The 72089-nt window shown below is 40.7% G+C and overlaps 1 protein-coding gene across 1 annotated transcript; it reads left to right on the top strand.

Annotated features, from left to right (window-relative positions):
- The first annotated feature begins 37522 nt into the window (after positions 1–37522).
- BPNT2 (3'(2'), 5'-bisphosphate nucleotidase 2) lies at positions 37523–60212 on the top strand. Its single transcript, XM_080646194.1, has 5 exons — positions 37523–38153; positions 47710–47872; positions 49369–49464; positions 57209–57370; positions 58861–60212. Exons 1-5 carry the CDS (start codon positions 37767–37769, stop codon positions 59130–59132), a joined length of 1080 nt encoding a protein of 359 aa, XP_080502320.1. The 5' UTR covers positions 37523–37766; the 3' UTR covers positions 59133–60212.
- The last annotated feature ends 11877 nt before the right edge of the window (positions 60213–72089 follow it).

Below are 72089 nucleotides of genomic sequence, written 5' to 3'. Positions count from 1 at the left end.
GAGCAGCTCTGGGCTTTCGCAACGGGCAGCGTGCACAGGAATATATTAAACTCATCAATCAAGGGACAAGAAGGAAAAATATACTTTAAGGATGTGTTCATGCCCAACAGGGCTGACAATCTTATTCCATCCTTGTCACTTATAGTTGATCCTGAATGCTTATGAAAAGCATAAGACAGGTCCCACTTTTACCTTTAGGGTTTCAAGAAGCATCATATCATTAAAATAATCTAAATGATAATCCAGTACATCAGTGAAAGAACCTTACATTTAAAAAAAAAAGGCAAATCAAAAAGTGGCAGCATCATATTGTTACTGTGAAATTTATCAACAGTTATTTTCAAACATTGCCCATTGTCTCCACCTATGCACCCTTCACAGCCTAATGTGGTGTCCATGTACCTTTGTCATAAGAGAAATCACAAGGAATTTTAGTTCAAAGAAATTAAAGTCAGAGAAATTTGTGCATTGTGGTTTTTTTTAGTTGTCTTATGTTTGTATTTATTTTTTTCCTTGAAGTAAATCTTTGATCACTTCACTGGTTTGTTTTTAATTCCTTTGGGTCTAGAAATTATATTGACTCATTCAGTCATTTTCTAATCTTGCTCCACTTCCTCACCTGGATCTCCAATGCCCAAAACATTGCTTGACCCCCCATCAGAGTGGAACCTGATGGTCTGGTATCAGGAATGTGGACAATCTTTTTATAGTTTCTAAAATCTGTAGTCATAATGATCATATATTAAATTATTTTATTTAGACATTTGTTATCAGTAAAAAGACAAGGGGAAATAAGATCTGTGAGAAATAACATATTTTGCTATGATCAGGAACAAGTTTGACTGTGAATGAGTTTCCCAGTGTGTTTTTGGAAACAGGTCTTATCAGTTGGAGAGGTAAAAATACTGGCAACCTGGATGAGGAAAGGGAAAAGGAGGAAAGGAAACAGGTGGGGTACAACACGAAATCCTGGATTTGGGGATACATGCGATGTGTTGGACTAGAAAGAAAGGTGCCATCACAAAGATCAAAGTAAATTGATGGAGAGTGGGAGAAAATGTATCACTAATCGATAAGGGCAGAGCGTCACTTGCCAGCCAAGAGACTTGCATTTTATCTCATGAGAAATAGTAATATGCAAAATAAAGTATATGGGGAGATTTGTCTGGAGAGGTGTGAACAGTGGCCTGGATGGTCCGGAAGAGGAAGTTTAGTTAGAACACTTTATGTGTTCAGCAGACACTAGATTGAAACCATGTACTTCATATTTACCTTTAAAATCTCAGTACAGGACCTGGACCAAAATGGAGATGGGATAAATATTTGTTGAGCATGAAAACTGAAGTGAAGAGAGATGGATTTGAATGATAGCCATTGGAAAATGACAGTGAATGACGAACAGTTCACAGACCAGCACCCTTTTGTGGGCCACTTTGAGTGGCACTGATCCAAAACAAGACATTTCACCTTACTATGTTTTAGTTTTCTCATTAACAAAAAGGGGGTTTGTAATTACATTATTCCGGCCTACCTCCTCTGGATTCATACAAATGGAATTAGATAATGCATGGAAATTACTCAGCACAGTGCCTGACACAATCATCTTTGGCTCTTTTATTTGTTTGATGATGTTCATCCTTACTTACATGTTGCACTGTAAGTTTTAAGTTAGTTGCTGGTATGTATTTTTATTAATTCTTAACAAGGTTTTTAAGCTCAAAAACTGCTTCAGTCTTTATTTTTGATGAATGGCTACTCTGCATTCTCTTTCTGGTTAGTAGAAATCTTACTGCATGGCTTTTGTTATATGTATTTGATATCTACTAGGCTACCTATTTATTGAAAGCAAGATGAGCTTTCTCATGACTAAATCCCAGCACTCGGCAAAATTTCTGCCATGAAGTAACCCTCATAAATGCTTACTGAACAGTTCATTGCCCCACCGCCTCCCCAGCCGCACCCTATAGCGCTCGATATGGTCTTCTACTGAAGAGGCTCCAAATGAGCATGGATGGTCTAACTATAACCTTGATTTGTGTTGGTTGTTATGTTCCTACAGCATTTTGGTATTATTCAGCTGTGGCATTAAAGAGCAATCACTTAGAATGTGAGTCATCCATGAAAAAAATTCCTGTAGTATACTGGATTCAAGTCCCCTTTGTTCCTATTACTAAATAGCAGAGAACATTAACCACCTACACTCAGCTTCCCACCACAGTAGTGAAGCATGGCACAGTAAAGAAGAATCCTACAGACCACGGGAAGGCCAAACCAAGGAAGAGCACTATATGGTTTGGAAGCTCCCTATTCATAGAGCCTGGGGCATAAGAACGGATTCTGCAAAAAGAAATGAAAAACTAAAACAGAACAAACAAACAAACAAAAAACCCTCTTTTGATTTCATATGTACCCACTCACATTCCAACCTTGTGTCTAAATAAATTAAATAAATAGAACAACAATAATAGCTTCTTGACTGACCCTGGAAAAGTCTGTTTTGGGGAATATAGGTGATGCATATATGGAATATAGACTATATATAAAATATAAATGGAATGATTCATGAAATGGCTAAGGCAAATTATCGAAGTGAATTAAAACCTAAACTGCTTTAAGAAGAAGAAAAACATGTTTTTCTATTCTTTGCTAAATTTGTTAATTTCAGATCAATATAGCAATGACATTTTAGAAAAAAAGGAGAAACTGCATAAATAAGACTGATGAATAAGGACACTCTCCTGCTTTACTAAACATATGACAATCAGATTTTGAGATTTCATCATCATTTCATCTCACCTTGAGGATGAATGAGAACTGTCCCCTGTATTCCTGCTCACCCGTGGCCATGCACTGACCCTTGTCATTGACTAGTTGCACTACGAACCTGAAGGAAAATTTACTCCCAATACAGCCACTCGAGACCCCAGCAACATATTATTACTTTTCTGTATCTTATGATGCTTTGACATCTTATAAATACTTTAAAATATGTTTGTTTTTATTGATTTTAAAGAGAGGGGAAAACGTAGAGAGAGAGAAACATCGATCAGCTGCCTCCTGCACGCCCCCTACAAGGGATTGAGCCGGAAACCCGGGCATGTGCCCTGACTGGGAATCCAATAGGTGACCTCTTGGTGCATGTGATGATGCCCAATCTACCGAGCCACACCAGCAGGGTGATGTCTTATAAATCCTGATACCAGGGAGAGACTGTCCTCCGAGGGCCAGCCAATTCTTAGAGATAGCAAAGAGTAATGCCAAGAGCTCATCTTTCATATGCAAACTAACTCCCAAATATTTCCTTTAACACTCATACACCAAAGCAATAAATTCCCTACCCTAAGTCATCCCAGGACCGGGTACTGGGCAACCAGAGACCATCTAAAGCACCAAAATTATTCAAAAGAGCCAATTGAACTATCTACTCTGCCCTGCCTTGCTTTTCCCACAGAAACCCCAGTCCAGGTTCTGGCCTAGGCTTTCCCCTCACTGCCGCTTCTGCTCCTGATCATACCTGGTGCTGCTGCCCCTGCAGCCCTGCGTGATGTGGCATGTTCCTTCCTCTCAGGAAATGTAAGCACAGATACTTCTTTCAATGGCATTGACCTCTCTGGGTCGTCGCTCAGTCACCTCCATACATTAAAATCCTACGGGGACAAATGAGACAAGTGATCTAGAAGTGATACATACACAGACATGTTATTCTTCTGGACTCTTTCGTTTTTGCATTATGTTGGGAGACAAGCCACACAGACATAATTAGAAAAGGGCAACTATATGCACAGATTTCTAAAGAGAAAGTTAGAGCCTGTCAGCTTTGCTTAGCTTTTGACTTTCGGAAAACACTTTAGTAGCCATCAATTTTATTTCAAGGGCCCTCACTAAAACTTGAATTGCCAGGTAAACTAGCTTTCAAAGTGACAATCTACAGCTTCCCAGTGAAATTAGTGTAACAGCTAGCTGTTTGGGATTATGCTCTGCTGAGTGGCCCATGCACACTTTCTGACCAAAGTGTGGTATGGGTCTTGCTGCTGTCCTCAACCCATGACGTCAGAACAAGGCTTCAATGGAGACCTGAGCTTTAGATCATTCACATTCTTTGAGATTTTGTGTAAGACATAGCAGGCCCTCTGCTGGTAGCAATCATTGATTGTACTTCACCAAACAGATATTGTCTATGGCAGTGGCTCTTAACCTTTACTGTACCCCAGAATCTTCTAGGGAGCTTTCTCAAAATACTGATATACATGTTCCCCTGCAAGATGTTTGCTTTCGGTTCATTGAGATTTGAACATGGAGATATTTAAAAACTCCCCATGGATGATTTTAATGGTCACATAGAGTTGAAAATAGTCACCTGTATGGTATCATTCTCTACTCCCGAGGCCTGCTCATGGAAACTCTAAAACCTGGTGCTCTATCCCCATTTAGCTAGATGGAATTCACAAGTGCATGTACATCTAATAACAGAAACGTTTCCAAAAGAAAAATGGCCCAAGAAAAAGCAGTGTGGTTTACCGAACAAATTAGGAATGTTGATTCACAATTAGCATCTACCTGTCGAGAGGTTCTGGATAATTCACTGCAATTGTTTATCTGCATAAGACTCACATGTTAGGGTCTATTTTGTGGAGCTTCCAAATGATCAAGCTTCAAAGAAAATGAAATTAAGAAATTTTCTAAAAAGTATAGGTGGGATCGTATTAATTAAGGGAGAGTGAACAATTGTTACTAGCCAAGTAAAGTTTACTGCTCTGTTACAATAGCTTGCTCAAACTTAGAGAAAACAACCTGGACAAATCCATTAGCGTTTGTGGATAACAGAAACAGACTTGTGATTGCATCCTCATCTACACTAATAAAAGGGTAATGTGCTAATTAGACTGGGTCGACCGGACATCTTCCAGACATCTGACTTCCTTCCAGACAAAGCCACAGTGGCGGAGGCCAGGGCAGAGGTGATTAGGGATGATCAGGCAAGCAGGGGAGCAAGCAGTTAGGGGCGAGATCAGGCTGGCACAGGGGAGCAAGTAGATAGGGGGCAATAAGGCCAGCAGGAGAGGGCAGTTGGGAGTGATCAGGCTGGCAGGGGATGGCAGTTGGGGGTGATTAGGCCAGCAGAGGAGGGCAGTTGGGGGCGATCAGGCTGGCAGGGGAGTGGTTAGGGAGCAATCAGGCTGGAAGGCAGGTGAGTGGTTAGGAGCCAGCAGTCCCGGATTGCGAGAGGGATGTCCAACTGCCGGTTTAGGCCCGATCCCACAGTCGGACATCCCACAAGGGATCCCAGATTGGAGAGGGTGCAGGCCTGGCTGAGGGACAACCCCCCCCCACCCCCCCATGCACGAGTTTCATGCACTGGGCCTCTAGTTTATTATAATTCTTCAAATCTTGTATAGATAGGCTCCTTGATCTCATACATGGTAGTTAAATGAAGCATTTTTGAGTGAACCATGGCAAGATATTCACAAAGAAAAAAAGTCCTTATCAATCTATCCTTTGTTTTAAATAAAATAGACTTGCTTTAGTATTCTTTTTGTTTTTTTTGTTTTTCTTAATTAAAAAAAAAAAAAGATGGACCAGAAAGAATCAAGATGGTGAAGTAAGTGGAAGCTACACTTACCTCCTCCCATGATCACATAAAAATTACAACTAAATTAGAAAACAAGCAACCTGTATGACCATCTGAAGAACACAAATCCTATAACTAAGGATCTACAGAAGAAGCTGCCACGTTAAGACCAGCAGGAGGGGCATAGATGCAAAACGGGCTGGCCCCACACCCACATGTGGTGATTGAGAATCTGGAGGAATATCTAAGCTTCAGAAATCCCCCCTGAGGAGTGAGGGGGTCTCAACTGCATGCTGGGCTCCCCAGCCCAGAGCAGCAGTTCTGGGAACAGCAGCCTACGTAACATCTGGCAAGCTGGGGGGGGGGTTGGTGGGGGGATGTTAGGGGCACACAAGGAGAGGCTTAATTGTGTGGCTTTCGGGTGAGGGCCATCTTCCCCTCTGCCCAATGGTTCCACTGTTCCTGGGCAGAGCCCTCCCTCCACACAGCCAAATCTTAATCTGCTCTATCCTGATAAACTCTACTGGCTCCCCCTCCACAACTCCCTGAAATCAGCCCCCACTGCAGAAGTCCACAGGCCCCAGATTGGTTGCAACTGGCCTGGGTGAACCTGAGACTTTTGCTGAGTGGCCTCAGACCCAGCACTGGCACTGCATTTGAATCTGTACTAACCTGGTAAACACCACTCACCCTTACCTGGTTACTACCTGAGACCTCTACCTCTTGCAACTGCATACTGCCTGAGGCCCTTTCAGTGGCTGAGCCTAACAAGCTGCTGGCAGGCTATGGCAGGTCTCTGGGTGCCTTAGGCCTTTTGCTGACCTGCCTCAGGCCCATTCCCGGTAGCAGCTGACTCAGTACGCAGCTTGGCCTCTCTCACGTGCACCCATGTTTAGCACAGGCAGCTACCAACCATGGATTGCTTTGAGTCTCCTAATAAGTACCCCAGAGCCAATCACAGGCAGCATCTGACATTGACTTGCACCAGTCACTCCCAAGAGGCCCCAGAACCAACATACCAGATGGCTGGCTTCAGAACTCATCAGAGCAATTAGCACCACAAGCAACACACCCAAAGGGAGGTCTTGGCAGGCGCCAGATCCTGCTGGGGCAAATTCTGCTCTGTGAGGTCAGCACCCATACAGCAGCTTGTATACTGCTGTGGTGGCATTTGTTACTAGGCTATCAGGTGATTAATGGAATTTTTTTTTAAGCCAGATAAAAAGGTTTATGTATAGAAATCTAAGTTTCATGGGAATTATATAGTCTGATTCCATTGGTGACTCCTAAATATTTATAATGTTAAGATTAATTTCTAAATAAATATGTATTTATTATAAATCATCAAATACAACAAAGGAGGAAACAAGGAAGAAAGCCATTTAACTAGTTATTTAAAAAAATAGCTAATATCAATTGAGTACTATTCTTTATACTTAGACCTGAGTTAGAAACTAAAGAAAAATTATCTAACTTAATAAAAGCTACATAGAGTAGCTTTTTGACTTAACATCTATTTTGGAGTATTTAACCTTGCATTTTTCTGCATTGACCTATTACCATATACAGCAGTTAGACGGAGTTGAAAATAAATTTTTCAGTTTAAATTTTTACCCATCCATGAGCTATTATGGCCTAGAGCCACTATGTTTCTCTCAGATCTCTTGTGTTAATTTACATCAATCCAAACTCTTCCCTAGGGGAGCTGTGCCTTACTCAGTTCCATTTTACTTGCTAGAACAACTTCTTATCTTCATTATGTACCCTTTCCTTGGCCCTCCTTTGCCTTTTATCTCCAGGTGTATGTTGCAGTGATAAAGAATAGTCAGCCTCTAGAAATGTAGGCAGAAACAGATTTAGGACTATTTTATTGAAGACCTATTCATCATTTGGGAAATTTACTACTACCCACTCTGATTAGTTACTTCTTAGCTTACTTGTGAGAGCATATCCTATCTAATAAAAGAGTAATATGCAAATTGACCATCACTCCAACACACAAGATGGCCGCCCCCATGTGGACACAAAATGGCTGCCACAAGATGGCCAGCAGGGGAGGGCAGTTGTGGGTGATCAGGCCAGCAGGGCAGGGCAGTTGGGAGGGACCAGGCCTGCAGGGGAGGGCAGTTGGACGGGACAAGTCCTGCAGGAGAGGGCAGTTGCAGGGGACCAGGCCTGCAGGGGAGGGCAGTTGGAGGTGGGGGACCAGGCCTGCAGGGGAGAGCAGTTTGGGGAGACCAGGCCTGCAGGGGATGGCAGTTGGGCGGGACCAGGCCTGCAGGGGAGGGTAGTTGCAGTGGACCAGGCCTGCAGGGGAGGGCAGTTGAGGAGGACCAGGCCTGCAGGGGAGGACAGTTAGGGGTAACCAGACTGGCAGGGGAGGGCAGTTGGGAGTGACCAGGCCTGTAGGGGAGGGCAGTTGTGGGGAACCAGGCCAGCAGGGGAGGGCAGTTGGGGGTGACCAGTCCTGCAGGGGAGGGCAGTTAGGGGTAATCAGGCTGGCGGGGGAGCAGTTAGGCATTGATCAAGCTGACAGGGGAGTGCTTAGGGGGTGATCAGGCTGGCAGGCAGAAGCAGTTAGGGGCAATCAGGCAGGCAGGCAGGCAAGCAGTTGGGAACTAGCAGTCATGGATTGTGAAAGGGATGTCCGACTGCCCGTTTAGGCCCAATTCCCGCCACCCCATGCACGAATTTCGTGCACCAGGCCTCTAGTCTATATATATAAAAGGCTAATATGCAAAGTGTCCTCTCAGGAGTTTGACCGGGAGACTGGGAGTTCGATTGCTTGCTATGATGTGCGCTGACCACCATGGGGCAGCGCGGAACAAAGGAAGGCCCAAGCCAGCAGCTGGCAGCTGGGGAAGGGAGGCCCTGGCCTACAGTTGGAAGACCCTGATCAGCCCTGATTGCAGGCCAGGCCTAGGAACCCTACCCATGCACAAATTTTGTGCACTGGGCCTCTAGTTAATCTATGTTTAACTTTCCATATAATGAAATACACAGACTAAATGTTAAGTAAAAAATTGAGCCATACACACAATTTGATTCTAAATGTCACTGCTAAACAGTTGGTTTGAGCTGAAAGAAAGTAATAATAAAGGAATGTATCAGAAAGAGATAATTCTAGAATATTCTAAATGTAGAGGCAAGGAAAACTTAAATGTTCTGGTTTGATGCAGTAATATAATCTTAAGTGAGTAACAAGTCAAATTGGAACTAAATAGACTGCATTTCCTTCCAAGAAAGTTCGAGAGGGAGAGGGATGAGTGAGAATCTAGAAGAGGCTGATGAGAAAAGACACAACAGTTGAAATAAACATGGATGGAGTAATTTTTACATTATTATTTTTTCCAGTGTTTTGGCATATGCCTGACATTCTTCTGATTTAATTTTACTGTTGAAATGGCACCTGTTCTAGCATGGACCTGCATGCTAATTAGGAAAACATAATGTACTCTGAGGCAAATACTATCATTTGCTCTTTTTACCCAACAATATAATTTTCAGAAAATGTCAACTTAGTTAAATAACATGGACTGTGTTCATTCAAGTGGATAGAGTAAGGTTAATAGACATCATTTCATAAAACAAACAGAACAGAACTGTCAGCGAAGCACTTTATAATGCTTGAATCAGAATACCACAGTAACAAAGCAATACGCGATGGCTTGACAAAGGGAAAGTAAGACCTTTTCATTCAAAGCGGAGGCCAAACACCCAGAGCCGTGGTCGGCAAACTGCGGCTCGCGAGCCACATGCGGCTCTTTGGCCCCTTGAGTGTGGCTCTTCCACAAAATACCATGGCCTGGGCGAGTCTATTTTGAAGAAGTGGCATTAGAAGAAGTTTAAGTTTAAAAAATTTGGCTCTCAAAAGAAATTTCAATCGTTGTACTGTTGCTATTTGGCTCTGTTGACTAATGAGTTTGCCGACCACTGACCCAGAGCATCAGCTCTGCATCACCTGAGGTCTTGCTGGAAATGGATTTGCATTTTAACAAGATGCCCAGGTGTGCCTTGATGTGCTAGAGGTTGAGGAGTGCTGATTTAGAATACCTAGTCTACTTCAAGGCAGTGAAAGGCATGGAGGGAAAAAGAACCCCTTTTTAACAACCTTCTTCTCCTTTTAAATTGATTATCTCTTCAGAAAAGAAACACGTCTTACTTATCTTTGTACCACGTATGCCTAAGAGTATCTGGTTTATAATAAGCAAATATTTGCTGAATGAATAAATTCATTAATGTTCCTCTTAAACATCTCACAGGTATAGACAAGTGTAGAGAGATGCTGACAGGAACATTGTTTAAGCCACCTAGTCTGGCGTTATGTTACAGCAACCCTGACAAACTAATGCAGGTAGAGAATTCCACCTACATTTTCCCTTAGCACTTTGCAGATCCCTCCCAAAGCTGTGCAGAAATCAGCTCTGGCTTTTTTAATATTTTTTTTCTTTATTGTACTGTAGTTTCACCATTTGGATACTTTAAAATCTTGTTTAAGACTGCTTGTGCTCCTTGAATCTAAAAGTTACCCTCCAGTGATATTTGAAAATTATTTATTTGTCCTTCCATCTTCAAATATATCTTTTCCCTCAATCATTTCCAGTCTCTTCTCCTGAACTCTAGTTATACCCAGATTATTCCTTCTTATTCTCTCCTCCTTGTCTCCAACGTTCTGTCACATTGTCATCCTAATAAATACCGGGGCTATATTTTGGATAATTTCACCAATTGTATAGCCTAATTTATTAATCAGCCCTTTTAATTTTTAATTTTGCTAGCTACATGTTTTATTCCTAGTATTCAATTCTCTCAAGTTTTCTTTTTTTTAAACTTTTATTTTTTTCTTAGGTCTCAAACTCTTCTGTTATTGTGAATTATTTATTGTTTTTTAAATCAACCTTTGAGTTTGTTTCAATAATAATCTGTTGAAGGGCTAAATTTGCTGACTTTTTCATAGCTACTGTTTCATCAAATGTTTTATCATATTTTGTTGTACACTTTTCTTCAGGAGAGGTCTGTCTATTACACTCTCATTTAGTCTGGGTGACAGGAGCAGTTTTGCCCTTTCTTCTGCCAGGCTCTCAAGGAGTGTCTGCAATAAATGAACATTTTTATGTTGATTTCTCGGCTTGGTGTTTCTCACTCCAACAGTGAGTATACATGCCCATTGTTGGACCTTTTCCAGGCTAACTTTTTTACCCTAACTCAGGAAAACAAAACAAACAAACAAAAAAAAAAAACACAAAAAATCATTTTCCTTGAGTCAGTGAACAAATTTTGTTTCTAACAACTGAAGCACAGCCCTCGGCAAAAGCAGCTGAGGTCTCTTGTGTGCACGGAAGTATTGGTGCCCAGCCATTGTCTAGTCTAAGAGTCCTCCATGGTCTCCACGGCTGTAGGTTGTGTGCTAAGTGCTCAAGGTCTTGCTTCATCTTGCCAATTTCCTTAAGTATATTGATAATTATTTATCACAATCTATCAAAATTCTGCTTTGTGTAGTAGATGGATTTCAACTTATTGTCTCTCTTTCATAGTGCTTATATTCATCTGGTGTTTAGATACTTGAGCTCATGAACTTGAGTTCTGAGGCATCCATCTGACAGGGAGTTTCTGCGGGAAGGGCAGGAGGCCAGACCTAGTGAGCTTAAGGGAAGAAGACGGGATGAGTCCTGCTGGAGACTGTGCACCAGAGAAGCACTACTTGGCCTTTCCTCTCTGTGACCACTCCACAGACAATGCATCAGGAAGGATTGTGAGGAGGTGGTCTCCCAGGTTTTAATCCATCCTCCCTGACGGTTTGCAGAGAGAGGTTGGAGGAGTAAATGCCTGATGTGGCTGGCCACGCATTCTGGGGCTTTGCATTGCCCTGCTATATTCCCTGAACAACAGTAGTCTGCCCTTTTGTGCATAATCTCTGTCCTGAAGCAGGGAAGCAATAATTGCTCCAAGACACCGCAGGAAGAGACCAGAGTATTGCATAAAGCTTTCTTCCAAACTTGCTCTCATTGCTGCCTTGGGAAGTCTGCTCATGGTGCAGCTGCCCATCCACCTACAAGTCCAGACTGACCTCATCTTTCCTTTCCTTTTTCCTTTTAAATTCCTCAGATCCTCTTTTCTTGCCTTTCTATTGTTTCTTCAGGTTTGACTTTGGAAGAGAGAATCAGCAGTCAATGTTTAGTTGTCTTGATAGAAATCTATAATCTAGTTTATTGTTCTTTATTTCTGGCACCTGGGTTACTCTTACTATCTCAACTGTATATTAAAAATCATTATTATAGCGCCCTAACTGGTTTAGCTCAGTGGATAGAGCATCAGCCTGCAGACTGAAGGGTCCCAGGTATGATTCTGATCAAGGGCACATGCCTGCATTGTGGGCTTGATCCCCAGTGGGGGACATGCAGGAGGCAGCCAGTCAATGATTCTCTCTCATCATTGATGTTTCTATCTCTTTCCCTCTTTCTTCCTCTCTGAAATCAATAAAGATATATTTTTAAAAAATCATTATTACATTTTAGGGGCATTAAGACACAAAGGCTTGGGGATTGGCATACTTGTGGAAATTACCGGAAACAAAAGTCATTTTAACCTTTCAAATCTGGGATGCACATCTTTGTATGTATTTGATCTGGCCACTCCTCTCCCACTCTTTGCCAAGTTTTACATGAGATGGTTCTAAAGTCAACTTAATATGGCTTGGGTAATAAAAGTTTCATGATGAAGCCTATGATAATTGAAATAAGCAGAAATATGGCAAAAAAAAAAATAAGAATCTTTGTCTCAACATGATGAGAGCATAAACAGGGTGTCTTTTATGAGGCAGTGATATAATTATGGTTAAGTGTGTGGGCTTTAAAGTCGAAATTGCAAGTTAGAACTTGTGTGCTGTCAGTCACACGTTAACTACGTAAATTTGGGCCAGGTTCTTAATCTCCCAAATTTCAGTTTCTGCATTAAAAGTGGTAAATAATTGTACCTACCATGTGCATTGATGTTAGAATTAAATTCTATATTAGGCATTTAGCATGGGGCTGATCAGACAGGAAGTCTCTAATTAAAAGCTATCATTATTGTAAGGTTACCAATGTCTTCTGATTTGAAATTATTAGAAAAGATGAATCAACGTGGTGGGCAACTGCTCCTTTTGGTTTTCCCTTTAAAGCTTCATCTACTTCCATGCCCTGCATTTGTATTTATATTTGAAAAGTGACAAACCCCATAGACTAGTAGATAGCCAGGTATTAAGTACAAACTTTCAATTTTATCTTTCTGTTTATTTGCAACTTCTACAATAGGTAGCAACTTCCATGAGCCAGAACTGTGGAGCTATCTAAATATATTGCATTTGTTTAATCTGATAATAAGTTGGAACTAAGACACATATCTTTTAGGTTTAGTGATACCTTCTATATCTCACAGCCCAGTCTGGGAAGATATTATCTCTACTTTTCGTAGAGGAATCTGATCTAGACTCAAGCTGACCAATGAATAAGTGAAAAAATGGCCTATATTTTTCTAACCCTCATATGTGCCATACCCTTCAGCAGATCCCTACAATTTCCCCATTTGCCTCGAAACCAAATGGCAATGGAGAGTCATTCACAAGCAAGGCAGGCTGACTCTCTGGGTCTTGCCTCCAAAGCTGCATATTGAGTTATGTTAGAAAAAAAAGCTGTAAAATTATTTTTGATTTGTATTATAAAATGTTTCCCTTTCAGTATAAATTCTCATACCTGAATAGCTAGGTCATGAATGAGCTTTTCCTTCCTTGATACTTCAAATTTAACTCATTCACACAGCATGGTATCAGTGAGAAAATGTAAGTCACACTGAATTATTTGTTTGACTATTTAGCAAGTGTTTCTCTGGTGGTTACTGAGTCCTTGAAATGTAGTTAATGCAACTGGGGAAATGGATTTTGAATTTTATTCCATTTTAGTTAATTTAAATTTTCATTTAAAAACGAAAGCTGTGTAAAATAGTCTCCTCATACACACAACTTCATTGTTTTGGTAAAACTATCTTTTACAACCATTGTAATTTGTGAAACATCATCATTTTAGTGTAGAGTGCATATTGGGCATATTTGTCATTTCTAGTAATTGCCAAAGGATTATTTCACTTTGAATGATTTTTTTTCAAACTGAAGTCATTTCATAACATGGATGTAACATTGTAATATGTGTATTTGAACCTTGTATATGTGGAGCATAAGTTATAATATACCTAGGTAAATGAAAATTTGTAATTAAATAGAAATATTTACTGTTTTAATTATAATATAATTAAATTATTTTTCTAGTTTATCTCTTAACCCACCTGAGCTCTTTGGGAGGCAAAGGACTGTGCCTTTTTCTGTTCTGTACTTCGAGTGCCTAGTAGTACACACAGCACAGAATAGGTGATCATTTAGCCTGTGTTGATTGAATAAGTGAGGGCCCATCATGCACATTTTCCCTCTTACGTCCTCCTCTGGCTTGGCATGCCATATTGCAGTACCACTCTAGATATCTGGATGTGTTTTTTATGCAATGTATGGCATATCCAGTGTTGTTGTTTTTTCAAAGGATTTCATAAGATAATGCTTGAAAGGAATTCCTCACACTTTCTCAGTATGGGTCTCATAACTGAAAATTCAAATATTCAGAATACTACCTATAAAGGGATTAGAAAAAGGTTGGTTTAAATTTCAGGATTTATGCATTCTATTGACAACATCTTTTCTCAAATCAGAGGCTCAAAACAATATACACTTTATTTGTCATGATTAGAGGCAGTTTGAGAGGTCGGACAGACCCAGAGTTCAAATCCTGTCTCCTCTTCCCAATAGTGTAATCTCAGGTGAACTACGTAGTCTCTCTGAGCCTCCGTTTGCTCAACCTTAAAATGGCAAGGATATTATCCTGAGGTCATTGTGGGGATAAGGAAGCATTCAAAACAGCATAATTTGGGTAAGGTAAAGCCTCAATGTACCTTAGCAATTTTTACTGTGAATATTATGGACAATGAGCAAACTGTATCAACTAGAATATTTGATGTGAGCATTAAAAATTGATTGATTCTGATTAAGACCAAAAAATGGAGGAAGGAGTGGAATAATTAAACAAAAGCGAAAAATGAAACTATTAAAAAAATTAGAAAGCAGGGCAGTTCTGGAAAACTACATTTTATGAATTAAAAACAATCTCTTCAAGGTGCCATTCTTAGAATAATTCAGCTCTTAATAATGATCTTTCCACCCTGTGCTTTAGATTAGATATGGAAATTTTAAATCCCTAAAAGAGAGTCTGACTGACTGGCATGAATTTGTGCCAGCCTGTTGGCTTGGGGGATGGTGGTGTCTGGACTGCAGCACCTTGATTGACAGTTCCTCCAAGGACATTTTTAAAGGGGTGTGGCTTATTCTTCAAAATAAAATTGGAGTGCTGTTATCAAAAGGAGTAATGCTTCGCAAATAAAAACAACAGATGTCCTCTAGTTTTATTATGTCATAAATTACACAGACAACCAAAGGACTTGTATACATGCATATTAGCATAACCAAGGGACACAGACACTGGGGCGGTGGGGGCTTGCCCGGGGTGGGAATGGCTGGGGATAAGGGGGGAGGTCAATTGGGGGAAAAGGAGACATATGTAAAACTTTAGACAATAAAAAAAATTACACAGACTGAAGTATTGCATAAGATATATATATAAGTTTCTGTTATCTAATTTCTTCACCTGAAACGGTGTGTGGCTCTGAGATAAGAATTCCTAGAATGGCTGAACTGGGAAGGATGGTTTAACTTGAATTATGGTAGAAGGGGAGCCAAGATCCTAGATGGGAAGACCTGCCCATTGAATTCTAAAGAATGTGAATGAAAAATAAAAAGGTTGTGTGGAAAGTAACCTCACAAGGATGATCTGATCATAAATTCCTAACTGGGCAGGTCATGACTGGTAATCACACCCCAAGCATATAACTTCTTTAGTGGAAGGTTTATCTTCGCCTTAAACAAAGCCCTGTCCATTGTTTCCATGCATCTAGGTTAACACACCTTTGAAATGCCTCTTTTCAGACCTCTCCTTCTAAAGCATGACCCCCCTCAAGAGAGCACATAATCTTAACTCTTCTGTAATCCAGCAATTTTCATCTGGTGTGAGAATTTCTAAAACATGCAATACCTGACTATTTAGTCAGTGGCACTGACCTCTTTTCCCTTTGATTGTCAAATAAAAAAAATTTAAAAAAATGACAACAACCAACACAGCAATAGCTGTCTGATGTGGATGAGTCAAAATTATACCTATTATTTTTTTCAGAACATCAAAAAATATATTTTTTGGTGTGCCACAGAATTTTAATAGTGTGTGTGCCATGAGATGAAAAAGGTTGAAAATCGCTGCTGTAATCCAATCTCCACCTTGCTTTCTCCCACCTTCATGCATTCCCTCCTTAATTCCAAATGCATAAAAGAAACTCCAAACTTATTCTTCTAAGCATTTTTCCCCAGTCTTTTGAGATCTGGCTTCCAGGCATATCCTCTGTTTGACTCAAATAAATCTTTATAAAAATTCTCTACAGGTTTGGACATTCTTATATTGATAAGAACAACATCAAATAAGACAATGAGAGAAAATTAGAAACTTTGGAAAAAGAGAACAAGATAAATTGCTTTTGAAAGAGTTAGAGCATCCAGTTCAGAATTAAATCCATTGCTAGGAATAAGGGGGTATATTTCTTGTTTTTCTGGTTCCCAGAGCATTTCCAATGGCCAGAGACAGATGCTTTAAGGCATCACATAAGGAGGTTCTACAGGACTAGATAGATATTAACTTCTCTGACTCCAAACAGAATTGTGCAAACACTTCACCAGGTGAAGCTGCTGTCCTTGTCTTTTCCAGATTCTTCACATCTTTCATAGTAAATTTCTCCATTAGCCTCGAACTAGTGTTTTCCAAATGCCACTCTGTAGACCATCGCTGATCTGTGACAACATTTCACTGATTGATAGTAAGAGAGAGAGAGAGAGAGAGAGAGAGATTAAGATTACTGCTGTAAGCCCTAGCTGGTTTGGCTCAGTGGATAGAGTGTTGGCCTGTGGACTGAAGGGTCCCAGGTTTGATTCCAGTCAAGGGCACATGCCTGGGTTGTAGGCTTGATCCCCAGTAGGGGGCATGCAGGAGGCAGCCTCTCTCTCTCCCTCTTCCTTCCTCTCTGAAATCAATTTTAAAAAAAGTTTATAAATAAAAGATTATCGCTGTAAGGTCTTTATAAAACTTAATTTATTCAATTTAAAGGATTTCTTTTATTCTAAAATTATATTCTTATGCATTCTGGTGTTAAAATATTTTTTATTTTATAAAATAATGATGAAAATAGACGGCACAATAAATACTAGCAACTCTATATTGTATTGCTTCTCTCTTCTTTTCCTTTTTTCCTTTTTTTTTTTCTCCTTCAATAATGTTGATCTACAAAATACAAAATCTGACAACTATATTTCTAAATGCTTCTGGGTCTCTGACCATTGGCTTCCCACATGGTCATGCATGGGGAAATGTTGCTTTCGACAGTACCATCAGTGGTGAAGGGCGTGAGCAGACCTAAGTTCAAATCCTGATTCTGTATTCAGACAGGATTAGATCCATGGTATCTGGGCAAATAAGTATCAGTTTTTCACCATTAAGTATGACGTTAGCATCAGAACGAGCAGCAAGGGACCTGCAATCTAGAAAAACAGAAAAGAGAGAAATAACCAGAATGAAACGAGACTATGAGCCCAAAGAGACGGTTCAGGAAGCATACACAGGGCTCTAACAAGAAGGAGACCTTGACCACAAACCATGTGTAGCTGAACAGTCTGCACAGGTTTCTCATAAAGACAATAACCAAATCCCAAACACAATAAGCCTGAGGCTGGCTGGAAGAGATAATATAAACACTTGGCTGGGACAAAAGACAAGTTATAGTGGGCCGGGCACTTGTTCATTCATTTTTTCATTTAACGAGTAAAATGTAGAGCTGTTATGTGCCAGAAAATAGATTTTATGTGCTGAGGATACAACAGTGAACAAAATAGATAGTTGCCCTGCCCATGGGGAATTTGTTTTATTGAGAGTCAGATAATAAGTAAATGACAAATAATGCAACGCATAATTTTAAGTAGGGATAAGTGCTAAAAAGAAAAAAGAACCAGGGAATGAAGATAGTGGGGAGGAAACAAGCCATTTTTTAATATGCTTATCATATTTGAGGGATAGCCTCCCTGGAATAATTTGAGGAGTGGCCTGATTAAAGGGAAGATGCTGTGTGGAGGTCCCATGGCAGAGTGCTGCCGAGAGAACAGCACGTGCAGAGGTCCTGTGGTGGAACTGAGTGTGACACACTAGAAATAGTAAGAAAGCGTGTGCTGGAAACAGACAGAGCCAAGTGCTGAGTTTGGAGAGAGGTAGTGGGCAGGCCCTGGTTAGGAGTGGGGATTTTATCACTGAGTTGTTTTCCTCCCTTCATTCTTTCTTAAAAATAAAGCCCATCATTTCTTTTCATTTAACAGGTGTGTGTTTTTTTTAATTTATTGGGGTGATATTTATTGTGACATTCACAAAACCATACAGGTTTCAAGTGTACAACTCAACAAAACATGGTCTGCACACGGCATCATGTGCCCATCGCCCAAAGCAAAGTCTATTTCTGTTCCCATTTTGTCCACCTCCACCTACCCCCATCCCCTTTCCCTCTGGCTATCATCACCCTGTTGTCTGTATATGTATTAGAGGCCCGATGCACAAAATTCATGTAAGGGGCTCCGCCCTCGCAGCCGCAGCAGCTGTGTCGACCCTCACAGCCCTGTCTTCGTCTGGAAGGTCGTCCGGAAGGACATCGGTCTAATTAGTATATTATGCTTTTATTATTATAGATATATGATTTTTAGCTTAATCCCTTCACCTTCTTTCATCCAGCTGTCAGTCTGTTCCATGTGTCCATTCCTCTGTTTCTATTTTGTTTGCCAGTTTATTTTGTTCATTAGATTCCACATATAAGTGAGATCATGTGGTATTTGTCTTCCTCTGACTGGCACCATTTCTTAGTCACCACAGATTTTCACTTTCAGCCTAATGACTCTTCAATGTTGTCACATGCAGCATAGCTACACCAGCAGATGATCAAAATCAGCATCAATCACCCAGTGGGGCTCTGAGCAACAAGTCCATTTAGCTCTCTCTGCACCCCACAGGGGTCCCCAAATGGTAGTGCTGACACCCAGTATGACATAGCTAATGCTATGTTCAGGATGCAATTACAAAACCTAAAACCAGTCTAGCTAAACAAGTGGGCCAGAGGGGAGCATTCCCGAAACACACAATTCCCGTGGCCCATTTTATATTCTCAAGTGCATTCCTCTGAATTTAAAAAGGAAAAAAAAAAAAAATGGAATTGATTAGAAGTCCCAGAATCTTTTTTTTTTTTTAATCTTATGGGAAACAATTGATTTATATGCTCTCCTGGATATAAAATATAACTAGAAAAGTAAAGCAAAAACAAAATAACTTCTAGGCCAGGATAGGAACTCAGAATTTACATATCAGATGAGGAAAGTTGGGCCACAGTTAATTAACAAATAGTGTTAGATTTGAGTAAAGATTATGTTCTGCCTTCATTTTGGAATGTTTAGCTGTGGAGACCTCTGCATCGACAAAATTTAGCCACCCATTTTTATATGTGTAGCTGTCATCTAGAGCTTTTACTCGGCATAAAAGTTATGTCAAGTTTTTCTCTTTTGCTTTCTTGTCCGAATAATAACAATTTATCAAGTGGTACTAGGCACTAAAGTGATAGGTGGCTGTTGTTTAGAAAATAGAGGGTAGACATATAAATAGGTGAGAAGACAGGACTTGTGGAATCAGATTAACTTGAATCCATCACTTTCTACTTTTGTGGTCTTCATTGTGTTACTGTTAACTTTCAAATCCTTACTTTCCTCATCTGTAAAACAAGGACAAAAATACCCACCTTATAGTGTTGTGAGATAACAGGAAAAGCACTTGGAGCCTAACAAGGAGTAAGGATTTTATCAGTGGTGGTTGTTTTGTAACAATTATAGATTCACAGGAAGTCACCCAGGTTTCCTTAATGGCTTCATCTTACATAGTTTGATAGAAAATTAACATCACTACAATGTATGGAGATAGTTCTGTGTCATTTTATTGTATCATCTTATCTAATAAAAGAGCAATATGAAAATTGACCATCACTCCAAGACACAAGATGGCCAACCCCATGTGGCCAAAGATGGCTGCCCCCATGTGGACACAGATGGCCACCACAAGATGGCTGGCAGGGAGGGCAGTTGTGGGCAGTTGGGGGAGACCAGGCCTGCAGGGGAGGGCTGTTGGGGGGGACCAGGACAGCAGGGGAGGGCTATTGGGGGGGACCAGGCCTGCAGGGGAGGGCAGTTCAGGGGGACACAGGCCTGCAGGGGAGGGCAGTTGGGAAGGACCAGGCCTGCAGGGGAGGGCAGTTGGGGAACCAGGGCTGCAGAGGAGGGCAGTTGTGGGGGGACCAGGTTTCAGGGGAGGGCAGTTGTGGGCGATCAGACCAGCAGGGAAGGCAGTTAGTGGTGACTGGGCCAGCAGAGGAGGGCAGTTGGGGGAGACCAGGCCAGTATGTGAGGGCATTTGGGGGGGACCAGGCCTGTAGAGGAGGACAGTTGGCGGGGGGGAACCCGGGCCTGCAGGGGAGGGCAGTTGGGGGGGGCAGGCCTGCAGGGGAGGGCCGTTAGAGCTGACAAGGCCAGGAGGGGAGGGAATTTAGCGGTGACCGGGCCAGCTGGGGAGGGCAGTTGGGGGCAACCAGGGCCTGCAGGGGAAGACAGTTAGGGGCAACCAGACTGGCAGGGGAAGACAGTTAGGGGCAACCAGACTGGCAGGGGAGGGCAGTTAGGGGTGACCTGGCTGGCAGGGGAGCAGTTAGGTGTCGAACAGGCTGGCAGTGGAGTGGTTAGGGGGGTATCAGGCTAGCAGGCAGAAGTGGTTAGGGGCAATCAGGCAGAGGCAGGCGAGTGTTCGGGAGCCAGTAGTCCTGGATTGTGAGAGGGATATCCGACCGCCCGTTTAGATCTAGGATTGGGCCTAAACAGGTGGTTGGACATCCCTCAAGGGGTCACAGTTGGAAAGGGTGCAGGCTGGGCTGAGGGACATCCCCCCCCCCATGCATGAATTTCCTGCACTGGGCTTCTAATATTATCATATCATATCATCCTATCTAATAAAAGAGTAATATGCAAATTAACCATCACTCCACTACACCCACAAGCCACACCCACCAGCCAATCAGGAGCAAATATGCAAATAAACCCAACCAAGATGGCTAAGTCCACAGAGAGCAGGAGGGAGGCTTGGGTTTCCCCAGCAATGGAGGAAGCCAAGCTTTCCACCTGCTCTTGCCGGCCTAGGCCTCCGCTCAAGGCTACAAAGTTTCAATGATAGAAGATATATAAATCCAAACAAAAATGGCGGCAGCCACGGACCTGGAAAGAGCAGGAGGCTAGGGTTGCCCGTGGCGATGGAGGAAGGCAAGCTTCTGCAGCCCTGGCCGGCCCAGGCCTCCACTTAAGGCTACAAAGTTTCAATTATAGAAGATACATAAATCCAATAGAAATGACTGCCGCCACAGAGCAAGTAGAAGGCTTGGCTCCGCTCCAGGCTACAAAGTTTCAATTGTAGAAAATAAATAAACCCCAGATACCAGGGCCTCCGCTTGGGTCACCAGGGGGCGTGGCCAGCCTGCAAACCACCACAGGCCCCTCGCCCAGGCTGCCCCATGCCCCAATGGAACCCCCACCCTGATCCGGGACACTTTAGGGCAAACCAGCTGGCCCCCACCCGTGCACCAGGCCTCTATCCTATCTAATAAAAGAGTAATATGCAGATTGAACATCACTCCAACACACAAGATGGCTGCCCCCATGTGGTCAAAGATCCTGCCTCCATGTAGACACAAGATGGCCACCAGAAGATGGCCAGCAGGGGAGGGCAGTTGTGGGCGATCAGGCCAGCAGGGGAGGGCAGTTGGGAGGGACCAGGCCTGCAAGGGAGGGCGGTTGGGGGCGATCAAGCCTGCAGAGGAGGGAAATTGGAGGCGACTAGGCCTGCAGGGGAGGGCAGTTGGGAGGGACCCAAGCCTGCAGGGGAGAGCAGTTGGGGGGGACCAGGCCTGCAGGGGAGGGCAGTTAGGGGTGACCAGGCCTGCAGGGGAGGGCAGTTAGGGGCAAACAGGCTGGCAGGGGAGCAGTTAGGCATCAATCAGGCTGCCAGGGGAGTGGTTAGGGGGTGATCAGGCTGGCAGGCAGAAGCGGTTAGGGGCAATCAGGAAGGCAGGCAGGCAAGCAGTTGGGAGCCAGCAGTCCTGGATTGTGAGAGGGATGTCCGACTGCCCATTTAAACGGGCAGTTGGACATTCCTTGAGGGGTCCCAGATTGGAGAGGGTGCAGGCTGGGCTGAGGGATACCCCTCACCCCCCATGCATGAATTTCGTGCACCGGGCCTCTAGTATAATATCATATCATATCATAGTAATATAATCACCACCACAATCAAAATATAGAACAAAGTTCTCCCTTATGCAATCCAGAAGTTGAACCCATCCTCTTTGCCCCCACATCTTTACTCCTTGACAACTACTACTAATCTGTTTTTTATCTCTATAATTTTGTCATTATGGAAATGTTTTTTATAAATGGAATAATACAGTATTTCATCTTCTGAGATTGGCTTTTTTCACTCAACACAATGCCTTTAAAATCTATCCAAGTCATTGTATGTATCAATACTTTGTTTCTTTTCATTCCTGAGTAGTGTTCTATGGTATGGATGGAACAGTTTGTTTAACCATTCATCACTTGAGGGCCATTTTGGTTGTTTCCACTTTATGGCTGTGACAAATAAAGCTGTACTTATAAACAATCCTGTGCAGGTTTTTGTCTGGATATAAATTTTTATTCCTCTGAAATAAATACTCAGAAGTGTGATTTCTGGTTTTGTGAACTATTTTAACAATTTCTCCTTATTGTTATAACTAGGAGCCACAGATTTGCAACTGTTACAATATACAAGAGGTTGTCAAAAAACTCCATTAAAAACAAGTAGTGGAAGTTGAGGAAAATCCTTGAGTAGAACTTCAAAGTTATTTTAGTCAGGATAAGGAATGTTAACTGCTCTAACAGACATCCTCAAAATTTCTGTAGTGCAAAACAATAACAGTTTATTTCTTGCTCACTTGATATCCAGTGTGGTTCAGCAGTGCTTCTAGGGGGCTCTTTTTCTATTATGGGACTCCTTCTCTGATAGAGTTCCAGCATCTCTGCTTTCTTTGCTTTTAGCTGGACATATCAGAGAGAGGAGGAGTGGATACAAAAGATAACTCTAAATGTTTGAGGAGTCAGACCTTTATATGGCTTATCTTGGTTTTGGCTGCATTCCATTGGCCAAAACCAGTCACATAGTCTCTACCTAACTGTGAAGGAGGTTAAGACATGTGGTCTTCCAAGAAGAGGTGATGCAGCATCTATCTGGCTGGGCTTTGCATCAGTAGTGAGCATGTCTGAACAGATGGAAAGATAGAACATTCCGGGTTTGCTAACAAAGCATTGCAGGTTGAAGCACAAAACCTTGCTTGAGGACAACTCAGAAGCAATCCTCAAATCACTTCCTATGAAGATAACGCAGAGTTAAAGAAGCAGTAACAACTCTGTAATGTGCACCCTTATTTGGTAACTAGAAGCCCAGTGCACAGATTCATGCACCAGTGGGGTCCCTCAGCCTGGCCTGCACACTCTCGCAATATGGGAGCCTTCGGGGGATGTCAGACTGCTGGTTTCAACTGATCCCTGCAGGCCGACATCCCTCAGGGATGTAATAGTGCCCAAAGCTGCAGGCGGCTGGGTGCCGTGCTGCTCCGGCTCATCCTGGCCCTGCTGAACCTCCCTCTGTTGCTGGGTAGCACATTGCCACAGAGGCAGGAGAGGCTCGTGCCGCTGCTGCTCTCACCAGCCGTGAGCCTGGTGTCTAGCGCCTGTCAGTCAGCTGAGCAGCGCTCCCACTGTGGGAGCACACTGACCACCAGGGGGCAGCTCCTGCGTTGAGCGTCTTCCCCCTGGAGGTCAGTGTGCATCATAGCGACTGGTCAAATGGTCATTTGGTTTTTTGGTTCTTTGGTTGCTTGGGCTTTTATATGTATAGATTATATTGTTAAAAGAGTTGATCATGCTGCATATATTAAACTCTCCTGACCGGACGCTAATAATCTGTGGGATGTACAGAAGTCAAGAGGGGATGCAGAAAGAAGAGGTGAGAATGTGTCAAGATCAGTCTCACAGACCTCACCTGCCGGCTCTCAATGGATACGCTCACTGTACATCGGTTAGGTTAAGCCGGAATCAACAAACCATAGTCTGCAGGTCACAGCCAGCCCTCTGCCTATTTTTGTATGGCCCGTGTGTAAGTTTTATATGTTTAAATGTTTGAAAAAATCAAAGGAAAGAATTACATTTTGTGACACTGGAAATTATATGAAAATCAATTTCATCGTCCATTGTGTCTGAACACAATCATACTGCTTTGTTTATACATTGTCTATGATTGCTTTCACACCACAATGACAGAGTTAAATAGTTACAACAAAGACTGTATGTAGGCCTACAAAGCCTAACATGTTTATTATCAGGTCCTAGTTTGCTAGTCTCAAGTATAAAACCATCTGGGCCTCATAGTTTTTCAATGGTTTTGAAAAATATCATTAAGTTTATAGAAAGCTGTGCCCCTTTTAAAGCCAACGTTGTTTAATGACATTTTCACATTGGAAAAGTAGCCTTGTTTTTTGTTTGTTTTTTTTTAAATCCACTTCAAACAGAACTTCATCATTTACTTGTCATAGGAGCAGTTTTCTGAGAATTAACAGTCTTATTCCTGAGCCTGAAGGGATAATGGTCTTATCCCTGAAATCCATCAGCATTGAGTCTTCAGTCTGGAAAAAGAACTGCCACACGTCCAACTTTGAAGAGTCCTAAAATATTACATAGCCGTAACATAGTTATATCATGTGACTGAACCCTTAACGTGAAATGATTTTCCCCAGGCATAGAATGTTCAGGTTCTGACCTGCAGTTAGAAATCTCTAGCTTTTTAAACTCGCTTGTTTTCCCACTGAGCTCAAAAGAGTGTCAGCAGAAAACCAAAGTTTTCCCCAAAAGAAAAAAGAGTTCCCATTCCGTTAGTGCTGTGGAATTCTTCATTTTTAAAAATAACCTACAGAGTCTCAGCTTCAACATCACAATTTACAGAAATGAACAAAAAGCAGCTGGGTTATTTTGATATCCTAGGAAAAGCACATGAATCTTTTCCTCTAGCACCTTAGAAAAATCACATTTCATGCCTCCTTAGCAACTTGCTAGATTTGTTTTTCTCTCCACATCTGATTTTGCATTTACATGTGTAGTTAATAAGAGCCCTGGCTTGGCACTCAGACTGCCGACACCCAAATGCCCCTCTGGTTCTTACACTGTGTGACTTTGGGTAACAACATGATGTTTTATAACTCAGTTTCCTTATCTGAAAAAATGGGGTCATATAATGTCAATTTCATAGGCTTGTTCTAAGAATTAAATGGGGTATGACATGGAAAGTGCTTAACAGACTGTCTGGCATGCAGAAAATGGTTAATAATATTGTCTAGAATTAAGAATTGCTATTGTCTCACTGGAGAATGGATAGACCAAAGAGAGTCTTTTGTTTTGGTGCTGTAGCAAACGCCATGCCACATGGCTGTAAATGTAGAAGTAGTGTCAGAGACAAATAGCAGTCTTTGTCAACAAAGCCATCTGTCAGAGGCTTAAGCAAATTCAAACAGAAAGAGCCTCTCTGTTTATCAAGGCACCAGGCAAAATATATTAATTACATGGACAGCAACATTACAGGTATTAACTTAAGTCAACATAAAGAGTCGTTTTGCATTAAGCTCTCTTAAACTCGCAGGAAATCTTGGAATTTACCCAGTTCAACCACCTGCCTGATGAAGCCATTCTGCCCCACACCCCTTCCCATGGTGAGGGAAGCACTGTTCCTTGAAGCAATTTATTTCATTTTGAGGCTCTTCCTTAGATTTTTTTCTTTCAATATTTACTATCCAGTTTTGGGGACCTTCATCACCCTGGCCACATATCCTATTGTGTTTTAAGTACAACAAAACTCCTTTAAAAAAACAAAAAACAAAACAAACAAACAAACAAAAAAAACAGTTCACCTTCCCTGGAATCTTCCCTCTGGTAAATACACAACCCCATATATTCTCGAGGCTGTGTAGCTAGAGAAAGTATTCAAAATATGTTCCCAGGCCCACTCCTTACGTTTAAGAGCAAAATTCAAGGAAAAATTATTTGATCTCTTCCCTGGGTTCTGGTTTGCAGGTCCTAGTCATATAATAACAACGTTATAAGACAGCATGAGAAAGTGGAACTCTAGTCTGCAGAGCCTAGAGAATTTAAAATTGAATGTCTTGTTTATTTAGCTGTTCACACCTCTAAATGGAGTTGAAACGATATAGAACTGAGCAATTAAATGAATGTGCTTTTCTTTCCAACATCAAGTCAAGAATGGTGAAGGGTCTCGGGTTTTACTCAACTTGCAAGCTACCAAGCGAGCCTGCCACAGCATCTCAGTGTTGTGATGGCTGCCGGGAGACACGAGACTCCTGGGTCAGAGACAAAGGAGCTTATTACCCAGTAATCAGCAGGGCAAGTAGCCTGAGCCACACGTTCCTGTTGTTCCCATCTGTCCCAGGGACAAGGTGGGGTGGCACACATGGATGCCGAGGACTCAGTGGTTTGCATCACAGTTGAGAAACCCTGAGCTTAAACATCCCTCAATCTTTTATAAAGGGCTGCATGCAAACTTACCTGTTTTTTTACCCTGTAGGGTGACATCTTCACTATACTGAGCAGCAAACAAACCTGCCCTCTGCTCCGGTGGAGTCACTCTCTCTGTTTTCCAGGCTGTTCTCGATCAACCCCCTTGAAAAGGGGATCTAAAACAAAGGCTGTCAGTGCCTCTGCTCTTAAGATGTATGAAGTACAAGAGACCCACAGAGAATGTCTCCTAGTAGACTGCAGGATTTCATTAGGGGGAATACGTCATTTCTCTAGAACATGAAACTAATCAGTAAGTATTTATTGAATGGACAGTGTGTGTTCAGCATTTCTGTAGGTATATTGTGGAGGATAAAAAGTTCATGGTCTCCAGGTTCAGGAAATTTAGAATTTATCAGGGACTACTTGACCCAAAGCAATAGGGAGCAATACAAGATAAGCTAAAGTTAAATTAGGAATAATTTATTCATTCACATACATAAATATTACATTCTTAGCATAAACACTAAAATTTACTTAGCGTGGACTGTATGACAGGCACTAATCAAGCCCTTTACACATATATTTTTACTAACCACAAAACTTTATTGAGGTGAGAAATGTTTTGAGCCATCCATTGATAATTATAAACATATCAGGATCTGTTTTATTGGTATATTTTGGTTTGTTTGGCAAGGGAAGATCATGAATCAAATCTAAAGTGATTCAATTAAATTGAGAGAGAGAGAGAGAGAGAGAGAGAGAGAGAGAGAGAGAGAGAGAGAATGTGTCACACCATGGAACAGACACTTGGCAGGAGCTGAAAGCCCAGGCCAGTGCTCTTCCTGCCTTCCTGAGGGTTATGTTGCCCATATCTAAGCATGAGGTGAGAATTTTGCAGAACAGGAAGTGAGAGTCCAGGGTTCCTGGGGAATTCAGTTGACTCATCCATAAATCAAGAGATGGAACTGAATTATCTCTCTAGTGCTTTAACCTGCAGAAATTTCTGATTTGATGTTCACCTAGCAGGTGTTTGTAGCTTTCTCATTCGGTATAAGGATGTTAAGAAGTTACTTGAGGGACTCTAATAGATGGGGCAATGGTGGCTTCTGGATCTCTGCAAAGGAAAACAGCATCAGACTATTCTTCTTCAAGTAGCTATGGCTTTTACCATGTGTATGGAATTCAAATGAAAGTAACCCTGCTACCCTGGCTGAAATGACTTGACCAGAGCCAAAGACACCCACATAATGTATGTGAGAACGACAGCATGACACAACTAACTTGGCGTGAAGCACTGCCAATATGTGACCCAACCAGAGCTCCTCATGGTGGTGTGAAGATGAGGCATGGAAGAAAAAGTGGGTCATGGGAGCTGCTTTGTACTCTATGTGCCCATGAGTCATTCTCGAAATACATTATGATCTGCTGGACAGTACAATTTTAGAAGCACTGAGGCACAGAATGACTCTAAGATGCTGAGTATGTTTCTGGGGTTTCTCATTCCTGCAGCTATTCTTAGATAAACCTTATCACCTAGAGAAATCTGTCCGTGTGTGTTGTCTTTTCTAACCAGGAAAACCGCAAGGACAGGCAGGAGGCTCTCGGACTGAATGATGCTCATGGGTAGACAGATGAGTAAGAGAGTTCCCTCTGCTAAAAGAATAGTGCTTTTGAAAGACCTTGTTGCATAATACAGAATTAGTAGGTTGATGCTGCAAAAAATATATGTTTCCTATTTGCTTTGCAACTAAGATGAAGAAATAAATTCAAAAAGTTGACTTCATGACTTAATTGATGATATGGGAATTGATGATATGGGGTCTGAGATTTCACCCTACGTGCAGCTAACACAGATGCTGGCAGAAGACACCAGACTCCTGGCTCAGAGACAGAGCAGTTGTGGCATTCAGGGAGTCGGCATTTGCACTTGATTCTCAAGCCCCAGTTCCCACAGGCTGACACTAAAAATGTTGAGATTCCTACATGCACAATGGGTTGCATTACAGAAGAGAAACCTTGAGCGGAGGGACCTTGAATCTTTTATAACTGGCAGTAAGCCTGACTGACATACAGGAAATAAATGAGTCCCTTGCTCTGGAGAGAGATACTATCTTTGTTGCTCAAGGATGTTTGTATAGCAAACATCCTTGAAAGGGGAATCAGTGCCTTTATTGGAAAGACAAGCAGAAACAGACTCACAGAGAACTCTCTCCCAAATGACCCATTAATAGAATAATGAAATCAATTTAGAGGGTTTAAAACATAAAAGAATATTTCGTGTAATAGGGTAAGCATTGTTTAGTGAAACTTTTCTTATAGCTACATATAAAATCTTAAAAAAATTTTATTGGCAATCATTTGAGACACATTGGCTATGATATCACTAAATATATTGAGTTCTTACATTCTGGGTGACATGACTTGCCTTACATAATACCCAAATCTGTGCAATAGCAATGTGTGTTATGTTGGGGTTCTTCCATAACATATAGCTAATCCTTGAACAATGTGGGAGTTATGGGCTCTGACCCCCCAAGCAGTCAAAAATCCACTTTGACTCTCCAAACACTGTACTAATAGCCTACTGTTGACTGGAAGACTTACTGATTACACAAAACAATCTATTAACACTTATTTTATATGTTATATGTATATAATAGAGTACTCTTATAATAGAGTAAGCTAGAGAAAAGAAAATGTTATTAAGAAAATCATAAGGTCTGGCTGCCAGTTTTTTAAAAAAATTGTAACAACCACCCCCCTTCCCCAAATTTCCAATATATGTGCTGAAAAAAATTTATGTATAAATGGACCTGCACAGTTCAAACCTGTGTTGTTCAAGGGTCAACTGTAAATTGTGAACATAATTCCATAGACTTTAGTCTACTCATAATTGATAAACCCATTCAAATGCTATTCTTTGAAGATGAGAAAATTTTATATACCACACTGTATTTTTTAACTAAATGGAGTTTTAAGAATATGATTTTTACCTTAGGTTTCAGGTAGACAGTGTGCAAAATGTGTAATATGAATTCACATGACTGAGAAAATAAAATGTGGAAAATTTTACATTACTAAGTGAATTGATGTTTTGTCAAGCATTGAATTTAAAGAAAAGCACACATAAAAATGAACAAATACTTGACATCTTCACAGCTCCAAAGCAAATATTTATTTCTGCTGACTTACATGTTTGTGAAACAAATGTTCTGAACAGACAAAATGAATGTTTGGTCTTTAATGTACCTGTTAAATTCAATATTTTAAAAAATCCTTTACACAATAGACAAAATTTTATTAAAACTAGTTTTAAAAGTCCAGTTTAATAACTATTTACTGAGTTTGTACATGAAAAGGATCTGAGTTATGTCAGAGGATAGAAAGGCATGTAAAAATACCTACCTGACTTCATATTGTTCATGTAGTTTAGAGTGATTATAATTTCAAAGGGTAAAAGAATATACGTAGTTTTCTATTGCAGGTGCCTACAACATTGCCTCTATTTATTAAGTATCACTATTATTGTTGCCAAGATCAGGGCCACAATAGAAGGTTCTAATGCTAACATAATTATTTTATATTAATTGAAAAAGTTACCTATTTAGTTGAATCTAAATCTTTTTTTAAAAATATATTTTATTGCTTTTTTACAGAGAGGAAGGGAGAGGGATGAGAATTAGAAACATCGATGAGAGAGAAACATCGATCAGCTGCCTCCTGCACACCTCCTACTGGGGACGTGCCTGCAACCAAGGTACATGCCCTTGACCGGAATCGAACCTGGGACCTTTCAGTCCGCAAGCCAACGCTCTATCCACTAAGCCAAACCAGTTAGGGCTGAATCTAAATCTTGGTGGAAAACAATTATAAGAATGGATGTTTATGCCTGGTTTCCTCTAAAGCTGAGATCCCAGGTCCAGAAACTCCTCTCTGAAGAGTGTAGGGTTGCTATTATTCACGTGACATTTTATGAGCTGCACATCAGTGATGCTTATTTATCTATGCCTGCTAATTACAATGAAGACATGGGAGCACCTCTTTTTGCTGCATTCTTCTAAGACCAAGCTCAGGTAAAGAGGCAACATTCAAAGCAATTCCCAAGATATCTAAGAAAACATGGGGTGAAATCTGCCTTCCAGTGATTAAGAGGCCTGAGATAGATAACTGGGGAGCTGGCCCACATGCTCTGGAGTCTGCTCTGGAGTTGGAGAACAAGTTAACTGAGCTCCTGTTAGACCTGACCACCATGGCTTCTGCCAATGATGAAACTGGTCTCTTTCACATCATGGGAAAGTACCTGGATAAACACTGGAGGAACACAGGCTATCTGGAACACCAGCTTATCTATACTAATAAAAGGGTAATATGCTAATTAGACCGAACATCTTCCGGACAAAGCCACGGTGGCCAGGGCGGAGGCAGAGGTGGTTAGGGGCAAACAGGCCAGCAGGGGAGGGCAGTTAGGGGCAATCAGGCCAGCAAGGGAGGGCAGTTAGGGGTGTTCAGGCCAGCGGGGAGCAGTTAGGGGCATCAGGCCAGCAGGCAGAGTGGTTAGGGGCAATCAGGCAGGTAGGCAGGCGAGTGGTTAGGAGCCAGTGGTCCCGGATTACAAGAGGGATCCTGCATCGGGCCTAAACCGGAAGTCAGACATCCTTGGAGGCTGTCCTGGTTTGGAGAGGGTGCAGGCTGGGCTGAGGGACCCCCTCCCATGCACGAATTTCATGCCCTGGGCCTCTAGTATATCATAAAGGATTAGAAAAGCAGGCCCAGCAGGAAGACCCATTTAAAAAGCCTGCTGAGGGCAACAAAGCAAGTCTTTCCATTGTAGTAGATCCCCAAATCAGCTACTTCATCTTCTCCATTTGACAGAAAACTCCTTTCCTTCATTATTGTGTGTATAAATAAATCTGGTTGTGCATTATAAAAAATAAGAACGGATGTAGATCATGCATTAGAAATACACCATCCACAATCTTAATATATGAAAGCCACTGTCCCAAGAATTGCTTGTCAAAAGATACAACTTTAATGACAGAACCAAACACAGTATTACTGGTTTATAAAAAAAATAGAATTATCATTTTTATAGTATTGAATCATTTAAGGGAAGACTACAAATAATACTCTTCTTGGAAGTTTAGTATTTAAACATGAAGAAATGTCATCAGTTTATTGTTTTGTTTTGCTTTCTCAGAACAGTAGTAAGAGCATATTTACTTAGGGTCCAACTAGCCTGAACCTTTAATTAATTATATTGTCACCCTAAAAAGCACTTAAAAAAAAAGGAAAATACAAGGAAACTAACTGGCAGATTTCTCTTCCTCTCACCACACACACATACACACACACAGTTTCTCCTCTCTCAATTTTGAGGTTAGGAGTCATTTAGACAAACCAAAATATCCTCACCATTTACGATGTTAACAATGTTTCATTAATAAGTATTATTTATTTCACATATAATGGAGAGCTTGAGGACAGATGGTATTTATAGAAAGGTCACAAAATCCAGACATTTAGGAGAGGTCCTTTGTTGGATGTAATCAGGACTGGAGTGGGCCAGTTAATTGAGAAAACACAACTAATGTGGGAAATTATAAAAAAAACAACAACTGGACATCTTAAACACTTAAAAGATGTCCATACATTATCATTTGCTTATCTTTTAATATAAGGCATGGGCTTTTCTTTGAGTATATTCACTACTTGCAATTCTTTTTTTTTTTTTAAATATATTTTATTGATATTTTACAGAGAGGAAGGGAGAGGGATAGAGAGCTAGAAACATCGATGAGAGAGAAGCATCCATCAGCTGTCTCCTGCACACTTCCCACTGGGGATGTGCCCGCAACCAAGGTACGTGCCCTTGACCGGAATCGAACCTGGGACCCCTCAGTCCGCAGGCCGACACTCTATCCACTGAGCCAAACCGGTTTCGGCTCACTACTTGCAATTCTTTTCCCCCCTCATAAACACTATTGTCCATTTCCAGAACATTTCATCAGCTGGCAAAGAAGCTCTGGGCCCATTAGCAGTCACTCCCCATTCCCTCCATTCACCAGCCTCTTGCAGGCACTAATCGACTTTCTGTATTTGTGGATTTACCTGTTCTGGATGTTTAATATAAATGGAACTAGCGGCCCAGTGCACGAAATTTGTGGCACTGGGGGAGAGGTGTCCCTCAGCCTGGCCTGTGCCCTCTCTCACAGTCCGGGAGCCCTCGGGGGATGTCCAACTGACAGCTTAGGTGGGAGGTGGGCCCAAGCTGTCAGTTGGACATCCTTAGCGCTGCCGCAGAGGTGGGAGAGGCTCCCGCCACCTCTGCTGTGCTCGTCAGCTGTGAGCCCAGCTCAGGGCTTCTGGCTGAGTGGCGCTCCCCCTGTGGCAGTGCACTGATCACCAGGGGGCAGCTCCTGTGTTGAGCATCTGCCCCATGGTGGTCAGTGTGTGTCATAGGGACCGGTTGTTCAGCCATTCAGTCAATTTGCATATGAGCCTTTTATTATATAGGATTATATAACCTGTGACTTAAAAAATGTTTTTTTCCCATTCACCACCATCCTTGATAAACATCAGCTTGTTCTCTATATCAGTGGCTCTGTATCTGTTTTATTTTATTCATTTATTTTGTTTCTCTAGTTTCCACTTATAAGTGAGATCATATGGTATTTGTCCTTCTCTGTCTCACTTATTTAACTTAGCATAATGACCTCAAGGTCCATACATGTTGTCACAAATAGCAAGATTTCAATCTTTTTTATGGCTGAGTAATATCCTGTTGTGTGTATACCACACCTACTTTATCTTTTATCCATTCACTTATTTCAACCTTAGGAGTAATGCATTATCTAGGATGACCACCTTAGGTTCTTGTAAATTAAGCAATCTACTTTCAGCATCTGTTTAAACTTCTGATTCTTTTCTTCAACTACAGTTTTTGCTCCAAATCTAATTTAATGGCAATTTTTGTTTTTAAACAACTCACCTATATCAAGTCATCCAAAGCTTTCAGCTGTATATTTACATTAACATTTGCTTGTTTTACATAATATTTAATTTATATGTATTCTATATTATAAAAGGCTAATATGCAAATAGGCCGAACAGTGGAACAACCAAACAACCTATCGCTATGACATGCGTTGACCACCAGGGGGCGTGCGCAGAACATGGTGGGTGTCGGCAGCAGGCGGCAGAGCGCAGAACATGGCGGGCATCAGCTGCGGCAGGATGGTGGAGCAGGTGAGCGGGGGTGCCAGACCAAGGCAGGGCGCTGGTCACTGTCGTCAGTGCGAGCCTCTGGTGGTTACTGAAAATTCTTTGCTCCCATGCCACGGTCCCATCTGGTGCTCTCACCTGCTGCCGGTGCTGGCCCCACTCACACGCGCTGCTGGCGCTGGAGCTGCTGCTTGAACCCACTGCCAGCGCCCAGTGCCGGCCCTGATCACTCAGCACCATCAGCGGGTACGAGGAGCAGCTGCCAGCCCCAATTTCCCCTCAGGGCTTTTCCACCGCCACCTTCTCCTGAGGGGTGATCAGGGCTGGCAGCTGCCTCTTGCACCCGCTGCCAGTGACAGCCCTACTCACACCCACTGCCAGCACCGGAGCTGCCGCTCACACCCACTGCTGGTGCCTGGCACCAGTCCCGATCGCTCAGTAGCATCAGTGGGTGCAATTGGTGGCTGCTGGTCCCAATCCCCCCTGAGGGCTTTTCCACCTCCCCCTGCTCCTGAGGGGCGATCGGGGCAGCAGCCGCCGCTCGCACCCACAGCTGGCGCCGGACCCAATTGCTCCATGCCTTCAGCAGGTGCCAGTGAGGCCAGCGCCATCAGCGTGTGGGAGTGGCAGTGGCAGGAACGAGGCTGCCGGCAGTCAGGGGACCAGGGGCTGCTGCGGGATGGGCCTGGCGGGGGCGCAGAGCATGGGCTGAGACCTGCCCCTGTGCCCACTGCAGCCTTGCAGCCCACAGTTCCTTTCAAGGTGCATGAATTCGTGCACTGGGCCCCTAGTTTATAATAATAGCCACAATGTCAAAATGGGGTTGAAAAACTAACTCAAGAAGTATATAAAGTTCTACTAGTAGGAGTGAAAGGGGGCAGGTGCCCCAAAAGCACTAAACCTTACTAGGTGTGACCACACAGGTGGTGGGGAGCAGTATTTAGCAAGCCGATAAATTGGAATGTGATTAAAGAAGTTTCTACTATAGGCCTGGCCAGTGTTCTCAGTGGTTGGAGCATCAGCCCTTGCACCAAAGGGTAGCAGGTTTGATTACTGGTCAAGGGCGCATACCTGGGTTGCAGGTTTGATCCCTGGCCTCAGTCCAGGCACCAGGCAGGTGCAGGAGGCAACCCATAGGACTCTCTCTCTCTCTCTCTCTCTCTTTCTCTCTCTCTCTCTCTCTCTCTCTCTCTCTCTCTCTCTCTCCTCACCTTCCTCACTTCCCCTCCCTCTAAAAAAAAAAAAAATCAATGGGAAAAAACATCCTTGGATGAGATTAACAACCACCACAACAAAAAGTTTCTACTGTATGTCAACTTTTGTTGCTATTAGTATTTACACAGAAGAAATATTAGGTAGTCCACATCTTCCTCAATAACTAGAGAAAAGGTTATTTTTGGAAGACCAGTTTGCCTCAATGCACAAACCACAAATGGGCAAATTATTTTACCTTTACTTTCATATAATTTCATTCATATAAACGCATTTTTAAAGGTTCTAACAACTTGTTAATGGAAATGCAAGTTACCTTCAATTTCCTATGAAGGTTTTAAGACAGCATTACTCTCCCCCATGTAACTAACTAATATTTTTCTTTTTGGCATGAAGTTGCTAATGATTACATGTTATCTTTCATTGGTTGTCACCTCTTGAAACTCTGGTCTTTAAACTTGCTCTCATTCTTTTCACATGCCTTGGCATCTTCTCCCTCAATTCTTAAATCCCTTTCTCACAGCAAAAATGCTCCAGAGCTTTAGTATCTCTCTAGTTGTCTCACTGATGCTTTGCATAGTGTCACAGTGACCCCGGCTTGATATTCCTTTCCAAAATCCTTGGAAAACAATGTTCAGTTTATTTTTACAAACCTTAACCAGGTTTCCAATGGTGCTTTGAATATTTTCATAACTACTACCCAACTCATACACTTTGTCGATCTCACAGTGCAGTTTCAGGGGGTTCTGTTGAATTGACACCTTATATATTTTATCCCTTAATCTTTATATTTATCCTTGGATTTGGTGACCTTCACTTTCAGATTTCTACTGAAAGGAGCTTTGTCTAATTTTGAAGCTGCTCCCAAAAGCTAACAAGGACAGTGCCAGTTCCTTTAAGTCTGGTGCTGCCAACACTCCAGGAACTGTTCTTTCACTGATTTGTATTTGTACTTGATTTTGTGCTGTGATTATTTTTAAGCTTGTTACAGATTGCTGGCAGGGAAACCAAGCGATCAATAGTCTTTGTTTATTGTATCTGTATATCCATATGCAAATTATACAGATGCCCTGAACTCTAAGTGGTAAAGGTCAGGCTGTCTCTAATGACTTGCCTAGCAATGAATGTTCAGAATCCAAACTTGCAGTTTTTAAGGTCCTTAGTAGTCAAGCCCACTTAAAACCAATGACTTTTGATCTTGAACAGTAAATAGGCTGCATTTTAAGTTCATTTTATGTAAATATTCTAACATTTAAGAATGATACTGCACATCTTAATATTCACTTTTGAGATGGATGATAAACTTATCAATACTAATTATAACACTAATTAAAATTTAAATATTCACTATTCTTGCTAAGATCAGCGGCATAGTAGAAGGCAGTTATTTCTATTAAATGCTTCTGTAAGTACATTTGGAGGGGTTATGTTGACTCACAGATTGTATATTCTATCTTGACTGACCACCCTGCGACGAACTTTATATCCAGTGGACTAGCTCAGGCAATTTCTCAGCCTCCTCAACCTCTCGGAGGAAAGTATAAATAAATGTCCTTGAAAGTGAGAGGATGAAGTATTTTTTCATTATGAAAGCCCAGGACAAGGTATGTTTTTCAGCTACATATAGCAGCAATTTTCAACCAGTGTGCCGCAGGAGGCACACTGGTGTGCCACAGGAATTTCTAAAACATTTCTAAACTATTTAGTCAGGGGCACTAACCTCTTTTCCCTTAGATTGTCAAAAAAAAAAAAAAAAAAATGAAAACAGCTAACACAACGCTGTCCGATGTGAATGAATCTAAAGTATATCTCTTTTTTTTCAGATCTGCAAAAAATATACCTTTTGGTGTGCCGCAGAATTTTTGTTATTAGTTTATGTGTGCCATGAGATGAAGAAGGTTGAAAATCACTGACATAGAGGATGGTTTATACCAGTGGTCGGCAAACTCATTAGTCAACAGAGCCAAATATCAACAGAACAACGATTGAAATTTCTTTTGAGAACCAAATTTTTTAAACTTAAACTTCTTCTAACGCCACTTCTTCAAAATAGACTCGCCCAGGCCATGGTATTTTGTGGAAGAGCCACATTCAAGGGGCCAAAGAGCCGCATGTGGCTCGCGAGCCGCAGTTTGCCGATCCTGGGTTTATACTATCAGGTAGAGAGGTAAGGCATGATGTCTATATCTGGTATACATACCGATATAAATGCATAAGCATTTAGATTACAAGAGATGCTAACAGAATAAGGAGGCAAGTAAAATTCCGCCTGTCACTGCTCACCTATTGCTAACCCTGCAAGAGTGCAGGGAGCAGATTAAAAAACACAAGCGCTGATGAAAAACCCTGCAGATCTCTCTTAAAATGACTTTTATTTTCCTGTGTTCCTTTAGTTCAGCCCTACATTGGCGTTCAAAGGGAGGTTAAATTTTCACAAGGCGGTCAGTAGTCTTTCTTGCGTGGAAAGCAGCTTCCCACACCCAGGAGAGCAAATACTGCGCCATCCCACAGAAAGGAGGCAGCCAGTCCAACACCTCTGGAGCACGTAGCCAGCCGCCCCGCCCTCGGGCTCGCCCCGCCCCTTACTCTCGCCCCGCCCCTTTGCGTAACCCGGATACACACCCACGCTACCCTTTCACCTCCTGGCAGTTGGCTAACGTGGATGTGAGACCCGGCTGCACCGTCCGGGTGAGTTGGACACGCGGGACGGCGAAGGTGCGCTTCACGGCGCGGCTCAGCCTTTCCCGGGAAGGAGCGATGGGGCGCGCGGGCGCCGGGGAGCGGGCGCCGGTGTAGAGCGCGCGGTGCTTGGCCCGGGAGCGCGGCGGCGTGCGCGGGGAGGCCTGTGAAGGCCGCCGCCCGGAGCGCCCGGCCTCCGGCGCCATGGCCCCCATGGGCATCCGCCTGTCCCCACTGGGGGTGGCCGTGTTCTGCTTGCTGGGTCTCGGCGTGCTCTACCACCTCTACTCGGGCTTCCTGGCCGGCCGCTTCAGCCTCTTCGGCCTGGGCGGCGAGCCGGTTGGCGGCCCGGCGGGTCCGGTGGCCGCGGCCGACGGCGGCACCGTGGACTTGCGCGAGATGCTGGCGGTGTCGGTGCTGGCCGCCGTCCGCGGGGGCGACGAAGTGAGGCGCGTTCGCGAAAGCAACGTCCTCCACGAGAAGTCCAAGGGGAAGACGCGCGAGGGAGCCGACGACAAGATGACCAGCGGGGACGTGCTGTCCAACCGCAAGATGTTCTACCTGCTCAAGACCGCCTTCCCTAACGTGCAGGTGGGTGCCGCGAGCGCCAGGCGCCGTGGGAGCGGTGGGCCCGGGAGTGTGGGAGCCTAGGAACGGGCCCCATCACGTAGACTCCTCCCCACAGCCCCAGGTCGTGGAGCTCTCGCTCCCATTTTACAGATGCGGATGGAGATTGAGACACTGAACTGGAGGTGCTCAAGGTCACCCAAACAGCTCCTGGATGAGCTGGGTGAGGTTGCAGGCAGTGTAAGGGCCCAGGCCCTCTGGCCCCTTCCCGAGTGTGTGCGTGTTTGGCATTGTGCCTGGGATCGGGAGCTTTGGGTTGTGGGTGGGCTTTTACATCAAAGGGCTGAGCTTACCCACGACCCGGCCTGCCTCAGGCTCCTCTGTCAAATGAAAGGGATTGCACCAGAACCCCCAAGGCCCTCTAGCCATCCATGATTTAATTACTGGAAAGGTGGTGACTGTATTAACACGTTTTCTGGCCGACCTACCAGGAATCAACGAAAGGTCAGCATCTGAGGAGGAGGTGCTATGGCGCCTGGCCTTTGTGGGATGGATACTTATGAATCTCTGTAGTTGTAGTGTTATCAGGACCCTCTTAATGGCACATATTTTGAGGGCCCTTCAAGGAACTTTTTGGCAGTATATTTCTCAGCAACTTCATTTCAACGGTCTATCCCTTATTTACTCCAGGAAATAAGAATTGAAGAGCATTTGCTTTTTCTTTGGGTAGATTTCTGGTAAGGACTCTTTCTGGTAAGGCGTTACTGCATTAGGGAAATTCAGTCATTTTTGGCTACTGGGAAGAAAAATTGTTTCCAGTGGAATTTAATTAATTAGATCAACAATGAAATCTAACCTGGGGCTTCTTTGAAAGAGTTTGGAGAGTGTTGTCATTGTAGAATTACATACCGTGTGTGACCCTCCTTCTATCTAGTCTTATTTCTGTGGTTTTCTTTCTTCCTCTTTCTCTCTTTTTTTCCTTTTCTTAATTTTTTTTTTTTTTTTTGCAGCAAGTAACATTGGCTTTCATCATCAGCTGCCGAATACGAGATGTAATTCACACAAGAATTCTCAAACACAACACACAACAGTTTCAATTTTTCTTTTGCCTTACCCTGCTTTATCAGTTTATACTTACATGTGTTTGCATCTCTCTGGTCTCCAAAACACAGAGTTCTTTCCTAGAGTTGGTAGAAGAAACAGGAGTTTCAGAGAAGTTGACATAGTTGTAACAGTAGCAATAGTAACATTTATTGAGTACATTCTAGGTGCCCAGATACTGGCCACACTGGACTTCATTTGATCTTCACAGCAACTTCAGAAGTAAATTTTATTTATGCCCACTTTCCAGATGGGAAATCTGAAGCTCATGGCACTTGACTACACAGTTTATATCATCTTTTAACTCTTCATTTTAGCTAGATCTTTAGGAGGCTACTTAAAACAGAACTTATATTATGGTTTCCTAGGGAAACAAAATTGTACAAGCTTAAAAGCAATAATAGTGAACTATAGTAAGCAGAGTTGATTTTTTTTAAGGTAAAGATAAAAATATTCTTAAATATTGGAAACATAAATCTGTGCATGTGTGTTCACATGCCAACTCCACCCCACTCCACTTCTGCCAAAGCTTTTGTCTTGGGTAACTTCCATAGGATTCTGAGTTTGCTTTCTCACTTATTAGCAAACACTAAGGGAACAGCTGCCAAGGGTAGAGAGCTGCCTTTCATTAAACACTAAAGCTAAACTTTTGGAATTGTAGATGTTGAAGTCTCCTTATTTTCTTGGGATTGTGTGAATGTTTGCATGTACTCTTCAGTGTTCATTTTGGATGGCGATTGGTGGAATAGAGGAGGCTATGTTCATTTGTACAATGGCAAAATAGGATAGTGTCATGTTGAGCTATCTCCTTTTGTCCCTATGTTGTTAGACTAGAGGCCAAATGCTGTAGCCATCTAAGTAGAGACTCAGTCATAGATTCTTTTCTTTTTTCACTCCCTTCCCCCAACACGCAGAAGTACAGTCTTAAAAGTCTGGTTGTTTTTGAAGCCTCACCTGCAATTTTTTTGGTAAGGAACTTAAATCCCGCTCAGTTTATTTTCTTATGGAAAATTAGCATCAAGAAACCAGATACTCTTTTTCTTTTATACTGGTGTCCGTGCAAATGGAAAGAGGTCTCTTCTTTTCTCCCACGACTTTCCTAGAGTAAGATGCTTGAGCTTTCCTATATATAAACATATATACTTTTTTAAAAAAAATATATGCTTTGTTTTCATGCCTTTTTTAAAATTATTTTTATTGATTTCGGAAAGGGAGAGATAGAAATATCAATGATGAGAGAGAATCACTGATTGGCTGTCTTCTGCATCCCTCCCCCCACACTGGGGATTGAGCCCACAACCTGGGCATGTACCCTTGACCGGAATCAAATCTGGGACCCTTCAGGCCGTAGGCCAACAGCTCTAGTCACTAAGCCAAACTGGCTAGGGTGAGCTTTCCTAATAAAGTTCACCCCTCAGAAAAACAGTATAGCATGTCACTCTAGAGCAAGCATGTCAAACTCACAGCCTGTTGGCCGCATGTCTTGTTTATTTGGCCCGTGTTAGCCTTTTGAGTTTGACGTGCTTGCTCTGGAGAGAGCAGTGGTCGGCAAACTGTGGCTTGCCAGCCGCCGTTTGCCGCTCTGTTGACTAATGAGTTTGCCGACCACTGCTCTAGAGCAACGATTTTCAACCTTTTTCATCTCATGACACATGTAAACTAATTACTAAAATTATGCAGCACACACAAATATATATTTTTTGCAGATCTAACAAAAAAATAGGTATAATTTTGATTCATTCACACCGGACAGCTATCGTGCTGGCTGCTGTCGTCTTTTTATTTGACAGCCTAGGGCAGTGGTTGGCAAACTGCCGCTCGCGAGCCACATGTGGCTCTTGGGCCCCTTGAGCGTGGCTCTTCCACAAAATACCACGGCCTGGGCGAGTCTGTTTTGAAGAAGTGGCGTTAGAAGAAGTTTGAGTTTAAAAAATTTGGCCCTCAAAAGAAATTTCAATCGTTGTACTGTTGATATTTGGCTCTGTTGACTAATGAGTTGGCCGACCACTGGCCTAGGGAAAGGGAAAAGAAGTCAGTGCCCCTGACTAAAGAGGTATTCCATGTTTTAAAAATTCTTGTGGCACACCAGTGTGCCTCCTGCAGCACACCAGCTGAAAATCGTTGCTCTGGAGCACTAACTAAACTGGGGACAATTTTGCCTCTAGGGGACATTTGGCAGTGTCTGGAGATGTTTGGTTCTCACAACTGGGGGTAGAGTGCTATTGACATCCTGTAGGTAAAGGGTAAGTAACCCACAATGCATGGAAAAGGAGCCCATAACAAGGAATTACCTGGCCTAATTTTTCAACTTGTGCCCACGTTGAGAAGCCCTACTCAAGTTTGTCCTAAGAAAACTCAAAGTTTGGCCTAGGATACCTGGATTTCCTTTTATAGTTAACTTTTTTCATGTTAGTGATCTTTGTTTAGTTCTCAGGGCAGCAGTTCTCTTCCTAAACACATTGGCAGTGCTTGATTTCTCTGTGTGAAAATAATAAATGCAGCATTGGTATGACACAGCGTCTTTTATCCTTGTGTATAATGATGAAAATGAGGCTGAAGATTGCTGGAGTGGATTTGCAGAGAAACATACAACAGACAAATATAGATTTTATGATTTAAAGTAAAGGGAATTCTTTTAAAATATATATATTTTGTATTGATTTCATAAAGGAAGGGAGATGGAGAGAGAGAGAAACATCAGTGATGGGAGAGAATCATTGATCAGCTGCCTCCCTCATGCCCCACATTGGGGGTCGAGCTCGCAACCCAGGTATTCTTTATTTGAGGGGCTCCTGTCCTCATCTTGACTTGTTCAGAGTTTTGACAATGATTTATTTTAAGATAAAGCATGGTATTCCAAGCTGGTAGGAGCAGCTTGTGTCCATGCCTTCCTGACCTCTAGAATAGGAGTTAAATCCTTTCAACAGGAGTGCCCACTAGAAAAGTTTGAGAAGTTCTAGTATAGTGCAAAGAATACTTGCCTTTGACATCTTGTCCAGTCTCCAGCCTATGCCAGTTATTAAACTTATGTTAAAATTAAATTATTAAACTCCTTTAAAATTAAGGTAACTAGTAATGGGATAATCAGTGCAGCAATAAACATTGCAGACAGAGAAACAGAAATTCATTGGGATAGGCCCAATAGAGGATTTTACTGTAGTAAAATCAAGTAGCCTGATGAGCCTGAATCAGAAGCACATGGAAGAAAGGTAGGCAGGAGCTGTATCATATGCCAAACTCTACGAAGTTTGGACTAGATCTTTAGTTCAATCCTAGAGTACTAAAAGATTTACCCAACTTTTCGTGAAGCCTACAATGTGCCATACTTTGTTTTGGCTTTGAGCACTTGGAGTGGGTGAGACCAGTTAGGAGACTTTTAAAATAGGCTATGTGGGAGATGAGAACCAGAACCTGGGCAATGGGAAATTTATACTTAGCTTGTTTTACTAACTAACCTTTATTTAGTCCTGGCAAGCACTGAATTAAGTTTCTTATTGCCTCTATTTATTTACTCAACAAAAACAGGAGGTGAGTACTATTACCTCCATTTTGCAGATGAATTGAGACTTGGAGAGGCTAAATAATTTGCCAAAGGATATACAGCTAGAAAGTAATCTTAGGTTCACAGAGATTCACTTAATGATCTGAGAATCATCTCAGATCTGTCTGATTCTATATATAAGGTACTCTAAGAGGTATAACTACAGTGTACTCTTAAACTACAATTTGAATGATTGGAAGGGCTCAGGGTAGATGCTTGAAGAATAGTAGAGGTGGTAAACCAGTTATGAGGCTTTTTCAAGTGAGAGACGATACATTTTGAATTGGAGTTATGATTGTAGAGAAGTTAGATGTGGAAGGATATGAGAAAATTTTTAGCGATGTGTCAAAAATGACTCTTATTTCTGGTTTTGCTGATGGTGAAAGGGATGACAAGTACTAGAGGGGAGATTAAGTGTTATCTTAGACTTAAGTTAGAGGTGCCTTGTATGTTCAAGGGAACATGTTAAGGAGATAAATACATATGAGTCTGAAGCTCTTGATATTTTTGAGTTAGAAATACAAATTTGTGAGTCAAAAATGTGATATTGATTGAAACCAGCTGTGGATAGGATTGCTTAATGAAAGAATATTGTGTGAGCCCTAGCTGGTTTGCTCAGTGGGTAGAGCATCAGCCTGCGGACTGAAAGGTCCCAGGTTCGATTCCAGTCAAGGGCATGTACCTTGGTTGCAGGCACATCCCCAGTAGGGAGTGTGCAGAAGGCAGCTGACGGATGTTTCTAACTCACTATCCCTCTCCCTTCCTCTCTGTAAAAAAAAAAAAAAAAATCAATAAAATATATTAAAAAAAAAAAGAATATGTGTGAAAGGGGAAGATGAGTACCTACAACCAAGGATAACAAAGACTGAAAATAATCCTACATAATAAAAGCCTAATATGCTAAGTGTCCGATTGTCCGGTCATCCGTTCAACCAATCAAAGTGTAGTATGCTAATGATATGCAAAGGCCACTCAATCGCTCACTATGATGAGCACTGACCACCAGGGGGCAGACGCTCCAACCTGTAGATTAGCTTGCTGCTGGGGTCCAGCTGATCAGGATTGAACGAGTTGGGCCGGACATGCCCTGGAGCCTTCTCTCTGTCCCTGGCTGGCTAACCTCCTGTGTCCCTCTCCAGCCCTGATAGTGCACCAGTGGGGTCTCTCAGCCTGGTCTGCACCCTCTTGCAATCTGGGACCCCTCAGGGGATGTGGGAGAGCTGGTTTTGGCCCGGTCCCGCTCAGTGCAGGAGCTACCCCCTGGTGGTCAGCGCACTCCCACAGGGTGAGTGCTGCTCAGCCAGAAGCTGGGCTCACGGCTGGCGAGCGGAACAGCAGTGGCGCCTCCGCGGCAGTCAGACATCCCCCAAGGTTCCCAGACAGTGAGAAGACGCAAGCCAGGCTGAGGGGACCCCTTTCATCCCCCCCTCCCCAGTGCATGAGTTTCGTGCACTGGGCCTCTAGTCACTTAATAATAGTAGCAGCCAACTTTTATTAAATGCTTACTCTGTGTTAAGTACTATACTGTTTGTTTTACCTTTTCTATTTCATTGAATCATACAAAGAACCCTGTAGGGAGATATATTTGTCATCCATTTTTAGCACTTGGTAACTGAAGCTCAGAAAGATTATTTATAGAGATATAGTTGAGATATAGTAGTTTATAGAAAAAGACTTCTGAAAAGGGAGGAGAATAAGATAGGTAGAGCAGTGTTTATCCATTTAGAAAATAGTTATTGAATTCCTACTGTGTCATAGGTACAGCTTGAGACAATATATTCAAAAATTTATTAAGATTTAATGATTTATGTAAATGGTAGTACCTTCTTAAGGTATTAACCAAAAGTCTCTTTAACCCCAAAGTAACGGAATTGTCATGTAAATAACATTAATTGTGTTTTGGATTCTTGATTTCTTCTTATTCAATTCCCTGTTAAGGACTAGGACAAGATAGGCAGTAGAGATGAGGGAGGGAGAGTAGATTGAATAGAATGTTAGTGAAGGATAATGTTGTCAATCAAGAAGTATTTAGCACCTATTATTAAGGCACTGGTTTAGAGGCAGTGGAGATGGAGCTACAGTAATGAAGGAACTGTGTCTGAACACCTGGATCTTATGTTGTAGTAGGTCAAGATAGATAGTTAACATGTTCAAATAAGTGACTTATACTGATAAGAAATAAAAGTAAGAACATGTGGGAAGAGTGATTTGAAGAAATAAAAGTAAGAACATGTGGGAAGAGTGATTGGGGGATCATGCTTTGGCCATGGGTAGTTGGGGAAGGCCACTCTGAGGCACTGTCATTTGAGCTGAGAGCTGAATGATAAGAAGCAGGCCATCATGCAGAGATTTGGTAAAAGAGAATATGAGCAAAAGAGTGCAAGTACAAAGGCCTTGAGGCCAAGGGACAAGTAAGTCTGGAATGTAGTAAATAAGAGTGCAAATAGAGAAAGGTTACAGATCATCCAGGCCTTGCCTTGTAGATGATAGTAAGCAGCCTGGATTTTGTCTCCATGTAATGAGAAATTATTGGAAGGTTTTAAGTAGGGAGTAATATAATCAGTCTCATTTAGGAAGGTGGCAGGTAGCTGGATTGAGAAGGAAAGCTCCATAAAAGCAGTGATTTTTGTCTCTTTTGTTCATTATTATATTTCAGTACCCAAAACAGTTTAGCTTGTGTAGTCATTAAGTAGTTGATGAATGAATGAATGAATCCGAGAATACACTGTAGGAGGCAAGAGCAATCAAAGGCTATTCTAGGAATCCAAATATGGGATAGATGGCGATTTAAACAAGAATTTTTTTTGTATACTGTACATGGTTTAGTCTGTGGTTTTTGCATGGTGATACAAAGTACTGTAGAGTGATGTCTGCAGATGGCAGGAATTCTCTACTGACATTCCCTCACAGAACATAGATTTTGGTGGTTACTCATGAACAAGAGTACCTTTCTGGGAGTCTGAGAGTCCAGCAGAAAACTTACAGCACACCACTGAGGCAAAAAAAAAAGAAAGAAAACCCACAGCAAGAATAAATGCATTAATGTTTTTGCTAATCTTGGGTACATTTATTTCTGTTGTTAGTGTAAATGGTTTTCTTTATGTTAAATATTTTTAATATTTCTTGTTAGTATATAAAAATTCATTTGATTGATAATGACTCGCATTGTACCTAGCAACTTAATTTTGTTCTATAATATTGCCACAAATTTTTTTGAATATTTTCAGTAATCAGATATCAGTTACATATTTTGCTCCTTTTCTAATCCTTGTCCTCTCCCATGCCCTCACCCTTCTTTAGCTTTCTAAAATGGCTAGGACTCTCTGCACATTATTAATAGTGGTTATGATGGAGGACAACTGACTGTCCTTCCTGCAGCATTCTTCAGCATCTGGCTTCCATTACTGTCTGACTTCAGACCTCATCTTGAGCTCCTTTCTTAGCTCACTTGCTCTAGCCATGTTTGCCTCCTTGCTGTACTCTGAATATACCAGGCACACGCTCACCTTAGGGCTGTTGCATTTTTTATTCCATGGGCTGGAGTGTGTGCCCATTACATACTTGCTAGTCTCACTTCCTTTAGATTTTCACTCTAATACCACCTTTTCAGTGTTGCCTTTCTTAGCTACCCTGTCTTTTAAAAACAAACTAACAACTTCATTGCAGCATATTTTACATATCATATAATTTGCTCATTTCTTATGTCCAATTCAGTAGTTTTTGGTGAATAGGCCAAATTGTGCAACCGTTGTCGTTAATCAGTTTTAGAAAAATTTCATCACCTTAAAAATATCCCTGTGCCCATTTACTGCTAATCCCTGTTCTACCCTCTGCCACAGGCAACCACTAATCTACTATCTCCATAGATCTGCCTGTTCTAGACATTTCACATAAATGGAATCATCCAGTCTTTAGTCTCTTGTGTCTTCTTTTTCATTTAGTATAATGCTTTAGGGTTTATCCATGCTATGGTATGAATCACTACCTCATTTCTTTTTATGGCTGAATAATGTTCTAAGATATGGATGTACCACATTTTGTTCATTCATCAGTTGATAGACATTTGGTAGTTTCCATTTTGGGGCCATTATGAATAATCCTAGCCACCCTATCTTAAAGAACAATCCTTTTCTAGTCTTCTACACACACTTCTTGTTCTTTCCTATTTTATTTTCTCTAGCATACCACATGCTTATTTATTTATTTTGTATATTGTGTATCTTCTTCAATAGAATGTAAGCTCCGCAAAGACAGACTTTTGTCTCACATTGATCAACATCATGCATGTCTGGTATAAAGTAAGAATCAGTAAACATTTGCAAACCAACAAAGGAAAAAGTGAGTGGATGAATTGGATGTTTACTATACACTGTATTAGAAATATTTTATGATTTACATGGCTTGGAGTTTCAGGAATATTACTATTTTTAACCTCTTCAATGTCAATTTAGGATATTTCAGGGTACTTTCCAGAGATTGCTGATAGCTGTGGGTTTTCACCCTGTATAACTTTGCTCATATACTGTTAGTGTTATAAACACTCTGACTCTGTAGTAATGGGGTCTAGGCATGGCATCACATTCAGTATAACACATTGATCTACTCTGGAAAGGGAGCTTGTCAGAAAGCACAGTACCTGCTTGTTTCTTTGAGGCTTACTTTATATTTTCTATATTTGGAGTCTTTGTTTTTCTTTGACAACAAGCTAACTTTGAATATTAGATTGGAAAGTACTTGAAGACAAAATATTGTTGGAATTTCTCTTACAATATAGTTTCATTTTGTAATAAAATGTCTTGAAATTAAAAAAATATTGATTTACCTACTTTAAATTTATGTGATTTTTGTCTGAAAGGTTTTTCTCTTTTGTGCTTTCCTAGGTAGTGATTTTCTTTCTTACTCTAAAAAATTTTTAACTATTATCTCTTTTTGATGCAGATAAATACAGAAGAACATGTGGATGCAACCGATCAGGAGGTTATCTTATGGGATCGTAAAATTCCTGAGGACATTCTGAAGGAAATAGCCACCCCCAAGGAGGTACCAGCAGAAAGTGTTACTGTCTGGATCGACCCACTTGATGCTACACAGGAGTATACGGGTAATTTTACAATTTAAAATTGATCTCAAACTTTAGATTGTATTATATATCAGAAAATCAGAATGAGGGCAGGTAGTATATACATGGTAGTAGATATTTTACCAATCTTGACAACTTTTCCATTAGATTTTAAGACAGAGCTGGATTAATGCAGTATCATATGACCCATTTGCACTGGATTGGTTATTCTCAATGTCCCTTCTCCCCACCCCCCCCCCCATGTATGTCATACTCTTTTTTTAAATATAAATATGTATATATTATTATTTTTAAAAAATAAATTTCAGAGAGAGGGAGAGAGAGAAACATCAGTGATGTGAGAGAATCATTGATTGGCCGCCTCCTGCACACCCCTTATTGGGGATCGAGCCTGCAACCCAGACATGAACCCTATTGGGAATTGAACTGTGACCGCCTAAATCATAGGTCGATGTTGAACCATTGAGCCACACCGGCTGGGCTGTATGCCATACTCTTATTGGTGATAATGGCTCATGATTCTTCAGTGAAGGGGAGTTTTATCAGTTACAACAAATGCTTCCTATTTGACACTTCTTGAGGTGTTTACTTATATATTGAGGTATGTGTTATTTAGATATTTATATAGTTCAGAATACAATATTTACCTGCGATAGTGGGAATTTCAACTTTATTGCATATACCTCTACTGTTAAAATTCAAAATAGTAAACCCTAGTCACCCAGAGAGCAAATAATTAGCAAAACAGAGAATTACCACCCCACTCCCTATTTTCATTCTTTTTACCTAGTGTTAGTTCAGATTTTATTTCTATGGATCCTTTCCCATGCCTTGTTTCTTACCCAGAGTATCTAATGCTTGCCTTTTCTCTGTTCTCTTGGTGCATATGTTAAAGTTGGTTGCTTGTACATTTGTCTTCCTTCTAGGTGGTAAGTTCTCTGAATGTGGGGGCTTCTGCTTTGTCACCTTGGTATTCTAGAGTTTAAGCACTGAACTTGACCCTTAATAGACACTCAATAAGTAACTATTTCGAGAACAGGGAGAAGACACTACGTTGTATATCTAATAATAACTGAAATTATAAAACAGTGTTGTGCATAAAATGTTTTTCTGAAACTGAGATTGGCCTGATCATATAATAGTCATAATATGTAGTGAGCTCACCCCTTGTGCAGAGAAGGTTATTTTTTAAATTTAATACTAAAATTAAAAATAATTTTAATATTTAAAGATGAGTACTTAATTAGTGTCTGTAATTTACAGATGAGGAAACTGAATTTAAATAATTTGCCCAAAGAAATGCAGCTAATAAAATGATAATCTGGGGTAATTTGCTTATAAAACCAAAACTCAACTACTTCCTTAAACTGGCTCTTACTATCTAGACTCTGAGGGGATTGTTGACGGTGAAAGACATTTTATAAAATATACATAAATTTTTAATGAAGTAAACTATAACATTATTCTGAATTTATATGTTACTTTAACAATTGTATTTATTTGTTTATTTCTCATAGAGGATCTTCGAAAGTATGTCACTACTATGGTTTGTGTGGCTGTATATGGTAAACCTGTCCTAGGAGTAATACATAAGCCATTTTCTGAATATACAGGTAAGAAATATGTTAGGGAAAGAGTTAATGTTATTATATCATTTGTCTATAGTGCTTACCATCCTGTCAGAATCTCAGCTGTAGCTCTCTAATTATTAGAGTCAGTCCCTTCCCCTACCTCACCCCTTCACTGGATACAGTAAGGATTTTATTGTTGGTCCTCAGAATACATGGCAAAGCAGGACTGTCTAAACTTTCTTTAGAGGATAGACAATGTGTAATGAAGATGAGAGATTCTTAGTGTATTGAGGAATACAGTTATATAGACTCCCAGTAACTGAGGTCCAGGGCTCTTACACATTGGATTCTGTGTGTATTCTGAGATCCACCCTGAAGTGCTCTTAACAAAATCTGTTGTCATATCAGAAAATGAGCTTGATCTTGTGGTGGTTAAGGACATAGTGGTATTATGGTGCTTAAGGGCAATGCCAACCTCAACATAAAAAATGGATGGTGTCACTGTGAAAATCTCAATAGCAGTACTAATACACTTAATATAGTTTGTGAGGGACACAATTACTGTTAGTATTCCCACTTAGAGATGAGAAACATGAGACTCAGAAAATTGATACAGTCCTCAAGCTCATCCAGCTAAATTAGAGCAGGAATCAACCTAGGAATTTTGTGCAAATCAGTATAGCACATCACTTTTATAATTATAATTCCATGAATACTAACATTTGTATAGTATTTAGTAGTTTGTAGTATACTTAATGCTATCTCAGTTCAACTTTTTGATAACTATGTGATAAGGAAAAATGTTATTGTATTTTATAGATGGAAAAGAGGCTTACCAGCTCTTACAATGAAAACCATACATTTATAAATGTTACTGTAAGAGCTAACTACTCTTATTGAATATCTCACATTTGTTTAGTATTTTCAGTTTATGAAATATATTGACATAAAATCACTTCACCCTTAAAATAACTCTGGAAAGAATGTAAAATAGAAATTATAGTGACGGTGAATTTTTTAATAAAAAAATGTGTATGCTAAAGTTAAGTACAGGGCTAAAGTCTTTGAAGCCCTCATTCTTTTGACAATGTCCCTTATTGCCTCTTCTGTATCAGGATTCCCTTTAGCTGCATATAAAGTAAATCTGATTACAGTGGTTAAACAAGTACAAGCTTTATTTTTCTCACCTAATAAGACGGCCAAGAGTGTAGGGATTGTTTAGTGGCTTTATAATGCTGTTAAGCTGACTTTTCTGTTTTTGCTTTTTTCCTAGAAGATGGCTTTTTATTTTATACTCAGTTTGGCGCTTCCAGTTTGCATAGGTCTATGCTAGGCTGAAAAAAGAGGAAAGAAGGTACATAAAAGATCTATGCTAGCTAGCCCTTCTTTGTATTAACTTGGCCCTCTCCTTCATCTCATTGGCCAGATGTCACATGGCACCCTTAGCTACGAGCTGAGCCTGCTACTTCAAAGAGAATTAGAACTGTAATAAAGGGAATGCAGAGGAAATTGATATCAGATAGGCAAATAGATTCACATTCTTTGGACCCTAGTTTCCACATCTGTTCATTTTAGGGGGAAAAATTGGGATAGGAAACTACCCATTGGAAAAAAAAATCTTTATTTTATAAAAATATGTATTTCTCCCCATATGCTTATCTAACTCCTTAGAATAAGAAAGCCAAGTCTCTAACTTATAGGAATAAGTTGTGTTCCAAAAAACTCTCTTAAGTTACTAATAAAATGCCCTGTTCTTCTGTGATACAGCTTTCTTGCCCAGCATACTGGAACATAAGGTGCTTGCTAGTCAGCAGATACCCAGAATAATCCATAGTCCTTAATTAGGTGTAGGTTGACCTGCTATTCCTGGATCAAAAGTTTGTTTGGTGTGCCTTATTCTTGGACTGTTATTTTCAGATCCAGACTGTATATTGATGTTTGTAGAATACCAACTGTCAAATAGTCTTTATCAGAATTTAGCAACATGGCTATAATAAATGGGAGGTAGATATTATTGGTGGCAGTTTTTTGTAAAGCTGACGAAAATTCTTACCAGATTTAATTAGAATTAATTCATTGAATTTGAAATTCTTAGAAGCAAGAGATACTTGAGTAGTTTTTTAATGAAGTAGTGTATAAGTGTAGATAGCCACGCAATGAAAATTGTAGCTATTAAAAATAAGTTATAGCCCTGGCCAGTGTGGCTCAGTTTGATTCCTGATCAGGGCACATGTTATTTCTTGCTGGACTTTTTAAAAGCAAATCTTACAGAAAGAATAAACACATTTTGTAAGCTGTTATTTTACCTTTTCACCATTACCTCATCAACACCAATCATTAGTATTTAAGTACCTACTGTGTTTTTTAAGGTGATTGAAATAATTTTGTCCATAGAAGTGTTATGACTGAATGTATTGAATTTATGTAACATGAAATATATTTTTAAAAATACTAAATTAGTAATTTTTATCTAAAAATATTCTGGTATGCCCTAGCTAGTTTGGCACAGCAAATAGAGGGTTGGCTGTGAACCGAAGGGTCCCAGGTTCAATTCCAGTCAAGGGCACATACCTTGGTTGCAGGCTCCTCCTCAGCGGGGGCCCTGGTCAGGGCATGTGCAGGAGGCAACCAATCAGTGTGTTTCTCCCACATTGATATTTCTATCTGTCTCTCCCTCTTTCTTCCACTCTCTCTAAAATCAATGGAAAAATATCCTCAGGTGAGGATTAAAAAATAAATAAATAAAATAATTCTGGTACTATCTACTGATACAATGCTATCTTGATTCTCTTACACAATACTGACCTCTAGAGATATAGCATTGTAAATTCACTTTTTAGTAAAATCATATTTTTGGGTCATTTCTAAAAAAAATTTAGAGGATTTTTATTTTTTCTTCTCAGGTTTTGAATTTTTTCTTTTTAAAACATTTTTATTAAGAATAATTTCAAATATAAAATTGTAATAAAATTTTTATACAGTAGTCTCTTATTGCAGTTTTATTTTCTGTGGTTCAGTTACCCTGAGATCAACCACAGTCTAAAAATATTAAATGGAGACTTCCAGAAATAAACAATTCATAAATTTTAAATTGCTCTCCCTTCTGGGTAGTGTGATGAACTCTCATGTTGTCCTGCTCTGTCCCACCCAAGATGGGAGTCATATTAAACTTTTCACATAATAATTTTATGATCTATTAAAAATGTAAAATGGGATCTTCTAACTTTTTTTTCTACATATAATAGCTAGAATTTTTCTATAAGGGAAATTTCTCCATCAACTGAAGTTATATATTTGTCTTGAAATGTTGTTCTTATAAGATAAGCGTATAACTCTTTTCCTATACCAGTTTTCACTTAAGGAGTTAGGGTGAAAACTGCCTGCAGTGAGAACAAATGTTATTTTCACGTGGAGGGAAAGAGCAGGCTTTCTCCTTTTTTTATATATACTTACTAGAGGCCCAGTGCATGAAATTCGTGCATGGGGGTGTGTGTCTCTCGGCCCAGCCTGCACCTTCTCCAATCTGGGACTCCTCGAGGGATGTCCAACTGCCCGTTTAGTCCAGATCCAGGTAGGATCGGGCCTAAATGGGCAGTCGGACATCCCTCTCACAATCCAGGACTGCTGGCTCCCAACTGCTCGCCTGCCTGCCTTCCTGATTGCCCTTACCCGCTTCTGCCTGCCAGCCTGATCACCCCCTAACCACTCCCCTGCCAGCCTGTTTGCCCCTAACTGCCCTCCCTTGCAGGCCTGGTCACCCCTAACTGCCCTCCCCTGCAGGCCTGGTCACCCCTAACTGCCCTCCCCTGCAGGCCTGGTCACCCCTATCTGCCCTCCCCTGCAGGCCTGGTCACCCCTAACTGCCCTCCCCTGTAGACCTGGTCCCCCCAACTGCTCTCCCCTGCAGGCCTGGGTCCCCCCCCCCCCCAACTGCCCTTCCCTGCAGTCCTGGTTGCCCCCAAATTCCCTCTGCCGGCCTGGTCACCCCTAACTGCCCTCCCCTGCAGGCTTGATCGCCCCCAACTGCCCTCCCTTGCAGGCCTGGTCCCTCCCAACTGCCCTCCCCTGCTGGCCTGATCACCCACAACTGCCCTGTCTTGCAGGCCTGGTTTCTCCAACTGCCCTCCCCTGCTGGCCATCTTGTGGCAGCCATCTTGTGTCCACATGGGGGCAGCCATCTTGCATGTTGGAGTGACAGTCAATTTGCATATCATCCTTTTATTAGATAGGATTAGATAGGATAGAGGCCTGGTGCACGGGTGGGGGCCAGCTGGTTTTCCCTGAAGGGTGTCCCGGATCAGGGTGGGGGTTCCCTTGGGGTGTGGGGCAGCCTGGGCGAGGGGCCTGTGGTGGTTTGCAGGCCGGCCACGCCTCCTGGCGACCCAAGCAGAGGCCCTGGTATCTGGGATTTATTTATCTTCTATAATTGAAATTTTGTAGCCTTGAGCGGAGCCAAGCCTCCTGCTTGCTCCATGGCTGCAGCCATTTTTGTTGGGATTTATTTATCTTCTATAATTGAAACTTTGTAGCCTTGAGTGGAGGCCTGGGCCTGCCAGGGCAGGCGGAAAGCTTGGCTTCCTCCATTGCCGGGGGCAACCCAAGCCTCCTGCTCTCTCAGTGACCACAGCCATCTTGGTTGGGTTAATTTGCATACTTGCCCCTGATTGGCTGGTGGGCGTGGCTTGTGGGCATCGTGGAGGTACAGTCAATTTGCATATTACTCTTATTAGATAGGATGATCTCATGGATATTTATGTATTGAGTATGGTTCAAACTAGAATTATTATTTTTTGGGTTAAATTTGTTTTTTTACACCTTAATATTATATGGTCCCTTTCTTTAAGAATTATCTGTTGGTTCTCTCCTATGAACAACAATTAAGTCAGCTTATTTTAGCCTTCTTGACCACCACCATTTATATCTTTTTTTTATGTTTATCTTTCTACACTGTTATTTAACTCTTCAGATTTAAATGGTATCTCTTGAGTCTCCCTAAGCAACTCTGAGATAACATTTACATACCTTTATTCTAACATCTTTTTCCTCTCTTTGGTTTCCTCTTATATTCATTAAATTGATTTATTGCTCCCATCTTATACCTTTTTTTCTTGGACAATGTAGAAGTTGTTGAACTGCTGTGGTATTTGTGTGGGCATATGTTGATTCTTCTTGGCAAAGAGGCTGATAATTGATTTTTTTCCCCTTGGAAAGGGCTTGGTCTTTTTTGCCTGGAATGCCAAAGAGCTTTATCTTTGTAGTCTAATAATAGAGCAATGCTATATCTCTAATTCAGATTTGGCATTCTGGTCAGATGTCTACATAGTGTGTCTCTCAGTGTGGACAATTAGGTCTTCTTTTATTTCAGGAACATTTTCTTGAATCATAATTTTAAAGATGAGTTCTCTTTCATTATTTTGTTTTTCTTTCTCAGGGACTCCTAATGTATATTTGTTGACTCTTCTTTCTCTGACTTCTGTATCTGTCACTTTCTCTTTCCTTTTATTTGTTTTGGCTTTTTGCTTGTCTCATTGCTTGCTATGCTTTTGGACAAGTCAGTTGTCCTCTGTGTATTCTGATAGAGAGATAGAAACATCGATGAGAGAGAAACATCAGTTGGCTGCCTCCTGCATGCTCCCTACTGGGGGTCCAGCCCGCAACCCAGGCATATGCCCTGACTGGGAATCAAACCGGTGACCTCTTGGTTCATGGGTTGATGCTCAACCATTGGGCCACACCAACCAGGCTCTTTTTTAATTTTGTTGCTTATTTATTTTTAATCATGTTGGAATGCTATATTATAGTTTTTCTCTGCTTTGTATAAATTTTCAAGTAGCCTGAAATGTTTTAATCTTTGTTCTCTGTGTTTTATTTTTCAATGGACATTGTGGTTTAACATTTTTTTCATATTTGGCCAGCTACTGTGGAATTATTTGGAGGCTGGTGATTCTCAGTTCAGGAGCTCTTTTCTGTTAGCATGAGGAAAGCATTATCTTTATTATCAGGCATCTTTTCTGTTTTTACATTTCTTCTTTCTTGTTTGATCTCATCTTGCTTCAACCTTTCCTTCTTGTTAGTTTTATTTGCTGTCTTCCAAATTATCTCTCTTTTCGGGAGACATCCTAAAATATGTTGTACATCATCCAGTATGTTAGTTAAGACTTCACTTTTGGTTTCATGTCTTCTCTAAGCTTCTTCTTCTTGAGAAGGCTAACCCCTATTTTGTAAAACTACTGTTTGGAATTCTATGCTATATTTTAGACGGCCTCTTATTCTAAAAAAAATAATCACTTTGCTTTCCAGCCTGCTTTAGCCTGCTTGAATAATAAGGAAGATAAACTTAGCTGTTTGACCTTGTAGGTCAGAAACTAGATATGCCCATACTCTCAATGCCATGCCAGGTGTATTTTTTAATTGGATAGAACTGTGTTGTTTTCAAGGCCAGCAGCAAGATAACCACTAAGTACACATAGGGCTGGTTTTTTAATAAAAAGGAAAGTTCTGCTTATAGCTCTGCTTAGAATTTGAATTCATTTTTCTCTAAGCCCATCAGTGAATAAAGTGTGACTCCAAATTCTCCAAGCATTGCTTGATTTATTCCGGTTTCCTCTAACAATCTCACTGCTCTATTACCAAGTTTCAGGTCTTTTTCCTTCTGGGAATAAATCCTGGCTGACTTTCTGTCACCACTGAGGTCCTCTGACCTCTTGGCACTTTGTGAAGCTCCTGCCATGTTCCCCACACTGGGGTCAGTTGCAGCACTGATTCAGATATCTCTGGTATTTATTCCCCTTATTATAAATTTGGGTTGATAGCTATCCTCTCTCTGCTACTTACACGCATTGATTAAGGGAGTTTGTATTAATCTCCTTGTTGCTATGTGGGGTTTTTAGCAAGAAGTGTGAGAAGAGTCCAGGAGACTGTCATCATCCTTGGGGAACTCAGAAACCCAGACTCTTAATTTTTTTGATTTTTCTTTTTCTGCAGCCAGGAATATATAGTAATGCAGCTGCTTTCATTGCTAGCCATGGTCGACTATATTTTATACCATAGTGAGTGACCAATAGAATAACAATCTAACTGGGATAATTCTGAGTAAGTTTTGTTTTCTTGTATAGTTTAGGTAGACAGTGAAGAACACTTCTAAACCAAGAAAAATATTTCCAGCCATCTCTGGAGTCTCTCCTCCTTCTTAAAAACTTCTGTTCTTTTTTGAAATCTAGTACCTTTTTTATACTGTTTGACAAAGCAGTATGTAAACCTAACTTACCTCTTTGATAGTTTTAAAATTTAAGTTATCCAGGGTAATTAGTTGTGCTTATGTCATAGGTTGTCACGGGTTGGGTTCTCCAGGAATGAGACTTTGAGAGAGAGATTGGCGTGCAGAATGTTCACTAGGGGCGACTTGGGCTTACCTTTGCGAAGGGAGGGAAGGGAGCTGGCTTAGATGCAAGGAGCAGTTGAGTTGCAGTGTGATCCAGTGAAGAAGACTCAGCTGCCACCCCACAGGGAGCTCTGGAGCTTAGGAGTTCTTAAGCCAAGTGTGTGTTATTGTATCTCTGGCTGGGCAGGATTATATGGCCTTTTTTAGCTTTGTCTTAATACATGCCTATTTTAATGTAAAAAAAATACATAGTACTCTGTCCTCAGGAAAAAAAATAAAGCTTCTGTTTTAGAAAAAAATACAAGTAACTCTGTGGAAGAGAATTTTCTTAAGTTTCTCTTGGTACTTTGAATTGAGGATTTTAAAATTCCAGTGCTATTAATGGATATTATATTTGCTTTTCAGCTTGGGCAATGGTAGATGGTGGGTCGAATGTGAAAGCCCGCTCTTCCTACAATGAGAAGACCCCAAGGATTGTTGTATCTCGTTCCCATTCAGGAATGGTCAAACAGGTTGCTCTTCAGACTTTTGGAAACCAGACTACAATTATCCCGGCTGGTGGTGCTGGTATGTTTCTGCTCCCCTTTGATGCCTGTAAAGTGTTCCCAGCATGGTCCAGGCTATGGCAGGAGAAAGATTTGGTTGCCACATGCTTGGGAAGAAAATGAGAGTAGACAGTGTACTTTCAAGTAGGCCTGGTCTCCTACTTGATTTCTAGGGTGGGATTTCAGTCATGCATGCTTCCTTGACAGAGACTTATCTCCCAATAGAAACACAATTTCACAATAGTGATTTCTGTTCCTCAAGTAACAAAGCATCTTACTGTCAGTGATGTACTGTCAATGGTTGTTTTATATATGATCTGATTTCAAAATAGTTCTATTAGTTTAACTCAGGGAGAGGAGTAGAAAAGATCCAAGTACATTATGATGTTTCATGTGGTAAAAGGATGCCAGAAATCATAAGTGTCGTTACAATGGCTAATCTCTGGATCATTTTTAAACCCCTGAACTCTTTAGCTTGCATGTCTGGGATGAGCCAGAGTCTAGTGCCCATGCAGCTAGCTTAGTGCATATTCTGTAATATGGCCTGTATTATAGGTGAGGGGTCAACTGGCTTTTTCTGGAAGGTAGTACATAGTTTAGCCCTGTGAGCTGCATATGGTCTATAGTGCATGCTGGTTTTTGTTTTGTTTTTTAAACTACCCTTTCAAAATATAAAAATCATTTATAGCTTGAGGTCTATATAAAAATAGGCCATTGCCTAGACGTGGCTCATAGGTCATTTGCCCACCCTTGTTTTGAATACTGTTTAGTATCATAAAAATCTTTTAATTCAAATAAATAGCAAATATTTGTCAGAAACATTTGTGTTTGAAAACCTTTTCAGCACAGTACAAAAGGGGAAATAATGCTTATTAACTTTTAAGCCTGTAGTTTTAGTTTGTTGGTTACATATATCTGCTTTTCTTGATATGACTTTATTCTTTTCTTACAGGCTCTCTGTTAGGTTGGTTAAGAAAGGTAATGGCCAAATACTCAGGAATGGGATAAACCAGGTTCTAGACCCAGTTTCTTCTGCAGTTGTCTTATTATTTTATTTTTAAACTCTACCTCATTACAAAGAGGATATACGATAGTAGTGTTATTTTGTATTCTCTTCTTTCAAATCTAGCCTTTCTAGGTATTCAGGTGAAACGTGGGTGTTTAGTTTCAGCATAATATTCCATAGAAAATGATACGTACTGAATGTATTATTTCATAGAAAACAACCACAAAATCGGTGTAAATTTTAAAATTTTAGACATAGTTGGTTATACTGGAGAATAACAAGTTACTTTGCAGTATATTTTTTGTTCATTTGGGTTTAATGTCTGTGCTATTACTTTGTTAAAAACCCCAAACACCTAATTTGAAATAATTTTAGACTTGGCAGTTGCAAAGGTAGTACAGAGAGCTCCTGTACACCCTGTGCTTTTGTTTTTCACAGTGTGCTCAAAAAGTAAGCAACTTTCCTTAAATCTTTCCAACAGTAACCTAAATTCTGTTCTCTTTTAGGTTATAAAGTTTTAGCGCTCTTGGATGTGCCTGATAAGAATCAAGAAAAAGCTGATGTATACATTCATGTGACATACATCAAAAAGTGGGATATATGTGCTGGCAATGCCATCTTAAAAGCCCTCGGGGGACATATGACTACCCTGAGTGGTGAAGAAATCAGTTACACTGGTTCTGACGGCATTGACGGTGGGCTCCTGGCTAGCATCCGAATGAACCACCAAGCTCTGGTCAAAAAACTCCCAGATCTAGAGAAGACGGGACATAAATAAGCAAAGTTGATTATAGATGACAGCTCTTCCAGAGCTGCATGGTCAGCCTGAAATTTGGAGGCTTCAAATGATCGGTGGAGACTCTGCATGGTTAAGGCCATCCCGAACTTTTTAAAGTATTTATGAAGCATCAGAGACTTATTTTCCCTGTAATAGGATACAAGATCAGGGGAGATGGGTTGCTTCGTGTCTCAAGTATTGTCTTTATTTTTGAGACTATTTTCGTACAGTTGTCATACACAGGCGTGCAGGTGTGTGTGGGTGTATGTGTGTGTGCGTGCGCGTGAATTAAAATCTATAGCTGAGTCTACATTGTTATGAGTCACCATTTTCACACAACATCATGAATCTTCACTGTTAGTACTTTCATGTAAAATTGGGCTGAAGAAAGGATTGATTTCCTATAGATGTTTAATATTACTTTTTACTTATATCTCATTAAAAACAAAGTATGTTGGGGTTTTTACCCTTAATTCAGATGGAAAGCACAAGAAGCCACATGTTCATTAATATGCAACAAATGTTATATTTATCTGTTCCTGAATATTTCTTATGGGTTAAATAGAATAAGCTTAAATTGTTTTTTTCTTTGAAATTTTAATAACAGGTTCACCAGCAAGTAGAGAATATAGATACATGGTGGTTGCTTGTAACTTCTTTGTGTGTGTGCTTTGTTTCTACAAAGAAAAATGTGTTTGTACCCAGGGGTTCAGCTTTCCTGGCGTCTTGCTGTTGATTTTCATTTGCCCTATGGACAGTGCATGATTTCATTCATTCCCTCTTGAACACTTTAGTCTTTTACGTGTAAGGTTTGGATTAAGATTTCAGGGATAGCATTAGCATTTTAGTATATTTTTTCATTAGGGACAAAATATGTTATAAGGCACTAAAAAAATGTAAACAATTCTATTAATTGAAAGTTAATTTGACACTATATGAATTGAGCTAGCTTTCATTATTTTCAAAAGCTTTGTTTAAGTACTTGTAAAAAAATTTGACAGGTTTGTATATAGGGATTCTCTCATTGAGAATGAGTTATGGTTGCTCTTACCATTAATAAATGGGTATAACTTTACCAAACTCTCAAATAGTAAATTCTGAGATATTTTATGGTTGTCCTTCAGATTAAAATAATGAAGGTTGACATTAATATTTGAAGCATTATTTTTCTATTCAGCATGCGAAATCTGGTTGGAAGAAAGGTGGCATAGTCACTGTATCACTAATTGCAATCTTGCTTTGTGAAATATCATTGGGATGTCTGATTTCTCTCATTGTGATGTCTGAAAACTTTACGTATGCAAACAATACCATTATTTCACGTGACTTTGCCGTCCTTGTGTTCCATAATACACTGATCAAGAGAGGGATTTCTCATGATTTCTTTTTTCCCTCCCTCCCTCCCTCCCTCCCTCCCTCCCTCTCTCTCCCTTCCCTCTCTCTCCCTTCCCTCCCTCCCTCCCCCTTCCCTCACTTCTTTCTTTCTTCCTCTTTTATAACCTTAAAGCAACCTTCCATTTATTTCCTATCTTGGAGATAAAATTGACCAGAGTGGACATCCTCACGTGTGGAATGTGCATACAACTTGTAAGTTTGGTTATTACACTGTCCAAAGCTCTAATTCCTCATTAGGAAATTGAATTTAGTATGATGCTCATGTTTCAACCCAATCTCTAGCAACTGGTAACAAATCTGGGCCTCAATAGATAGGCTTTGTTCACTGTAAATTTATTCAAGAATTTTTGTAGGTGGAACACTTGATATTTAAACAGGACTTACGAATGCTGAACAAAATATTGAAGATCTCATATTTTTACTTAGTAGCTGTGAGATGAATCCTTTTTTCTCAGGAGAGATGGCAAAGGCATATGCTATTTCCAGAGTATCATGGTATAAAAGCATTTGTGTCATTGTAATATGTCATACTTAGGGAAATAAGACTGGCATAGTAGAAATGGAATTGGAGTTGTTTTCTTTCTGCAATATTATGTGGAACTTTCTGATTTAATGGAAATGGGAATAGTTTATATTAGCAAGCATGATTGCTTGGTTTTATTTTTAATTACATTAATTTGCGTGTAGATAATGACTATGAAGGACTTGTGTGCAAAAATTAAGATATTGACTCAGTTAAATGTATTATTTTTATAATTTGTTGGGTACAGTCTAGTTACTAATGATTTTTAAGTGCTTTTATTGAAAGTTTGCTTAATTTTTTGTTTCTAAAAGTCAGTATACATTACAGAACTAATATAACTACAAAGAACAGTATTGATATTTATGTGAGACATTAGTATGCCAGAACATACCAGTCAAACACCTCATGAGTAAATGAGTCATGTAATATCTCCCAGGATTATATAAATTATTTCTAAAATGTAGCAAAAACTAGAGTTTACATTTAGACCCTCACCTCCCCACCTCCTGGTCTTCCCTGTCCCTCATTGTTCTTATTTAGAAGATAATTTTCCCTTAAAATTAAGTTTTACACATCACAGTCAGTAAGAAGCAGTGGCATGAATAACCTCAGTAGCCATCAGCTGTCCCCTTCCTCTGCCTCTTCATTCCTACCTCATTCCCTATCTCCCCAGCGCCTTAAATGTTCTCCTTTTATTTCTGCTCTTCTTCCTTAATCTATATACTCTTCCCAAACCTTATCAAGGAATTCTTTCATAGACCTATTTCTCTCAAGATTAACTGCTGAAATCGTAACAGTAGAATTGAGACTCCAGTGAGAGATCAATCCTGGTGAAATCCTAGCTGACCATTAATTTTCAGACTCTCCTGATAAAGCAAAGGAAAATCACCTTAAAATCACAGAGCTTAATGCTGTCAAATCTAACCCATGCTTCAGTTTTCACAAAGCAAATCTTCCAACTCTACCTTCAAAGAAGAAATATGCAGGAAATTTAGTTTGGGTATATAAGCCTGTTTGAGAAAACATGCTTTTTCTATTAGTTTTCATACTTGAATCCTTATTTCAGTTGAGATTACAAGGGCCTACAAGATAGGTCATATATGTCCTTGGTATTCAATTGTCCCTTTTCCCCAAATTTTAGTTTTTATTAAAATTAATATTAAAATGAATTGTTTAAAGCTGTATAATGAAATAAGCATTTTGATTTATGTGTTTTAAGTAACAATTGTGCAAACTTCCAGTTTGCTGGGTGCTCCCTTTCAAAATTGTGTAAACTGGGGCAGAGGAAGTGGGGGAGGGGCAGTGGCTATGAAACTGGGTAAGAGGAAGGATAGCTCAGGGAAGGGTAGCAAGGGGAGGATGCAAAGCAAACATCTGCTCTCACCCCTGTGATCTGGAACTCAGGCCTTGCCTCAGGCCCTTGTCTCATGTTTAGTTCAAATATTGGGTTTCACTCAGGCTTTTAAGGTGACAACCATCCCTGGTGGCCCAAGCATAAAAGAAAGCAGGAGTGCCACCCCAATTACTCGGAAAAGAAAATACCCAGCTTGCCTATCTTTGATAACACCTTGAAATGGCCTTACGGATACATTCTAGCTAGTTAAAAACAGGCAACTCTTTGGATTGTCCTAACTGCAGCTACTTACCTTGGCTATGTGCTGTTTGCCCCTGGATGGAAACAATGATTTTTCATTTTAGATCTTGAATTTCAGATATATTTAATTATTTTTAGTGTATGCCTATAAAAAGTCTGTCTTGTAACTGTTTTGTGAAATAAACCTAATCTGTGCTTTCATTTTATCCTAAAAAAAGTTGTGCCTTAACAATAGGGCATTGTATGTTAATAAGGGAAAACAATCTTTTTAACAGATGAGGAAAATAGGAACCTTTTGCCATTAACATTTAAGTTATTTTCATGTTTTTAATATTAGAGTTGGGAAAAACACATTAAAATTACTTTTGCTTAATCTAGCATTTACAACTAAAGTACATTTTTATAACTGGCATCTATCTTGATGTATATAGGTTTGAAATGAAACTTTATCCTTTGGTTTTTAATTTCAGTTAATGTAAGGCCAGGATAGATTACATTCTTTTAAATTTTTACTGTTAACTCATTTTAGTGTGCTATTGTATCTGTTCTAGTCCTGAGTCACTTTGATTAAAAAAATATCTATTTATTCTTTGTGCCACATCAGTAATTTATTAATGTTAAAAAATATTGTATGTTGTGTTACATACCAGAACAGTTTCTAGGTAGAGTGTTCTGGTTACCAGTAACTATGAGGGCAAGAAGAATTAAACTTTGTACTTCAAAAGGAGGTTTTGGTTTTATGAGATGCTGGTTTTGTAAGTTGCTGATTATTTCCTTAAAGCTTGGCAGCTATTTGCGTTGCAATTTTCCATTGGTAAATGCTTACAGGAAAGCTTTTTCTTTTGTTTAATAATTTTTAAAGTTTGATGGTGAATTAGTTCTGTGGGAAAATGAGATAGTTTTCCTTTGAGATAATATAAGCCAAACTTACAGAAGTTAAGGATGATGAATAATATTAAAACATCTTGTTACATATTGTGTTTGTAAGGTTTCCCAAAGTGTTATAATAAGGTGATTTGTGTAATTGCAGAAGCAGAAGCTGATGTTTTTTTATTATAATGTTCTGTTAAAATTCTCTTTGAGGTATATGTTACACGCATAGTAAATTATTATTCAAGAAAGATCCTGTATTTTTTTAAATAGGAAATATAGCATACCAAGTCATCATTAGATCAAGTAGGCTACAAAGACTTAAAGCCCCCTTCTTCATTTATGTTGAGTTAAGGAGGGAATGTTTATGGAATTTAATTTATGTACAAAATATGGACTTCAATTTCCATCTACCCTTATGTCCACCGTTGGCAGTAGTGAAAGCTAGCTTTATGGAATAATGGGAGAAATCATAATGAACTGGTGCTGCCGTTTTTTTTCCCATTTGATGGTGTTACTCAAGCTACTAGATACATATACATACACAAGGGGTTGAGTTTACACTAAAACTATGAAATGGCAGTCTATGTCCCTGCCTCTTCAAACTTTTTTTTATTTATCATCCTCACTTTCTGTTAATCTCTTTCGTTGATGAGAGTGATTAAAATAAAAATACTTTTGAATACCCTTCCCCTCACACATTTAAAGCTGTAGAGGAACTAGATAACTTCCTGTTGCCAAGACATGCTTAGGCACCAGAGTTTTCTGTATTTGGCATGCTGTACCCTGCCTCACCCACACCACCAAATTTAAGGGCGGGGGTCCCAATTTCAGACTTTAATCTCTGCAATGAAGTAAAACTATCCCCGTTTTTAGAGCAGTTTTTTTGTTTGTTTTGTTTTTGTTATTGTTCCTCATAACACTAATTTGTACATGTGCTGGTGTAAACTTTTAAGGACAGGGATTATATATTTTGGTGAATTTTCTGTTTCCACTTCAACCCTGACAGCTAGCCCAATGTCTTGAACAAATTAGGTGCTTACTGTATGCTGAACTAAATTGAATAAAGGGTTATGACTAGGGTTATGACTAGCATTAGCATTTCTTATGCCTCAGTTGTGTAAGCTGGTTGCTTGTTTTGTTTCCTATGCAGATATTTATGATTATAACCCCCACACACACTACATTATTTTTTAAAGTTGTGCTTCAGTTACTACCCTTTGGCCAATTAGCTCTAGAAAATGTGATTGCCTCCAATGAAATAATTATTCCAAATTCTGCCCCTGGATATACATTGCCAAACAAATTTGAATTTTCCAAATAAATTGGTTATATCTGATACAGTGTGTCTCAACTTTTTTTTTTCACTATGTAAAATTTATACAACAAATTTACCTTTTTAACCATTTTTAAGTGTACAATTCAAGAGGTATCAAATACATTCACAATGTACAATTGTCACCACTCTCCATTTAAGAACCTGTTCATCATTCCAACCTGTAGCCATTAATCAGTCACTCTCCATCCTTCTTCCCCAGCCCCTAATAACTCTTGCTTTCTGTCTCTGAATGCATCTACTTTTGAACTCAATTATGCGGGATTCTCTGTTCTCTCTCACCATGTTCACAGAAGTCATCAGTTTGAGAATGGGTCTATTAAGCATAGCTATAATAAGGCTATAACTTGGATCCTTTTTAAGGTAAGAGGGAGGATTGAAAAAGCAAAAGAAGAACATCAAGGACAAATTTGTAGGAAGGTGGTAACAGAAAAAGTACAATGAGAAAGATATCTAAGACTGTTGTTTCAGTCTTGTAGAAACTAAAAAGAGATTATCTAGCTCCTTTCAGATGTTTTAGTTTTTAATTTGGTTTCTTCTGAGGATAAATAAACCAGAACAGTGAATTAAGACCTTTCATTCTATCACTGGCATAGTGCAACTTTCTCTTCTACTGATGGCTGCTTTTTGTTACATTATTTTAAGCTCATTAGCTACACTTTTTAAATATAAATTGACATTCTTTCAAATTCTACATGATTTTTCTGAAATTTTGCTTGTTAAATTTTCTGAGTACTTCTTGAAAAATTATTTGTAAGCTTTGCAGATTAGCATTTCCCACTTGACAAAGTTGATTATAAAAATGACAGGGTGACATCCCATATTATATTAGTTTTAAGTGTACAATACAATGTTTTTACATTCTTATTAAATCAACAATATATGTTTATTATAGAAAATTATTGGTCAGCCAAATAGTAGAATCCCACACACATAATCAAACACAATGAACATGCATGTTGTAAGTCTGGGAGGTTCCAAGGCCACGCTCAGATTCAGTAATTCCCTAGGACAGTGTTCGGCAAACTCATTAGTCAACAGAGCCAAATATCAATAGTACAACGATTGAAATTTCTTTTGAGAGCCAAATTTTTTAAACTTAAACTTCTTCTAACACCACTTCTTCAAAATAGACTCGCCCAGGCCGTGGTATTTTGTGGAAGAGCCACACTCAAGGGGCCAAAGAGCTGCATGTGGCTCGCGAGCCGCAGTTTGCCGACCACGGCCCTAGGAGGACTCAGAACTCAGTAAAGCTGTTGTCCTCATGGTTATTGTGCATTACAACAAGATGATACTGATTTAGATGAACACTAGGAAAAGGCACAAAGGGCAGGGCCAGAAGGGCTCCGTGGAGTCCTGTAGACAGTGCTTAGTTCTCTCATCAGCCATGTGAACAACATGCACAGAGGATTGCCAGCCAGGGAAGCTCATCCAAGCTTTGGTGTCCAAGATTCTTACTGAGTTTGGTCACGTAAGGACCACTTCATGGCTGGCTTTAGTCTCCAATGCCTGTGGAGGTGATACCCGGTGACGCAAAGGTCTAACAAAGACTATCCAGTATGGCCCACGGGCCCCTAGTTCTTTACATGTCTATCACCTGTCCTGTTGATTTCAAGAAATAAGCCTCTTAAGAAATGGTTTTTAAGAAACATCCGAAAATTATGAGGAAGTAAGCATGGTCTAAAAATATGGTAGTCTCTTTACTATTCTTTTTTTCTTTGAGACATTGAATGATTGGGACATTTATAAATACATTTTATGATCACTGTTTTGAGAATTAATATGTACTTTTGAGATTAAATACATGTAGCCTAATCAAAATGTCAGGATGACTACGATGCACATAATTTAAACTATGAAGCCTTTGGAATGTAAAATCCTTTATACTCTAGAATTTTGTTTCCCGAAGATGAACCTCCTCTATTTTTATTTGCATGAATTTGAGTAGTATAAGTGTTTCCAGCCAAAAAAAAATTTTTTTTCCCAGAAAAGTTTGCATCTTCAGTTCTCTCAGAGACAATGTTTAATGACTGCAGCAGTTTAAGTATTGAAGTCTTAGAAAAAAGAACATCTCTGAATAGTCATGAAGGTCCCAAGGCTACTTCTTGGAAAAGACTTCCTGGCTTACATGGACAGAGAGGTTAATAAAGCCTGAATGCACTGGACACAAGGAAAGATGGTGAGGACAGCAAATGCTAAAGCAAAAGTCAACAAAAATGTCAAGACGGTGACTTCTGGGCAGCAGGACAAAGAATAGCACATGCCAACCACTGGTGACAGCAGCCAAGTGTGCGTGACCTTTGCCTTCCACTCACTGTCCCTCCCACTTAGAGCACTGGCTCTGTTCCACAATGTTCACAGGAAGAGCACCATCTAGAATCTAGATATTTATCTGCAACAAAATCTAGTTTGAGACTTTATGAAAACAACATAACATTCCAAGGACTGCTTCCCTACCCTATAAATCAAGAACTTGACACGTTTTAGGTAATGTACGGTGACCATAAAGGCTATTTGGTGGGATTCTAATTGTAACTTATTATTCCATCTCTCAAATAACTATTCAAACAAACCTTTGTGGCAGGTAAAGCAGCCAGAGAGATTTTTCTTCTTTGGGGAGGTAGTGTGGTGCAGTGGTGAACACAGGCCTTAGAATCAGATGGGGTAAACTCAGATCTGGTTGAGTGATCTCGGACAAATAAGTTATCCTGTATATGCTGACCTGAAGAGCAGTGACACCAAGGAGGCAGTATGGTGTGAAATAATGACAATGAGGGTGACAATGAAATATTCTGTTTGTACGATCAGCCCTGGCAAAGCTCTGAACCGCAGCGTCAGGTGTACTGTGAGCAGTGAGCTAAGGTGCCTCTGCTCAGCAGCAGTGGCTGGAGGGTCTTTACTGAAGGTTCCACAGTATATTTGGGGTATTGTTCCTGGATATGTAGCCTTCAACTCTGATTCTCTGCCTGTGCTGAGATTCTGGGAGCTTCCCATTAGTCTTTTTAAAATATATATATATTTTTTATTGATTTCAGAGAGGGAAAGAGAGAGAGGAACATCAGTGATGAGAAAGAATCACTGATCGGCGGCCTCCTGCATGCCCCACACTGGGGATCAAGCCTGCAACCCGGGCATGTGCCCTTGACTGGAATCGAACCCTGGACCCTTCAGTCCACAGGCCTATGCTCTATCCACTGAGCCAAACCAGCTAGGACGCAATTATTCTTTAATGATTTTTTGGGGGGAGGGGTTGAAACATGCTAAGGTGTGTTTATTTGCAGCTAAGAACCCTATCAAACACTTTCTTGACTATTGCTAACCTGTTTTTCAGGGACTCTGTGGCCCCAACAAAGAGGCCAGCTCAGACATTAATTGTTCAGGGGCTTCCTGTCTTTCAGGTTACACCCTGAGAAGGAAGGCACCTTGGGCAAAGCACTTAAGTTCAAAGAGAAACAGCTATATTATCATAAGAGGTAACCTAAACATAAGTCTCTTGACATGGAGCAAGAGATAACAAGTTACAGTCACACTGAACTAGAGAACATGTATACTTTCTTCAGATGATCAGAAATACCCACTGGTGATGTTTGCAGGCACATAAGGTTGGGGGTGGGGGTATAGCTACATTAGGTGAGTGTTAAACAACAGGATGGTAGCTCTCTGATCTGGAGAACTTGAGCAAATTCAGGTTCCAGAAGCTACTATATTGAGAACTGCTATGAGCCAGGCACTCTTCTAAGCACTGGGCATTCTCCATCTCATTTAATTTTCTCCACAGTCCTCAGAAGTAGTATCATACACTCATTGTATAGATAAGAAAATTAAGGCATAGAGAAATTAAAGTCAAAGTCATATAGCAGGTACATTTGGAACCATGACACAGAAAGGTAAGAAAGATGAGGGAGAGAGATAAAGTACCTGATATTCTTTTAAGCTCAAGCTAAGAATAGAAATCCTATATAATAAAGAGCTAATATGCTAATTAGACCAGATAGCAGGATGACCTTCCGGAATGACCTTCTGGAATGACCAGTGGGTGGGGGTAGGGGGTGGGGGGCGGGGCTGAGAGGCAGCCAAGGCTGCGAGGGCCGAGGCAGGCGGGTTACGAGGGCCTCCTCTTGCACGAATTTAGTGCATTGGACCTCTAGTATGTTTAATAAATAAAGGTTCAAATACGGCTGCAAGGCAGACATGCCTTCACCCCTTACCTGAGAGAAAAGCGATGTGTGAGAGAAGTGGGGCTTCCCTCCTGAGTCAGTGAGGAGAACATGTTCCCTGCAGTTTAGTTTGTTCTTCCAGTTACTGAAACTACGGATTATAGGTCCACAGCTGTTCCTAAACAACTGCCAAAGCCCAGCCTCCTCCTTAGTGAGCAGCAACGTTCCAGTGTGAGGCTGGCTGCGTTTTATTTCCTCCTACAATATTGTTGGATTTGGCAGGCCTCTGACACCCTGCAAGTTCGTGTATCCTCTCAGGCATCAACCTGCGCACATCCACAGGCCGTGCAGAAGCAGGTGGGAAGTACTGCTTCATTTGTGGCAAGTGCTTTTCTTGCTTCAAAAGTTGGCTGCGTTTGAAGAGTGGTTTGCAAAGTATAGCATCAGGGTCACCTGGGAACTTAGACATGCAAACTCTCAGGCTCTGTCCCAGAACTACTGACTCACAAGCCATAGGGTGAGGTCCACCAACTATGTTCAAACACATTTTCCAGCTGATGCTGATGTTTGCTCATATTTGAGAACATTGGAGTCAAGGTTAAATATAAATCCCTAAATTGTATTTTTAAAATTTTTAATATAACAGTTTCATTGAGATATAATCCATATGCCATACCAAATCACCCATTATAAAGTATATCCTATAGGGGGGTTTAGTATGTCTACAGAATTATGCAACCATCACCACAATCACGTTTAAAGCACTACCATCACCACCAAAGAAACCTGTGCCCATTAGCAGCCCCTCCCCAGTTTTCCTTCAGCTCCCAGCCCTCTAAGTCTAGGCAATCACTAACCAATTTGGTGTCTGTAGATGTGCCTACTCTGAACATTGCATATTAATTAGATCATTCAGTATGTAGTCTTTTGTGACTAGCTTTTTTCACTTAGCATAATATTGCAAGAGTCATCCTTGTTGTAGATGTATCAGTAATTCATTCTTTTTTATGGATGAATAATATTCCATTTTATGGATATACCACATTTTATTTAACCATTCCTTAGTTGATGCACATTTAGATTCTAATTTGGTTTTATTAAATCCGTGGTACAAGCTTCCTTCCAATTTGTGTTAAACATCTACATGTGACAATTTTGTATTTATACACATTAGTAATTCTGAATTGTTATTTAGAGCCAAGTGTATCATGAGCACTTATGAAGGTTCTGATTGCATAGGCTTTCCCTGCCCCCAATAGATTTGGGATTTGTAAGACTATTCTTAAAGCTACTATTACTGCCACCAAATCAGAAATAAATTGAGCATGTGGGATTTCATATGATGTCTGTTTATGAGTTCCTCACTGCATCTATTAGCAGGGGCAGCCTCATGGGTGCTGGGAGCTGAGCTCTGAGTCCTGGTTCCAGTGCTTAGGTGAACAGTGCACATGAGACTTGTCTGGGTATCGTGACTCCTGCCCCTTCCTTATGAATCAGAAGTTCCTTAGAGACTGTGGCACCAAATGTTTAACTCAAATAAATAACATTATCCCTAACCCCTTTCTGTAGCATGTCAGCAAGGGGATTTAAAGCTTATGTGGGGGAGACACATTTGTGCCTTGCAGGTGGAAAGGCAATTCTGAACTAAGACCTATACATTAGAGAGGGATGCCAGGTATCAGGGACAAAGCACTCAGAGGACTTTCATCTCAACAAAGATGGCCACTGTAAGAAACCTATATAAAGCCACGTGAATAGTGTGTCTCCATAGGCTGAGACTATCCAACAAAGGAGGCCATGAAAATATCTCTCCAACAGAAAAAAATAAATTATTTCTAAGCAACAGATAATCAGAGGCACCTCTGAGAACTTATTGGTTATGGATGCGAAACTCAACTCAATGTAGTTCTGCATCTTGGAGATTTATGATCTTAGAAATCACTGATGTAGAAGTTGAGGATATTAAATAATCAAAATCATCACTGAAATTTTAAAAATGCTTCCAATGTTCTTATAAATAACCAATACATTCTACACCCTAATAAAAGATGAGGAGCTAGACCATTCTCTTAAAAATTGCTTCTAAAATTTGAGTATTTTGCCCTAGCCGGTTTGGCTCAGTGGATAGAGCATCAGCCTGCGGACTGAAGGGTCCCGGGTTCGATTCCGGTCAAGGGCACATGCCTGGGTTGCAGGCTCGATCCCCAGTGAGGGTGTGCAGGAGGCAGCCGATCAATGACTCCCATCATTGATGTTTCAATCTCTCTCTCCCTTTCCCTTCCTCTCTCTGAAATCAATAAAAATATATTTTTAAAAAATAATAATAAAATTTGAGTATTTTGAAATCATAGAAAGAATTTTAAATGCTTCAGCTCTTTAATAACTTCCAGGGCTATTCTCTTCCCTCCCCTTTAACTCTTTTGGTTGGATCTTATCAGGAATATTATTGCATAATTCCCCCCCCCCCAAAAAAAAAAATCAACGTGAATTCAAGTTTTCCTAAGGGAGGGATGACCCTGTGAGTGTCAGCTACCCCCTGATATTTCAAAGATCATATTTGATTTTTGATTTTTTGTCACTTCCAATGGTTTAATGTCTTGTCGAACAGTTAGTTTGAAGCTTAGAGCAAATGGACAGCAACCATGACTCAGTGAATTCAGTGCCAGAGGCCAGCACTTCATGGCCTCCGTTTATCTAGAACGTCCATCCCTTCCTCCCAGCCAGCCTGTTTGCCAGTCACTCCTGCTGCGGGGATTACGATGAGAACATCAGGCAAGAAGGACTCCCTCTTGTTGGACAGAGAGCAGAGTGGTTTCTTTCCTAAGCCAGATTTCTGATTGTGGAGCAAGATTTCCACGGCTCTGGTGGGAATTCTTCCCAGATATGTCCTGGGTCAGATCTTATTTCACAGTAGGAATGCAAATGGCACACTTGCGAAAGTGTTTCTTTCTGTGTCCAGTGAGTTTAGTTCTCTCGCTGGATTAAGATCTTTGGTTACATCAGATCTCCGGTTGGCAGAGGACCAGACCTAATTTTTCAAAGAGAACATTGTTGTGAGAAATATTTTTTAAAGTGGCTGTAA

The sequence above is a fragment of the Plecotus auritus genome, assembly GCF_963455305.1.
Source record: "Plecotus auritus genome assembly, chromosome: 11".
Lineage (NCBI taxonomy): Eukaryota > Metazoa > Chordata > Mammalia > Chiroptera > Vespertilionidae > Plecotus > Plecotus auritus.
The sequence above is the reverse complement of the archived record's forward strand: the minus strand, read 5'-3'. Positions and strand labels throughout refer to the sequence as shown.

What these genes read in the sequence shown, in the direction of transcription:
- BPNT2 (XM_080646194.1), top strand. Translation starts at nt 37,767, where the DNA reads ATGGCCCCCATGGGCATCCGCCTGTCCCCACTGGGGGTGGCCGTGTTC. An exon ending in TGCTACACAGGAGTATACGG is followed by an intron (nt 47,873 to 49,368) that starts GTAATTTTACAA and finishes TATTTCTCATAG; the next exon opens with AGGATCTTCGAAAGTATGTC. An exon ending in TATCCCGGCTGGTGGTGCTG is followed by an intron (nt 57,371 to 58,860) that starts GTATGTTTCTGC and finishes GTTCTCTTTTAG; the next exon opens with GTTATAAAGTTTTAGCGCTC.